This window comes from Motacilla alba, chromosome 24 (genome assembly GCF_015832195.1).
Source record: "Motacilla alba alba isolate MOTALB_02 chromosome 24, Motacilla_alba_V1.0_pri, whole genome shotgun sequence".
In the NCBI taxonomy this organism is placed as follows: domain Eukaryota; kingdom Metazoa; phylum Chordata; class Aves; order Passeriformes; family Motacillidae; genus Motacilla; species Motacilla alba.
Window position 1 is genome coordinate 159,091 of NC_052039.1, and position 59,557 is coordinate 218,647.

The following is a 59,557-nucleotide window of genomic DNA, read 5'->3' on the forward strand; positions in this document are numbered from 1 at the left end:
AATCTGTGGTACTTCCATTTCCAGGCTTGCTTCTTTCACAGACAATTCATTCAACTTGTGACACTAGGAATTACCTCATTTGGAGTCAGGCCAATAGCCTGAGGGTGCTGCTGATGCAGGGCAGAGAAACTTCGATAAGGAAGATTTGAGTTCAAAAAAGCTGTTTTAAAATGGTTTTCTGTTTTAAACAGTTTTCAGTTTTAAATAACTGGTAAAACTGTCCTCATTCATGGACTGTTCCAACAAAGGTGAATAGAGCAAAGTAGTTCTTAAACCCCACATGTGCAACATCAACAATGGGAACATATTTGACATTCATCTATTGTCATTTTAAGAATCTTAAAATTGCTCCCGCAATCCTCCAGTATCCCAGTATTCCCAGTCTCCCATTTCCAAGTCTGCCATTTTCCTACTACTTGTAGCATTTCTGGCTTGTTATTAAATTAGCAGCAGCCTGAAGAAAGCCAAGACAAAATTCTCCCTATTCTCTTCCCACACAAACAACATTGCAAGGCTCAACATTGTAATTCCAAAGTCCTCAGCAACATGAATTCAAGTTACTGGGCATTGTGGTTGTTTCTCCACACTGCCACAGTGGCTGGGCTGCCAAATCTACAGAATTTAAGGTCACTCACTCATCACTGCACTTGACCAAATGGGAGCTCTGGTCCACATTAATTCTACCCAGCTCATTAGTGCCCCAGTATGGTGGTATAGCAAGAGAAGAGAAATCCTGGGAACAAAAGTAACCCACATTTTGGCAAGTCACTTCAGAGTTACCTCAGAACACTTCTCAGCTGGCCAGTACTGGCCAACTGATTTATCTCAATACTGTTTCCATGCCACATTAGCAGATACGTTAATTACCAAAGCCATACCTGCTACAAGGCTTTGCCCATAAGGAACCAGATTTGCTCTTGTGCAGCCTGAGTGTGGAGTTTCCTCATGTCAAAGAGCTTTAACTCCATAAAACCTGATACCACAACGTGTAGTGCTTACTGACATGGGTAATCCACACCTGAATCCATGGGAATATCTACAGAAGAGTCCCACATTCACACTCAGTGCAGTACAAGAGAAAACAAATTAAAAAAAAACCTCTCAAGTTCTTCTGTCTCAAGGACTCTAACACACAGCACTCTTCTTTGCGTCTGTTTTATAAATAAGTGTATCCTGATATGCACAGATGTGCTGGGATGAGTTTTCCAGCAATGAATGGAAATTCAGACATACACGCTATATCCCACCAGGAGTCACTGGAGTTCTAGTCATGTTTTTGCAACCACCAGAATGCCTTCAACAACCAAGACAACCTGTGAAGGAGAACTATGTAAGGAAAAACATATTACATGGCCTTAAAAGATAAACCTTCTCCTTCCCTTTCTCCTGGTCCCTAAATGCAACATGAATTCTGTACTTAGACCAGGTCCGTCACATCTGGCAACCCTCATGGATGGCTTTCCATGTCCCATAAATAATGGTCCACTAGCATGTCTTGTGTGCTTCCTGAGTCCAGGGTTGGTTGTTTTCTGGAACTGTCCAAAGGAATTACAGTACATTGTTAACAAGGTTATTTGGGAAAAGAAAAAATCAAAGAAACCAACTCTGCATCCAGTCTTGAAGAGGAGAAATATGTTTACTTTGAGGTGGTCACGAGATAACAACCCTGTCCCTTCAGAGGAGTCCTCTGTATCCTCGTTTTCTCCTTGCACAACTATCTTAGATCACAGCAGTAGCTACTGTGCAGGTTTAGCTCTGTACTACCCTTAGGTCCTCCTAGGACTTCAATCAGTTTGTTCCAAACAACATGGGTTTAAGACTGTGCTCTTCCTGCTTTCTGAAACTGCTGGGTAAAACAGGGCAGGGCAGACAACATGTAAACAGTTCTGGAGGGCTGGAAAAATAATAATTTAATGGACTGCTTCAGCACATCTTCACAGCTTCATTGTTCATCCCCATAAAGGGACACCACGGACCACCGCTTGGCTGCTGCTGCTCCTTTCTGCAGGCAGTTTGCTCATACGGCGCAGGGACACTCCCTTTCACCTTGGCTGCTAAAAGCCACAGGAACTAGTTCTGCCATATTCTAAAAACTTACATGATGTTTTCCTGTTTAATAGCTCCTGTTAAAAATATACATACAACAATCTGCCAGGAAGCCTTCAGTTAGGCAGGCTTTTGGCCATACAGCTGAAATAACATTGTTTGCTGGACACACTTCCAAAAAGGAAAAATAAGGGTCAGCAGACATGCCAAAAATAAAGTCCAGGGCCAGCAGAGGTTTCACTTCTCTTGTCCTTTTTCTTAAAAGCTGCATAAAAAGCATCCCAGAAGGATTTTGAGGGTATTTCATGGTCACTGTGAATTAAACCCTCTTAAAGCATTAACAAGAGCTCCAAGATTTTAGTGGAAGGTAAATGAACATATACATTAAAACATATAGAGCCCCAGGGTACTCCCACATCTGGGCTGTCAGGAAGGTGACAAGGACAAGCAAAAGGCATCATTATGCTCTTTCACTCATGCTCTGCTGAGAAAGTCCTGGGTTTGGAGATGTGCACTTCACTCCCGCCACTCCCGTTGGTGGTGGTTGTGATGATGTACTGGGTGGTTTGCTGCTGGTTGCTCGTCTGGGATTCCAAGGGATCTGTGTGGGCTGTGGGCTGGGAAACGCCCACCTGGACCTCACTGGAGAGTGAAGAGTTTTGTTTACCATCCAGATCAGGCTGACCTTCAGATATCACGTAGTGAGTCTGCATACGGAATAGAGAAAATAATTAATAAACACTGTATCTTTTGTAACTTCTCTAATAGAAGTTACAGACTGCCAGACATTTTGGTGTGAACAAGGAACTTTATTAAGCTCTATTTCATTTAAATGTATTTGAGAGCAACATAACGCCTGTCTTTTGATTTGAAGGACATTGGACTTACTTGGCTTTTGGCTAATTTACAAATGGTACACAATTAGACAATCACCACAGAATAAAATGGCAATTTTCAACTGCACTATTCTGATAGGTTTTTTCCTGTATTCCACATGTTCTAGCAGAGGTTGCATTCCCAGTGACCACGATCAACACAAGCCAATGGCCTGTCTCCTTATGCTGGATTGCTTACAAGGAATAGCAGGAACTCTTCTTATTTTCTAATCTTACAGACAACAGAAAGCTACTGAAATGTTTCCAGAAGCTGTTCGGAAATTTGGTTTAATGGATACAGCTTAATCATAAATATTTTTAAGACTAAGCAGTACCATTAAATAATCCTGTTCTGCAAATGTGGTTAAGTGTAGATTTTAAACTGAAAGGAGTCACACATACAAGAGCCAGACAGCATGAGCCTTGTAAATGGTTACAATGCAGACTATACTGTGCAGTCTGCATCTCTTTAGGTACCTCCCCTCTGTGCCCCAGTTATGATTTTGGCATTCTTTAAACCTTCAAGCTTAAGAGCTTTATGCCTGATAATATCCTGGATGAAAAAAAGGCCATGATGGTTTTCCTTACCTGAGTAACTGCTTTTACTTGCCCTGTGTTGACAGTGGTGACCGGGGTACCCACAGCAGTTTCTGTGATCACGTACTGCCCTTGGGGGATGGTCATCATCTGAATCTCTGATGCTAAAAAGTTGCAAATTGGATAATCAAGACCTTCAGTCAAACTTAAAGACAACCTTCAAAGATCATGTCCTATGTCAGAAAGATTTAAAGTGGATATTGAAATAGAATTGAAACAGTGGGTATTGAATAGAATTCTGGTGATATAAAGGCCTTGTAGAACTCTACAGACCTCAGCAGAATTATGCCAGTTAACACCAGATAGAGATTTGGCAATTCATGCAGAGAAAACACATCCTGTTCTCACTCAAATCATCACAGAATTACCATCCAGAACTGCATGAGCATGAGAAATCATCTTCATGTCATGCTCCTTTTCCACACAATTCTTTCAAGCATGCATCCAAATTTGAACAAGTAGCTATCCAACACATGGATTCTTGCTGTATGCAAGTTCCTTGGAATAAAGGAGCCCAGTGTGCCTGCCCAAACGATGTACTGGATCACTGTGGATGATAGTGGAAGAGCTGGTACAACCATTTATATTTGTCTGGAGCTTTATCTTCTTAATATCTATGAATGTTAACCACAAAGCTGAATGAACTCTGGAAACACTGTCCCATTTGGTAGCTGGAGACATGGGGCACTTCTTAGTCAGACACACTTGCCAGACAAGTAGTCAGAGCTACGGCTGACACTTACAGTAGCTTCGAAACGAGTTCCAGTTGCTGGGGAGATATGTGTGCTGGACTGAGGAGCCTTGCTGCTGCTGCTGGAGGGCTTGGTTTGGTGTCGATGTAGTTGACTGCATCTGTGAGGGGCTGAGCTCCTGCTGAGGTTGTTGCGAGGAGGGACTCAAAGGCTGACCCCCAGCCTACAGGAAAAAAAAAAGTGCAAGTGTTCTTGGTGTAGTAAAGATTGCACATTTCTGTGCTGTCACAAACACAGCCTTCTCATTAAGGGAAAACACAGGATGGGTTCCAGAGCATATCGAGCACAAGAACTGAACTCTCTCTCCTTCAACTTGCTCCACTCTATGGTAAATAAGCTCAGACCAGGAAACTGAAATAGTGATATTGTTGCTTGCCAAAGTGAGTCTATGGCAGAGTCCTGAGGTTAGAGGCTAAATGCTACTCAAGAGCATGAAGAGCTGCACTTCAAATATTTGAGGAATGCCAGTTTCCATTTACATCTTTCAACTGACAAACTTCATTTAGCTGCAAATATGTCTGTTTCCAATCATTTATCTTTCCTTTGTACATACTATTGAAGGGAAAAAACACCCCACACCAAAAAACCCATACAACAAATACCCAAACAAACCCACAACAAAACACCCCCATACACCTTGAGACAACCGGGCACTGCTTGATGATCTCAATGTGAGAGTAATTTCATGTGTGGTCCTTTAAATGACAAAGAAAACACCATTCCCTGCATCAGCACACTCAATATGCCAGCTGAGCAGGCTGGTAGGGAAAGCATTTACTGATGAGAAAGGGAAATACCTGTGATGATGACTGAGTTGCTGGTGATGGCTCTGTGACCTGGATGTGCTGCACCTGGATGGCATGTTGGGTGTATGTCTGGGGGTCATGGAGCTGCCCAACATCCACTGTGGAGTGCTGGGACTGGTGAGGTGAGGTAGCCTGGGGAAAAAATTAGGCAGAGTTCTTTACCTCAAATTCTTTACAAAAGCAGCCATGTAAACCTCTTCTGGGACACAAGGTCTGGAATAATGAAGTAGGAGCCTTAGTGGAGCACACCTGTTGAGCCTTATTGGGTTTCTTTGCACCCCGGGAGATAAGGTACATTTAATAGATGTAATGGCACAGAGATGGTTCTAGCTCAGTGATACCAATGGGAAGGACTTGCCTAACATCATTCAAGCTGTTTGTGGCAGTGGCTGGACTAAACCAAAGGGTTCAAAAGCCAGGATTAGTATTAACCCCTTCTCTGTAAGCATCTTTCTGTACAACGTATACATACTCGAGATTTGCATATCCAATTCTGTAATTTGACACAGCTCTGCATCAAGACAGTGCTCAGAGGTTTTTAAAGGTTTTTCTGAACAACACTCGCTAATGATACCAATTGCAGTGATTTAATTTAATAAATACCCAAAATTTGTAACTAAGATCTTGCTAATATTACCTGCAGGAGTCAGTGCTCATGCTCTTGTTTTGTTACAACAGCCACAGTCACTATCAACTGGGGACATTGTTTAGGCCTTTATTAATCAAATTCATAATCTGATTTGATAACGTGGAATTTCAGATTAAAATATAAACACATGGTAGTTTCAGCTTCCTCCAGTGGGTAACAGATTTCTTACAGCTGTCTGAGATATTTTCCTCAGACCAGTTACTCTAGTTACACTCTAGTTTCATTTTTAGGAGGCTGTTGAGCATCAAGAGAATGAATATGCTAATAGATGCTATGAAGGAAACAAGCAACCACTCTCTGTAGTCCCAAATTTTGTCTCTGACTCACTGAGGACAAGGAAGTACAAATCAGTCTTGAACTGCAGAAAATGGGTCACCCACTGACCCACCTTTCCAGTAGCTGGAAAACATTCCTAGAGCAGACTTGAGCAAAGCTACCCAAATGGGTAGAACTAAGTCTGGACTTTGTCGATGTGTCTCCAGCAAGCTGACCAAGCCTGGCAGGACTATTTATGCCCAGTACAAGTGCTTATGAAGGGAACCCTATGCCTTATCAGTTGATTTATCTGTAAAAATTAGCTACAGCACTTTTTGTAACTACTTCTTAGCACACTTCTGTGTGCTAGAGCCCCAAGAATACACAGGCTTGGGAGGGAAGAGATCAAAAGCACAGCAAGATCCCCACCAGGTGACTCACCTGGGCCACTTGAACAACCTGCAGCTGTATGTGCTGAGGCTGCTGCAGGCCAGTTGTGGATTGAGACACAGGGATGTACTGGATGCGCTGGTAATCTCCGTGGGGAGTCCGGTAATCTGTAGTGAGGGTCTGGGATATCTCTGTCATTGCTTGGGTCAGTAAATCTGTTGTCTGAGCAGGGGGAGAGAGAGAGATACAGATCATCTTCAAACTGATGTACTTCTTCAGGGATGTAGTTCTTTTATCTACACTTAAGGTGGATCTGGTCATTTTTTCACAAGAGCTTCATGTCCAGAGGCTGGGGTCATAAGTAGTCACCAGGGATCATCAACTAGAATTACTGTCTTCTGTCTAAACCCTAGTCAGGACCCGTAATGGCTAACTTAACAGATCATAATAAAAATAATTATTTTCATCTTGTGATATACCAGTATTCTGTTAAACAATGGAAATCCTGTATTTGTGAAGAGCTGACTTAGTTTCCAAGTCAAAAAGTAGTTTGTGGATATATTCCACCTTTCTTCCTCCCCTGTCAGAGTCACAACTGTATTTCTAATGTGTAAAGACATTTAGTACATAACTTAATCAGGTTTATGAAGCCAACAGCATCCTGATTAAACCTCTCCATTTTCAAGCAAAACAGTCTTTTATCTAGTTAGTCTTTGGATAAGAAGTTTTAAACCGTGATCAATAGGACTTTTAAAACTACGTAGTATCCCACAACATTGAAGGACACATTTTCTAGTCTCAGCTTTCACTTCAGTGGCATCGGATGTATTAACAGTAGAGAGATCAGCCACTAGAGATTCATCTTGCTCAGTGCTGTGCTGTCCAAAGGACTACAAAGCAATCTGACTCCCTGAACACAGTGTGATCCAGTCCCCAGTCACTGTTAAACTTGTCCTCTTGATGCCAGGAACTGCATCTCTCACTTCAGGAGAAAATTCCTAGTGAAAATCCATGAGATGTGTATCCCTGAGTTCTGTGGAGTCAGTAAGTCTGTGTGAAAGAAGAAAATGGATTTGGGGATAAAAGACAAATCCTTAAAGCTCCAGAATGAAATGAACAGCTCCTGACAGTGCAAAACTGGACCACACAGGCTTAAAACCAGAAGTGATCTCAAATAATGTCCTAATATAGGTTTTAAAGTGTTGTCTGCCAAATAAACCAGGGTTACTAATACCAGAAGGCTCCTGTTCAGAGTGTTTCCCTGCACTGCCCTTATGTGCCTCCAGTCCTTACCACAACAGTTTCTCCAGTCGTGCTGTCAGTGGTGAGAACAGCTGGCGTGGAACTGATGACGGCTGTCGCCAGTGGCGCATGGATCGTGTTTGGCAGCTGAGCAAACTCTGGGTGCTTCTTGCGGATGTGCTGCACCATCTTTGTCTGCAGAGAGAAACAAAGGAGTGTTGGAAGGACAGTCAGTAACTCTGCTCAGGGCCACATGAAATCCAACAACCTGGCCAAACACAGCTTTTAGGTTTCCCTCAGTAAAACAGCCTCAAGATTCATACAATGAGGTCCTCTGGTCAACAAAGTTGAAAACAAGGATTACAAACCTGCAGCTGATCAGAGCTGACACTGAAGTATTGTCCTCAACAGCTTTTTACCCCAATATCACCAAATGTTTTATGACTATTTCCAATGATCATCTTTTCTGTGTTTTGTTTCCCTGCTCATCTCCCCTGTAACTATAAGAGAGCAGTTTTCAAGCCCTTCGATTCACGATCATGCTCTGGTAACTTTTCAGCACAAATCCTCTATTCATGGAATCTTTTGGCCCTAAAACAACCAGATTGTGCCTGCACTGTCAGCACACAGCCCAAAACCAGCACGCTGACTGAGAAGAAGAGAGCTCTGTTTGTGGACAGACAGGTGACAGAGACCATGGTGAAACAGCATCCCCAGGGAGAGGCTGTCTGAGGCCAGAACCCCCCATACCTTACTGCTGTATTGCTTGGAACAGTGAGGGCAGCACACTGGAGGGGTGGCAATGGTGCCTGTCAGCTGTGTGTGGGTGCTTAGCATAGGATCTGGCTCTCCTGGTCCCGCAGGACGCAGTTTTCGGATGCTTGGAGGTAGCTCAGCACCAGGATGGTTTTTCAGGATGTGTGCTTTGCGTTTGCTGGCACTCTTGTACACCTGCAGGGCAAAGATTTGGAATTAAAATGGTGCAACTCTAGTGTCTGCACAGGAAACAGCTCCCAGTTATCTTGATCTGGAAGGTCCGCATGTTGCTTTAAAGAATACATTTAGTTAAATTCCCAAACAATTACAACAAAAGGCATGAACATACACCTTACAGTGTTTCATCAACCTGTAAAAGCAACTGACTCCTTGTGTAGCAGAGAAGCCTTTTGAGAACATATTGTATGCCACAACTAAACACCAAAGCAGGACAAGGACGTAAGAGGAAAATTTTTCTTGCCATATTTGAAGATCAAATGCCCAACATTAATTTGTTATGACAGTTGATGTCTCTACTTGACACAGAGCATCCAACTGTTTTAGTTTAGTAATCAACATACTTTTCAGTTCTTTTTAGGCACATCAACAAACAAATATCTAATAATTAAAGCTATTTTTTCTCCCCTCAAACAAAAGGAAAAGAGGCATCACAGAAAGACGTACTGAGGATAAGGACAGTCAAAATACACTCCCTGGTAAATAAAGGTCCCCAGGCATAAAAGGCAAAGGAGAATAAAAGCAAGAACCCAAAGGCACTGCAGAAGCAGCTTCAGGCTCCACTAACCACTGGAACATGACCTAGTAAGCAGCTTACAATAAAAGGTGTTAAACGGTAACTTTTAGAAATGCCAAAAGTACTTACTGGCCAGGAATTATACACAGACAGCATACTTAGTCCTGTGCTAACACAAGACTAAGGGTCAGTGACTGTCTGCTGGATAACAGTATTCAAGTTTTCCAATGCCAAACACAGCAGAAAGGGGAAAACTACAGCTTTCAATTAGAATTCCACTGCCTTGGCCTAAGCGCATTTTGTCTTCTTTTTTTTTTTTTTTTGACAGTACTGCAGGAATGTTGCTGGCAAGCACCTCAGAAAAGCTACAAACCCCACTAGAGATTTCTATGCAGAGACAATTGGTTGCATCCAGGACTGGGACTGAGCTATCCTCTGAGGGGTGACTTTCCACACACCTTATCGCAGTATTGACAGAAGTAATCTCTGTTGGGTTTTATGATAGGCAACGTGAGCTCTGGCACCTCTTCTATTTTCATGTCTGGATGTCTCTTTGATAAATGATTCACCTTAGGAGAAACAGAGGACAAGAACATATTACAGCTGGAAGCCAAGCGATTGGTGCTTCTTCCAGACATGGGTAACAGCCAAACCAAAACTAAATGATGCAAGCCAGCAGCACTGGAAGCATTTGCTGCTGCAAGGGTTATTGTGGACTCATATTTATAACTGCTGAAGGTAAATGCGGTCTTGCTAGGTCTCATTTACAGTTTCTCTAACCAAAATTAGATAGGAAGGGGTGAAATAGTTTGCCAGAACAGTCTTGTAGCTGATATCTGAGAGTGAGGTAGTGTGAAGGGCCTCTACCCAGATCAGAATCCTCATGAAACCTTAGCAAACAATCTCTTGCTGCAGAACAGCCTTTACCCAGAGGCAGTGACAAGACATGGCCAGAAGAGGCCCTCGAGAAGGGGGAGAAAAAAAAAACAGGAAAGACCGCCAGGAAAACAGAGGCACTAAGGCTGAACAAGGCAGTATTTTCAGCTCATGAAACGTGCAAATTTGCTGAAGAGGTAAAACACACAGGTTTACAAAAAGATGGATCACCTCAACTCAGCTACAAAATTTGCCAAAATTTGTTTCACAGCACCCTGGCTGCATAAGACCAGATTGGACAGGGTTTGGAGCACCCTGGTCTAGTGGAAAGTGTCCCTGCCCATGGCCAGTAGGTGGAATGAGATGAGCTTTAAGGTCCCTTCTAGCCCAAACCCTTTTATGATCCTTGTGTTTCAACACTGGAATTGCATCTTTATTCCTTACCTATTCATCAGAATAGAGCACAGAGGCTGTAACAGCAGCCAGGCACTCACCAACATGCCCCTGCGGCGGAAGCCCATCATGCAGAGGCGGCACTTGAACATGAAGCTCTCATAGTCAGTGGACGCAATCCGGGGCTTGAAGGTTTTGGAGCGGCTGATCCGATCAGCCTTCTTGGCCTCCCTCTCTGGGTTATGCATCCTCTGCATGTGCTCTCGCAGCTTGTCCTTCCTCTGGGAAGGAGAAATTGGGGAGAAAAATGTCAGCAGCATCACAGAAACTGCCCTACTACCTGTTATGCATAAGAGCCACACTTTGAGTTGTTCAGGGATCTCTCTCCAGAGAGGGAAATTTTCCTCTCAGAAAAATGTGTTCCTTCACCCAGAAGTATCCAGTCCCTCAGTGCCCCCCATCACAAACTCAGTGACAGGAAGCAGGCTGCTGCCACCACAGTTTACCTGGCTCACAGTCTGCTCCATGTGTTTCAATGGGATTTGGAAAGGCATCTGGATGACATATGCTGACAAGATGGATGCCATGGACACAGGCATCTTGGCCAGGAACATTATTAATCCACTGGCACCAGCAAGTTAACTGAACTGTTATAAACAATGTAACCCAAACACCTGGCAATGGAGATGCATGATGTCCCAGTTCTTAATGAGCAGATAGAAAGTTCCTTTGCTATTAAATTATTAGGAATAACATCTGTTTGAAATAAGATGCTGAGGTGACCTTGCCCCTTGTCCTTCAGAAATGGATGTCATGGCTCACACAGGACACAAGGCAATGCATGCAACTCACAGGCAAGTCTAGAGTGTTTACACATGTTATTTTCTTTCACCTTTGCGAACATGAACTTATTTCCTTGAAGGAGGGTAAGGAATAATGTTTTTTATACTAGTAATGATCCAGCCAAGAGCCACCTCACCTTGAACTGCTTGCCACAGGTGGAGCACAGGAAGTCTTTGCGGTCCGAGTGCCGCAGCATGTGGAGTCGCAGCTTGTCGGGGCGGCAGAAAGCCTTGTCACACTCTGTACACTGGTAAATCTTCTCAGAATGGAAACTGCGCACATGTTTCTTAACCTAAAATGGCAGATCAGAGAAAAATGAAGTTTATTCAAGAGAGAAGTGAGTGGTAACACAGTCTAGGAAACTCTTCGCAATATGAAAGAGAAGGAAAAGGTTTTGAAGGTGTCTAATATACTTTGGTTTAAAAAGTATTTGATCAGAACAGTTGATATCTCAGCAATAGTTTCTATAAAGACATAACATCTTTATTACTCATCTGGATGGGTGATTTGATTTCCTCAAGACTGATTCTTGAAGGCAAAAGCTATTGCACAGTTGCACTTAATGGGCAGCGAAAGTCCAAAACGTACCATTTGCACAGAACCACCCTTGAGTTAACACATTCATCTGAGGTTCATTATCTTCCTTTCATTTATAAGAAACCAAAACATAGGGACTAATTCCTTTCAATCAGACACAATGAGCTTGCAATTATAATTGGCAAAGGAAAAAAAACATTCAGAACAGCATTTACACAACATTCCTGAATGGCAATTACTTCTCCATACTCTGGGACTATCCTTCACCTCTTCAAACATCTAGAGGGGTATTTTTTTCCTCCCCCCAATAAAGGAACTAATGAAGTTTGACATCTGAAATGAAAGCACTATTCAAGAAATGGATCTCTAATTAAATCCTTACCGTCTTCTAATACTGATCATACACGGAACAACTTGGCATCTCTACCTGTTCCACATAGAAGTATTTCAGTAGGCAGCAGTGACTAGTCTTAATTATCCACACAGCAAGAAGAGAAAAAAAATCATTGTTAAATGTCAAAAATACAACTGAATAGTTGGAAAAAAAGCCATGGAACTTTCAGTCATTTGCATGGGAAAGTTTACAGGGAATTAAGTTGCAGTACAGCATTTCTGAATCATCAACATTCTTCCTTGCTGAATATTTACAGAAGATAAAGGAGTAGTTCCAGGATGGAATTATACTAGTAAAATCACTTTTCCCCCATCCTTTCCTCTTTAGTCTAGTGGGTAGTCTATCTGTTCCTATTACTGATCTAAACCAGATTTCTACATTTCAGTTTCAGTCAGGCAGCTCAGTAAGACACATCAATTGCTTTGTCCATAGGAAGAATAATGAATATGTGCATAGTCCATCTCATTTTTTCTTACTGGACATGGAAACAGAATCTTTAAATTCTACTAATGACCTTGTCCAAGTGCTCAACATAGTGCAGAGTAGCTGCACTACTCACTGCTCCAGTGCAGTGTGCAGGGAAGGAGAATAAAGTGCCCAGCTGAAGCTCATGGGGGAAGTCAGGAAGCAGAGTATCCTGATCTGTTCTTGCATTTCTTCGAGCTGTTCAAATGAATTATCCTGACAGAAAGCAGGCAAGGGATTAAAGATGTAAACTTGTTTTTTTGTTCAGAGTTTTAATGATGAAGGGCAAAGTATGTTCAAGTACAAGCTGAATACAACAAAAGACAATTTCTTTTAGTGCCACAGAGATGTAGTAGTCAAGACCTCTGCTTCGGGAATTTTTTAGGAATCAGGCACCCAACCCTTCTGCACTACAGTGCCTTCTAATGACAAACTGAAGCATCACATCCAATGATTTAGAGGACAGAGCACTTCAGTGTCATAAGAGAATGTCTAGCAGTGGTTGATCACTCTTCAATTTCTTACTGAGGTGGACCTCTGCACCTTGTGAGAATGAACTGCTGTGCAGTTACACATGGAGAGCACTGAGAAACCCACAGCCTTTTGAGAGACCCCCCCAAAGCAGTGCTTCAGATCAGTACAGCATCTCACCTGGATAAAATCTGGGAAGCGTTTCTTGCAGGTGGGGCAGGTGAAAAAGCCATCATTGACATGGATGGCCACGTGATCCTTAAGGAGATCCAGGCGGTCAAAGGACTCAGGGCAGAAAATGCAGGAGTACGTTTTCTGGTCCATGTGGAACTTCATGTGGCTCTCGAGGGCACCGCTGTTGATGAAGCCCTTGTTGCAGATGTCACAGGTCAAAGGGCAGTTCCCTTCTCGTCCATGGAACCGCAGGTGCTGGTCCAGCTTGTCCTTCTCCCGGAAGGCCTTCCCACACTGCAGGCATTTGAATGGGCGGAAGGATTTCCGGATGAACAGGTGCTGCAGAGCTGCATTCTGAAAGAAGCATCCAAGAGACCATTAGCTTTCATTACCATGTACAGATTCCACATCCATATATATATTCAGGATTAAATATACCAGATGATTAGTGAACCTAAACTTCAAGAAACTATTTTCCATCATATTTGGCCTCCAATTTACAGCAGAGGAGGCTGTGACAGGCAGAAGTCAGGGGACACATCTGCAGCTACACCCTGAGTTAGCGGAACACAGTGCAGGAATTTCCTCTCCATCCCTGATTTCTTCTGATTTAGCTGACTTTCTTTAAGCATGCAGTTTTTCTGTAAAATAAAACTAAGTCCTCTCTGAAGCACAGACCCAGGCCTGAGAAATCAGCAATTCCAGCCGATTATTTGGCATCATGTCAGAAGTTCAGCTACCACACAAAGGAATGGTGAGCCAGCACCATGTGTTTCCCTCAGGAGCAGGGCTTATGAAATTCCACAGCTTTTTACAAGATCACCTTCTGCATCAAAGATCACCAGAGAGATGTGCAGCAGTGGTTTAGCATTGCCTGGAGAACTTCTAGTGGAACATTCAAGAAATGCTGGTCTGAACTTTTTTACTATTGCCACAAATAAGAACAGTTTCAAAACATGAAGACAAGGGCAGAATGGCAGCCTTATCAGCAGCACATAAGAACTTGTGAGCAATTCTCCACTCCTACTGTGCACCATGTCTCTTCTCAGTCTTCATTTTTTTTGTGTGTATTTGCCTTCACTCTGCCTTTTCTGTAACATTTCATTGTTCTCTTTGTTTTCTCTCCTTACCCTTCAGATAAAGGTTATAGAGCCATCCCAGTCCTGACCCAACACTCTCTGCTGGAGGAACAGATGCTGCTGGATGCACTGCCTATAGAAAGAGGGAAGGAGGTCCTGCACCTGCATTTCAATAATGGATGAGAACTTTCATTTTGGATAGTTGCAAAGCTGGAATTGAGTCCTATGAAATCCCCCAGCACATTCTCACCCATACTGCACTCAAAGTATACTGCAATGTTCCATTCCTCTGCAAGAAGTCTAAGCAATGTCCACTCTTCTCTCAAATACTTCTATAAACCATTATTTATTGATGTATTTTTTCACATTACACACAGAATCTACATCATGATAGTTAGAGAAATAATGTGGAAGAGCATAAGTTTAAGTTGCATATTAGGAAGAAATTCTCAGCTGTGAGAGTGGCAAGGCCCTGTCAGTGGCTGCCCCATCCCTGGAAGCATTCAAGGCGAGACTGGATGGGGCTTGGAGCAACCTGTCATAGTGGAAGGTGACCCTGCCCATAGCAGGGGGGTGGAACCGGATGAGTTTTAAAGGTCCCTCCCAGCCAAACCACTCAGATTCCACTAGAATGTTGCTGACACTTCTGCTCACATGTGTTCCATATGACCCACTTCTCCATGAGACCCATTCATGACTTCTGCAAACAGATTTCCCTGGTTTCCTGTCTCCTTCACTTGTAGGAATGCGGCAGCTGACACAACTGACATTTGCTGTGTCTCCTGAGTGCACACCAACAGCTGACACTGATTAAGTAAAGTTATGAGCTCTTCTGCTGGAATGAGGGAACAGCTTGGGAATACTGTAAAATGCTGTGCTAAAAATGAAATTTGTGAACCTCAAAGATCCTTTTTCACCATCTGAACTGCAGAGAGAAACCTAAACTTTCATTCCAGGAAAAAACAAGAGAGCAAATGTTTTGCTACCAAAAAAAAAAAAAATATCCCAAAAAACAACAACAACAACAAACAAAACAAAACAAAACCCCCAAAAAACCCAAACAAACAAAAAACCAAAAAAAAACAATCCCCCCCCCCAAAAAAAACACAAACAAAAAAAACAAAACAAAAAAAAAACCACAAAAAAAAACCAAAACCAAAAAAACCCACCAAAAAACCCCACTTTAATAGAGGAGCTCCAAATAGGGCTTCCCAGGAGCTGTCATCATCACTATTCTCCATTTTACAAGTGGAGAAAATGGGAAACACAGGGATATGCTCTAAGTCACACTGGGAATTGGAAAGACAGCCATGTGCTGTGCAAAATCTGATGTGTTCCTTGGAGTTCAAAGGATATAATTGTCCCCTTAACCACAGGGAGATGCTAATAAAACATAGGTGAAAAGATGTATTTCAAGTCCTGAACTGCACTATTGAGTTTTGATCACTGGTACCTTAGCAGGGAGCTGACTGCTAATACAGCAGGCCAGACTCAACACAGCCTTGTTGTTATCTCAAGGGCTACAGAATGTGAAATGTTTTACTGCTCTTTGCCTAGGTAATCTATCAACTATAAAAACAGAACAAAAGAATTAAGTGTTGTCTCATTAACTTGTAGTATTGATCCAGCACAAACAATTGTGCAAACAAATCTTCCAAAACTTTAACAGTGATATTACGGCTCTTCATCCAAGCAATTTACTCCTCTAATATCCACCTTAAATCTACAAAGAACTGGCATGAAAAGAACTGGAAAAATGCAAACTGTTATTCAGGTAACACTTAGTTCTGGACATTGGTTACCTAAAGAAGAAAGAATGTGACGATTTATGGTGCAGGGTCAATCAGGGAAACACTAAACAGGAGTCAGACCAAACAACATGGAAGGCAGTGGTGATACATACCACTGGATTAGATACAGGAAAAACCCAATGAAACAAAACCCCAAACCTACCTGCAGCTCCAGCTGAGCAGGCAGCATTGAGAGAGAAAAAAATACTTGCGTTATGCAATGGACTTGAGAAAACAGAAGCCTTGACTTCTGAAGGTCACTACAAGGGCTCTTCCAACTAGAGTTTACTGCTTTGAGGTTTTTGCCTCAGGAAACACTAAACAGATCTTCCAGGTTTACTCTATAGTTAGTAACTGCTCAAGGGGAGTTAAAAGGGCAAAGATAAAAACCACAGATTATCTTGAAGGCATTTTGTGACCTTTCCTTTTTCCTAGGGCTCAATACAGGCATGCAATGTGCGCTGTAGAACCACAGTGAGAACAGAATGCTTTCAGCAGAAGGGAATAATTAGGGCAGGATGACAACAGGATAGGGATAAGGAGAGTAAAAAAGTTAAGGAGAAGGGACTTTTTCTAATCTCATTTTACTGGCTGTGCTCCTTGTTACACAACCACTTGCATTTCTTTCACCATGAAGGAAGTGATTGCGCTTTCCAAATCATATTCCTATCCCTCCTGTTTCTGGCATTAGCACACAGACACCCTACATACTGCCCAGAACTGAACTAAAAACAAAGATTTATTTTGGCTGCGGACCACAATGTTCTTCTCATTCTCTACGAGAGTTCTTGAAGGGTACGTGTGCATCTCTCTTCAATAATAGGGACCCCTCCCCAACTGCCATAGTTACAGTCTGATCTCCAAGGAAACCCCACAGACTCTAAAGCAGAGGCTGAAAAATGAACTGATCCTATCAGGACTTGAACCCTGGGGCAGGACAAATCAGTGCTTCCAGCTAGCCTGAAAACAGTCTTCAGAGCACCACTGTCTTAAGCCTTAGAAAAGCTGAAGCAATTCACAAAGAATGACTGGTTTTGAAAACTAAATCCTATCTAATTAATAAGGAAGAATAAGAGCTACACAGGTTTCAGAATCATAACCAGGAGTCAGGACTTTTTACCTGTTCTTTGGAAGTGAATAATATACTACATATCTAAAAACCAAATGTTTGCTTGCTTTTATTATGAAGCACATGTTATTGTAGGCAGGTGCTGTGTGAGTGTTCAGAGGGTGATTTTTCAGTGCTTAAAAATTATGCTTGCTGGTTTAGTCTCATCTCAAGTGCTCATTGCTCACAGTCTGATGCAATGTGGAAAGGTCTGTGCAACCATCCATCTGCCATTCTGCCAGTGCTACTGGCTTGAAACATCTCCAGGACTCCGCTGAATATGAGCTGCCAGATAAAGGGAAAATTCGGAAGACTCGAGATACAAACATATCACTGAACCACCACTGCACTCCTCTGAACCATCATCCATTTGTGATGAATTTACAGAGAACAAAAGCTAAGTCACAAGACAAAGAAGTAACTTCAGAATTTCTGTCCTTTTCTTCCTACATTTATTATTTCAGAGGATTCTAGTTCACATCTTGGGATCAGAAGTTCAGGGAAATGGGCAATGCTTTCTTTTCTTTTCTGAGGATGCTGTAGCACACTGTAAGCAGTACATCCCCATGCTCTGTCAAAACTTCAGCATCTCTCTCTGTACTCTATTATACACCCTTCAAAATACATTCAATAAAAAAGCCCCCAAGCTTTTAACATATGAAAATGAAATCACTGGTAGAAACTTGTCATTCAGAGACTGCAAGCATTTTGTATGGTTAAAAACTGTGCAGTCTTAATGGGCCCAAGCCGAACTCTTCCTTCAAGACATGCCCCAACATTTTTGAGGTAACAGCACCATTGGTCTTGCATATATATTACTGTAAACTGCAAGAAGAATTTGGCTCAACATCTTCCTATACAGAATAGTTACTCAACTTTTTTCTAATTCTTCCTCATCCCCTAAAAATGAACCCTGACCCCACAGCAGCTGTTTCTTTCCTTAATCCAAAGTTAACACATGGAAGAAAAACATTTTAAGCTAAATAAACTGATCTCCCAGTTACAAAGATTCAAGGATTATTTGCTTGAATCATTTTCCTCCCACACAGTAGAGAAAAACCAGCTCAGCCAGCTGACATGGAGCTCAGGCTCAAAGTGTTTGCTCTTAACACAGGTTTTGCTCTCAAAGGGTTTTCTACCTCAAAAAAGGACTTTATCACTAAGTATCATCATCTAAGTGGATCTGAACTGAGGTTGTAGTTCCTCTTTGGCAATTATTTGCAAAAGAGTTCTGAGAGACACAGATGGTGCTGTGAGCAAGTCATTAGTATGTGCCACAGCATCAGGATTCTGCCAGTTGTTTGAAGCACCCCTGCTTGCCAGTTTGGATGGATTGTGTTACCATGCAAGAATTACTGTGATGGAATTCAATCAGCTCCAGCTCCTGACCAGTTCTCACTAACACCTATGAGATACTGGTCCTTTATGTGATATTTGTCTTCCTCGCAGTGAAAAGAAAACTGCTACGAATGAGATGATTTATTTGGGATTTGGAAATGGATCTGACAGTGAAAGAAGGACCAGCTGGCCCTGGCAGGCAGGCCTGGCATTCCCTGGGTTACAGTGGATGTGCTCCTCCATCCTCTGTGCTTACCCTGATGCGCTTTGCTCGCCTCATGTCATCTGCTGTCACGGTGCTCTGTGTGGACACTGTGTTCCCCTCGTGCTGTGGCTGTACATGGAGCACGTGGTTTTCCTGCTGCTCCAGTGCTGCCTGTGGCTCTGTTGGCACCGGAGTCTGTTCCTGCTGCTCCAGCCCATTCAGTGGGGCTTGTCCGGCCTCATCAAACTGCTCCTTGCTGGAAAAATGCAGCAAGTCCTGAAATCACAAATCATACAACCAGTCATTAATTGCCCCCACCCACTGAAAAACATTTGATAATACTCAGCAGACAACAAGATTTGTACATATTTAATCACAAACTATAAACAAAACAGCGTAGTATAGTGTCTACACTAACTCTTACAGTTCTCCTACTGTGTCCACTGCTGCTTTCGGCATAATCACCTACAGCAGCGTCACCCAGAGCACCAGGGAGGCAGTGCTGCAGGTGGGTGACTCTCCATGGGCAATCCCTTTCTCTGACCAGCCGTGGTCATTATGCTTTCTTTCTCAGCATTCCTACTCACAAATTCAACTCAGCAACAACGATGCAGTAAATAATAAAATGCAGTAAATAATAAAAACTGAATAAATTCTGGCAGCAAAAACAACCAGCATTATCTGGCTGATTAGCCAGATAATAGCCAACAAGGCTTTTCTGCACTCAGGACTACTTCTGCTTTAACCAAAGCGACTAGTGCAGACCCAGGAAAGGAGAGAATTTCCGTCTCGTGGAAACTGTTGTCACTTTGAAGCACTGTGTGTCATTTTGCAGTGTCTTTTCCTTTCTAATGAACTATCTGGAATGCCAAACTGGAGAGTGACAAACAAGGTGATTACGCTGGTTGCTATGTGGTTTTTTATCTAGTTTCCAGCTCTGCACACATCACTTTCATATATCACACAAAGCTGTTTTTCCTCTCCTTTCACATTAGCATAAAAGGGAGGTGTTGTGAGCAGGAAGCACATGCCAAAAGTCTACATTCTTTCCCTGTGAGTTCTGATAACTCTTCTGGAATGGAATCATCCTCTATTACATAAAAAAGCCACACAGATCCTTATTTGACACCACATAATGCAACTGAAGAAACTTAAAAGCACAAGCTAGGAAACAGAACACCAGAATTTTGAATTATGTCAGCTGAAGGCTGGTGCTGTCAAAACACAAAAGCAGGTGTGGGAGAACAAAACCAAGGAATGAGGCCCATACAGACTGTGAGTGCTTACCAGAAAGACACCCTTAGTAAACAATACATCATCTCAGTGTCCAGCCCAGGTCTGGGTGGCAAGTTTCCACCTTGCTGACACTCAGCTGCGCTCTCAGCATCCTGACTCTCCAGTTCCCAGGCAGAACTCGTGCCCAGCTTTAGCGAGGTGAGCAGACCTCCAAGGGCTTAGGGCATCATCCTATCCCACTGCACAGACACACATGAGCCAGCTCTGTGCCATGTTCCAAGCTGGCAGGACACAAGCCACCTCCACTCTAGAGGCCACTCACACACTGGACTGCGCCCAGCAAGTGCCATCTCCCCAGAGGGAAGAGTTTGGGACCAGCATTAGGTTTGTCTAAATGAGGCTGGCATGTGTCATGTCAGCCTGTAGAGAGGGTGAGCTCCTAACTGCCTGCACCTAATGCAGCATTTAGGGCATTGCAGCAGGAACTCACAGAGTATACATTCCTCCCTCTGAGTCAGCACAGAGCCATGACCCAGTGAGGAGCCAGAGGAAAGCAGAAAGCTGATATCTGGAGTGGTAGTTAAGTCATAAACCAGCGCACTGATCCCTTCTGTCATTGCTCATAAAAGGACTTAGTGGTAACCTAAGTATGGTCACCATCAGAGAATTTAGCTTTTTACTTAAATGCATCATACTACATCCCTGCAGAATATAACCAGCAGCTACAAGCAAAAGAACGTTTTGCAATAAGCTTGCCTCCAGAAGGCCCTTATGTTATTATTAAAACATCATAGAGAATCGTATCTTAAACTAATTTAATTCTACCAGCAACAGTTTTAAGAGCAGGCTGATCTCACATTCCAGAAAGGACAAACAGGATCCTAAACTCCTATTACAGTTTTACTGTAAATTTACTGTAAATTACATCTGTGAGGCTGCTAAACTGTCACAATAACCCACCTCACTACTAAATGCTTTGGAGTGAAACTTGCTGCAGAAATCCAAGTGATTTTACAGGTTTTATAGTAGGTAAGTAGTGTGCTCTCCTGGCAGAGAATTCCTGCTACAAACCAAGAATTACGCATGTGTAAGTCCAAAGCACACCCTCAGTTTGCACTGATGCCCCAAATTCTTTTAGTCAAGAGTTTACATTCCATGTTTACATTACATGTGCTATTTTTGTCCCTCCATCTCCAAAAATATACCTGTGTTCCTTCTTCACACTTTTCACCATTTTCACTAGTTAGTTCTATGCGCATAAATTTGGGAGGGCGCCCAGGGCGTCTGCCTGGTCCGAATCTCCTCTTTCCTCGCCCACGACCTCGGCCTCTGGTTCTGCAGAATACAGGAGTGCTCCAGGTTAGATACAAAAAAGGAGTAATTTGGATTCTCCACTGATTTTATGCTTTCTTTCTCAGCATTTCTACTTACCCATTCAACTCAGCAACAATGACGCAGTAAAAAATAAAATGCAGTAAATAATAAAAACGGAATAAATTCTGGCAGCAAAAACAATGGGTTTCTGGCTGGTATCTATTTATTTTGTGCTTTATGAGAAGCCAAGGTTCAGAACACGTTCAAATTTCTATCAGTAATCATGGGACCAAGAGAACTACTTGCTTCCATCCCATGCTCTGCCATGGCAGACTTCTAACACCCCAGTTTATGTTGTGCTGGGAAGCATTTTCAGCATGATGGAACAAGTGCACAAGGAAACCCATTTAAAATCTGAAGCCATAACATTCCTCCCCAAAAAGCTGTTGATGTCAGGCACTAAACAGAAGGGAACAATTTTGTGTCAAAAAAGCAAAACAAAACAGAGTCACTTGCTACATTTCAGGAGAAAGAAGGCACCAATATCTTCTGCTCTGTGACAGGTGTTTGTAGATTCAGTTTTTAATAAGTCAGGATAAACTATCTTGCCAGTGGCACAATGAGGCATTAGAAGTCTTGTATTTCAAGCTCTGTACTTCCATGTCTCTGAGAATATTTCAATACTGTGATACTGAAACATTACAAATATTTAAAGTCATTGTCAAAAGAAAAACAAAACAAAAAACCTCACTAATTTCAACTGACTATTTCTTTCTCTCAAGCTACTGGTTTCACTGAGTCTTATACCAGTCAGCCTCCTGCTGCCATGATTTTCCCTTCCGGTGCTGAGCTCCTCTCTCCTGAGTTGGTCACTAAGATTTGCAGGACAAAGCCCCTCCTTTCTGCATGTTTGGGGAAGCACCACAGTGATCCACAAACGAAGCTAAGGCTGTCAGTACCTGCTGAAGAAGTCCAGCTTCTCATCATGGGAGTTGAGGTGCTGCTGGAGCTGCTCCGAGCTCATGAAACGCCGATTGCACTCGTAACACGGCCAGTTCTTTTCCTGCTCCCTGAGCACTGTTGGAAATGTCAGTAACACCATTTCACTCATCACCAATAAACACCTAATTTTTTTGCCCCCAGCCTCTCTATCCTTTGTGGGCCAGATTTCTCCCCTGAAGGTTAGACAGGCTGGAGAATACCCAGCCCTGCTCTGCTGGACCTTGCTTTTATGTCTTCTGCACTGTACCATGACCATAGCTCATCACAGAGACACAAAGATCACTGGGGACAATTCTCATGGAGTATCAACACTGTTAGATATTCAGGGGGATTCTGAAATTCACCCTTGTGTGGAAGAGCACCTACAGGATTGTGCCTCAGGTGTAAGTTAAGGGAGATCAAGGGAAATTTCTAAATCTAAAAGCAGTCACACAGCAGCGAGTACAGAAACAGACCTCTTCCTCGGAGGAAGCAACCTAAAGCTTCCCAGAAACTGAAGCAAAGGCTTAAATTAAGGTAATATTCTCATGAGAATAGTTATTGGAAATAAGCCCCAATAACACAATCTAGATCTGGTTTAACTTTTCCCAACCTAGCAGAAATTTGGGAGCACTATGTAGACAAATACTTGAAAGTAAGGAGTGCAACTCGCAACCACGACCACACTGAATGCAGAAGATCCCAAGTTACCCTTCCTTTCCTCCTCAGTTATGTCATGGATCTTCTGGTTCACAAACTCGGCATAGGAGGCAGCATACCACACCTGCAGCAGGAGCACAAGGTAACAGGACACTGAGGTGGAGCCAAAACTAACAGAAATTTATTTGAAAATGGGTTTTAAGCAATACGTTTACTTCACATGCTTCAACCACTAACTCTTATTTCTCCTTCCACCCTGAATAATAAAGTCTGGTAAGATCAATGTGGCTCCACTGAGGAATGTAAGAGCTTTGCTCAGGAAGTACATCCATTTAATTTTAAGGTCTAGCTTCCTAACACGAATGTTTATCTCACACATGGCTTCCAGTAGCTCTAAAGGAAGCAAGATTAACCTCTTCAAACCCAGCTATATGACTATAAAGGAAGGATGCCATCAGAGTACTGATACTTGTACCAAGAGGAATGGAAATGTTATTAACTTGGGGGATTTCCTATTTATTTCCTGCTCTCCATATACAGGCAATAGTCAGCACCATCCACATAGACTCATTTAAAATGAGCTTCTGAAGGATTGGAGCAATATGGTCCTGCTTCCCAAAACAAAGATCTGCCAAGCGCCAGCATGATGGACCCACTTTTGTCATACAAGGAATTCAAGCCTTCAGCAAACACAACCACAAGAGGCAGGAAGACAAAGTTTATTAAAGCCTAAAAGCAGATGCTCCCATCTAGATGAGAATTCTTTCATCATTTCATTTGTTTGATGAAAAAGAGTGGATTTTAGAAAAGATTTCTCAAAGAAGGCATCAACAGATTTTCATCATGAAAAACTCAAACAAGTTTGAACTTGTAGTTTAAACCTGCAAGTTTTGAACCTGCCACAGGCAGAGGTGAGTAGGACTTCAAGGACTCTCCAGCAGGTGTGTCACTCTGCAGGAATCTTACCAGCTGGACAAAGACAAAAACCTGGACCTCCTGGACTACACATCTGGCAGGCAAATCAGAACTTCCCAGCTTCAACTACTTTAATCTCAGGACAAAATGTGTATGAATGCCCTACATCCACTTGGGGAAGAAATCAAGTTACCAAGCCTTTCAGTTAGCAAGCCATTTTACCCCAAAAGACACTACTAACACATAAAGTAAGAAAAATTTTGCTTCCACAGGGAGGTCTGTACAAGTCTGATTTCAAAGGATTTTAAAAACTGTTGAGAAAATGGTATTTGAATACACTTAAAATGGATTTGTAAGATTTCTAGTAATTCAGCTTAAAAAAAATTAAGGACTGATTTCAGATAGTCTGGCTCTTAAAGGGTATAACTAGGCTTTTGCCCTGATTTAGTAAGTGCACTTTGTAAACAATTGTTTTTCCAGACAAATTGTTGAAATCTACATGTCAAAAGAGATTTGAAGAACAACAAAATTTCCTGATATCAAATTTTTTTGGTCTCCCCCCCAGTGCCCAAAAAATGTTGAAAATTAGGTCATCTCAGCCACCCACGCTGCTTTGAGCTCAACATAATCAATAAATGTTTAGAGGGAGCAAAAAGCAAACCACAGGGAAATCACAATATCCTTTATAATTTTTCACATGCAAAGTTTCAAAAGCTCCAGGAAAGCCAGGTAAAAGGAGAGACCACATTCACTTAAGGCACCAGAAAACAAGCCAGGAACATACAGGGCTAACTGGAAAGGGCATCCAGAATTAAAAAAATACAACTGCTGCAATAAAAATTAGATTGTATAGCAAAATATATGCTGTGTAAAATATGACAGAGAGAGACAAATAATTTATCTATTTTTATTTTAAACTTCCTCATGAGCCAAAACTCATTAAAATGCATATGTTGGTGACTAACAACTTACTGACTTCAGTGATATTCAATTCAGGCCAGACTTTTTTCAGAGGAAAAAAGTTCTAAAATTATTCACATCAGTAGTTTTTGGCACTTAATAGGCAGCAACTTTTAAGGTACTGTTTAACCACTAGAAAAAGAGAATCCTGACACACAAGCGATGCCATACCTTGAGTTCCTGCTTGGGCTCCACATTTTTAATGGTGGTGTAATAAATGTGGTGGCCATACTGATAGGCCACCAGGTTCTGCTCCAGGTGATTTTGAGCTGGACGCACAAACATCATCCAGTTACACAGAGCCTCACTGGAAAGTTCAAACCACAAGTCCTCTTGCAAGTCTCTGTCCTTTCGGTCACCCTTATCAAGAGAAACCTGTAGCAAAATCCAATTACATGTGACTGTGACTGGCTGGCAGCACATTCAAAAGAATTAGACTTACTAAGAAAACTACTGTGCCCATGCAACTGTTACATTAGGGGAGCAATGAAGACATAGCTAATTTTCTCTCTTTAACACGGATCCAGAAACAAGCAGAAAAATATTTAGCAACAGGTAAAGATTAACTAGGGAGGCACAATGGGTCCTTCTAAGGCTTTCAGGGACAAGAATCATTCATTAAAGGGGTCAGGCATAGTATAAACAAGTGACTATAACAAATGACACACATGTAGCTGTAGCTTTAGTAGGCTACAGAAACATCAGTCAGAAGTTTCTAACTGGCAGACACACTTTTCCTTTCATTTCTTGAGTCACGACACTGCCTCAAGCAGGAAGCAGCATTTTTTTAGCTGAACTTCTCTTGGTTGATCAATCTGCCTATGGTCACAACTTGCTTGTCAGACACTGACCATCAGAGCCCTCCTAAGACTGTGGATTTAAACTCCAACAAAAAAAAGACCATTTTTTTTCCTAGTGAAACCAGTATGGATAAATGGATAAAAGTCACTCAAATACATTTTACCCCATACCAATTACTAGGCAAGAGGAAAGGCATAAAAATATCTCCTCTCCCCTACATCTTATGAACAGAAAGGTAAGAAACATATTTTGAACTAAGGTTACAATATGACACAAAAGAATGGCTGCAGAATGTCCTCAGAAGAGGCTGCTATTTTTATGTCCAGATGCTGCTTCAGCTCATGTGAGAGTGATTCACAGCCTTCCATGTTATGTACCCTATATATACATATATATTTTATATATATATATCCTATCACCATAATGCCAGAACATTCACCAGGATTAGTGTGTCACCCTGAATAACAGAGCAAATTTGAAGCCAAAACAATCTGGGTATTTCTTAGTTACATTCAGAGATAGAAGTAATAAAATATCTCTAGTGAATTGATGAAGGTAGAGTGACAAATTGATGAAAATCAAAGCTTAGGCACAAATTGATTTCCCCTTTTCTCACTCTTACCTTCAAATGGATATAGCAGTCTTTGAGCTCAGTCTGTCTGACCAGGGGTCCTTCCACAGGCCCAAACTGTGTACGCTTTGGGATGCGCCTTTTGGAGAACACACCTCCCAAAAACCTGTCTATATAGAGCACCAGGGGAAGGCTGGCTCTCGCCCTGGTCAGCACAGGCCGGTTTGGGATGGGATGCAAAGGTCCATGTTTTGGACACACTGAGGGATGTGCGTTATTACACTCTTCACACCCTGCAACACAAAGGCAAAGAGGACATGACTTTTAGGCAGACACTCACACACCAGCTCAGAGACAGCCTTATCTCTCTCTAAACATCTTTGGCTCAGCTGTGGGAACACTTATGCCAATAGTCTGTCTATATTCTAAAATATTAGACAGGCCAGTGTCCAGCAAAATAGGAACAAATCAGCTCAGAGACTTCACTAAAGACAGAATTTTGTCTTTTCAGTCAAGCAGCCCAATTTGAATTCACATTTCTGGGAATGAAGACTCACATTTACTTGTTACTGCTAAAATCTAAATGGTTTTTGCCTCTCTTTACTAAAGGTTTAATGGAGAGGGAAGAAAAAAAAGGGGGGCAAGTAGTACACTGCATATGACTGCACATGCTTACACAAATCATTGGGATCAAAGGGTCGAGGTGGATCTGGATCCCACTCATCCATGTCAGTGTCTTCCCCATCTTCATCCTCATCTTCATCCTCATCATCTTCCTCTTTTGTTTCTATCCTTTCCATTTGATTCTGCAGAGGTGCTAAAGGATCAGAACCATCCACAGCCTCCATAGGAGGTAACACCTGGTTATGCACCGGTAATGATGCCTGAGGAGAGAATTCACAACAATTCAAGCTGATTCATGAAGAAAACCACAAGGACAAGTAATGAAGGTCCTTGCTAGTCTACCCTTCCTGCTGCCTCTGGTAATAGAGAAGAGGACAAGGGAAGGTGCTAAATGACTGCCAAGGGATGTTTTGCATGGCTGGCTGCTTCTGATGGTCTCACTCAAAACACCTGTATTACTACTCCCTGGCTACACCCTGCCAAGGACTCAGTTCTCAGAAGAAACTGAACTCAGAGAAATTCTCCACCCTTGCAGAAAGTTTAAAACCAAGTCCAGGCTCTGTGGATATTACCTAGAGCCTAAAGCTGTATTTTAATTTCTTTTGTACAAGTGAGAGAATCCTGCACTTTGGCACACAATCTTCTCTTTACAATCCAACAAAACCAATCTCCAGAGTACAAAGGTAGAGGTGCAGAAGGGGTGAGGTAATGTGGAGACTGGATATAAACTACAGGACATGAACAACAGTTGAGGGCATTGCATTCTTCCACTAGTTTTCAAGTTTAGCCCCTTCCTTCCTTAAAAGAACAGCAACATTTGAAGTTGGGAGCGTATTTCATCACCCGCACAGGTTTCTCAGGTAGAGAACAAGAAACATTACACGCAGGAGAGCTGCAAGGGAAACACTGGCAAGGAAACCCAGTGCATGTTGCTGTGACAGTCAGCACTACACCTTCTGTTAACTTCACTTTTCAGCACTGACTTTTAAGGTAGCTGCTCACAGAACCATCAGTGAAACAGTTTTCTCTGTATATTTAATATATGATATCCTAAACCCCCATATATTCCATGGTGAGACTTGGGAAGACAGTACAAATCTGCACTACAGCTTTCTCACATCTCCTCCCAGATCACTTAGCCGCATTTCATCCCCAGATATGATGGAGCAATGCAATCAGTGTGCTCGTACATGAAAAAGGAAAGGGTGCCTGGCAACTTACTCTATCTGCTTGTGGCCCCTGCTCCAGAGCCACTGGCTGGGGGGGGTCAGCAACGCTGCCGAGCACGGACAAGTTGGTGGGATTCATGCTCTGAGCAGCAGCAGGCAAGAGCACCGTTACCTAAAATCACAGGCACTCATTTTAGGACTGCAGCATATCCATCAGTCACTTAACATATGGGCAGAGCCTGGCATGCACAGCTCCCTTGAGCCCTGCACTCTACTCAAAAACTGCTGCATTCCCATGATTTTTTGGGTTCAAATAGGGATAATGGGCTTGGACAGAACCTGCAGCTCCTGAGACAAAGGGAAAGACTTCAAATCTATAGACTTTTCAAATTCTGAATTATCTATTACATATTTTTAGATTAAAGTCCTGCGTTCAATTGCACTAAAAACAGATGTTAGGAGCTCTTTAGCTCTTGGTAAAACCCGTGATTTGGAGTCTCTTTTCCTCTATACCCAAATTTACTTTAGTTTTCAAGGGAAAAGGTAAAGAAGGACTAAAAAACATTTCCTCTTTTTTTGACTTTTGCTTTCCTCAAGCAAACCCTGCTGATGGCTGAGGGGTTTAAAACTAGATAAGCTTTAAGATCCCTTCCAACCCAAATCATTCAGTGATGATCCAGGATCCATAAAAACCAAGATGGTGTATTAACCTCATGAGAAGATCAACTTCTCAAAAAAGATGATCCCAACAATTATTTTTCCTTACATTTGGTCACACTATATATTTTTGTTTACATACCCCTTTTTTTTTTTTTGTGCTGTAACAACCAAATTAATGCATATTACACTGTTCTCATCCATTCAGCAATAAAACAAAGCACAACTAAGACCCCTAGGAATCACCTTTCCTGCCTTTGTTTCCTGCTTATTTATGCAGGAATTTGCACCATTATTTTGCCTTACTTTTCATCCTTCCCTACAGCTGATATCATGTGGCTTCTAGTCTGTGTCTCCGACTGTTAAGCAGCTTTTATGCTAAAATCCAAGCTCTTGCCTCTCTGCAGAGTGCTTAATAAATATCAGATAAAACTGAGACCAGTGCATTGGCCCAGTAGCAATGGAACAGACAACAAAATCCATAACGTAAGCACTCGGTCTTAGTACTCCAAACTAGTTGCTTTGTTTATAGAGGTATTAAGAGTAATTTATGAAACTCCTGAAAAAAAAAACACCCACCAGAAAGACTTCAGGGAATGGTGCGATGGTGAGGAGAAAACCACCATGACAGGCTGGTATTGACACTTCTGAAGCCAAGTGGCAACAAAGAGGCATCATTATTCCTCCAGTGTGCCAGCAAGGAGAGGGTCATACAGACTTGCATCTATTTGTACCCTCTATTAGCATTACCTACTACTAATCACACCAAACATACCCTTACTTGCACTTCCATGTCAGGCACTGCATGGATTATGGGCATTATTTTTATAAACCTCTCACTTTCTTTCTACAATAAAGTTTCTTCTGAAAGAAAAGAGGAGCTTTAATTATTATTTTATCATTAGTTGTCAGTTGAGGGATGTCCTATATGAAATGATGATGTAAAAACAGCTGTACAGGCAGGAGTTGATGTAATGAGGGATTAACCGTTCACCAAAAAATTAATATATATGTTAGGACTGCTATCAGACTGTGTTAGAATGGAGGACAGGCTGAGGACACACAGGCAAGTGCTTCTGGAATAATAACAGCAGAGCAGATCACCTCTGTTGTAACTGCCATCTGCACAGTGTACAAATAGTCTCTAATTAATCGTATATTTGTTAAATGAGCTTTAAGACAATTAAATAGGAATTTCTGGCTTCTTAATGCAGGGAAATTGATGCAGCAAAAAAAATCCAGAGCAAAACTCCAGAGAAGGAGAAAAATGAGAAGACAGGTAACACCTTTATTGTGTCAGTCACTGCTTCCCATCTGTGCCTCAACCATTTAGAAGGTTTTTTAGCAAGAAAATTTGTTTTCAGCACAGATTCAATCCCTCACTCTGCCCCAAGCCTGTCAATAAACACACATTTTAATGATGACATTGGTGATGATTCACATGTAGTACATCCATTGACACACGTCATTAAAGACCCACCAAGCAGCAATGATTTTAAGTCTATGACAAACAGAGAATTCCAACCAGAGATCTGAAAGCACCTGTCTACAGCTGATTATCCCAGCTCAGTCCCCAAAGATACTAGTAAGAGCTAATAACTTCTCCATCCATGATGGATGCAAAATGAATAAGGAAAAGTCATCATAACCTTATAAACACAGGCTGCAGTTTTATCTTCTTCCCAGCCCACCTCACACTGGCAAGCCCAGCACACCTGATAGGGGAGCCAGTCACTGAACTTCTTCAGGTTTCACACTTAATTTCCTGTGATGTTTCTAGTAAAACTAGAATTTAATCCAATTTTTCTATCCCTCAACAGCCTTCTGTGGACTCCAAGGCATTTGGATCAGAACCTGTATGAGGACAACTGAAAATCCCACTTTTCCAAAATGGCACATTCAGATGACATCAGCCACATCTGCTGCAGGGACACTGCTGAAAGATTTTTTCATGCTATCTGGGCCAGTAAATTAGAAATTTTGTTGAATATGAATTAAAGAGAATAAACTCAAAATAATTCTTAACTTTTACTGTCATTCATGCTCAAGGTGGTCATTGGTCTTGATCAGGGTAACACAAGACTAAGATTGTCACTGGACAACTTCAAAAACAGCTCATGATCCTCCTGCACCACATGAATGTCCCTTTACTTTCCCTAGCTGTTCCCTCACAGTTTAAGACCCAAAATAAATACTTATCTCTTCCTTACCTGCTGGGTGGTAGCATCCTGTTGGACGTAAGCCACTTGGGACGGATCTGTAAACAGAGTCTAGACAGAGTGAAAAAGCCTTATCAAACCAGCCATAGGGGTTTTTACTCCCAACTCACACAAAAGTTACCCTGCCACTATGAAACAACCCACATTTGAGCCTTTGTCAGCTTCTAACCTGCCTGTTACCACAGCAAACTACTTCAATTTACCCAAGTAAACCTACATACATAGAAATTAAAATTTAAGTAATGCTCCATAAAGAGTTAATATATTTATGTGGCACTTTGCATCTGTACAGCTAAAGTGTTTAATGAGTTTTATTTTTTTTATTTACCAAAATCACTTTGTCAGTTGTTGATTTGATAAAATCTACAGGATGAAATTCAATAGCTCTATCCCCTTAATGTGTAACACTTAAAAGCAAGACAGAAGGTAACTGCGAGCTTTTTCTTCCTGAAAATTCACAAGACTGCTGCATGCTTTCTTTTGAGGAACTCTCATGCACATCCTATACAGGACTTTGATATGGCCAGGATGCTGTTTAATTTCATAGAAGCCATGCCAATTTCAATATTCTGCAAGAACAGCCCTGACAGAATCCCAGGAAAAGCAAGACTAAGGATTGACTGAGGCCAGCCTTACTAAGCCAAAACTTGAAATATCTGAGCTTGCAGCAGCCTGGCTACAATAAAATAAAGCATGATATAATACAAATTCCTTTAGCACTGTGATAATTTCATCTTAGATGCAGAAGAGTGTCTGAATACTACACATTTTGACACAATGACAGCATTCAGAGTTTTGGAGTTAGTTGGTCAGTAACTTCCTGGGAGACATCCTCTCAGGACATCCCTTCACATAGAAGCTGGTTTTCTGGGACAGCTGAGAGGTGCACAAGACACAATGTGCCACATGAGACCCTGCCAGCGTGACGAGGGTGCCAGGTATGTGCACTTTGCAGCACAGCTAATCTGCCCTGTCAGCAAAGATATTATAAAACACTCTGGACAAAGCGAGCCTATTCCTTTTTAATCTGTCCACACAGAGGCAAAGATGCATAGCGTATTGACCCCATATAAACATATGCTGCAAGGGAATAAAGGCTACTTGATATAATTATGCAGAAGAAAATGAATATAAAAGGTCTATAAAATCAGCAACTCTGCAGAGACCACAAAATTACGTTGAATAAACAGAGATGCTCTGCAAAAAGACACGACTGTTATTGTAACTACCAATTATGACAACTGTACTACACAAAACAAAGACTCTTCCAGAAGGAACATAGATGGCTCTTAGCTTTTTACTGGATACAACAGGCAGAACTTCTGGTGAGATTATCCTTGTTCTGGAAAACACTTTTGAGTGAATTATAATCTCATCCATCTTCAGTGAAGTAACCAGCATTTCATAATTCATAGCCTCACCATCCTTTGATAAGCAGATTTGCACATCAGACAAATGAACAGCATGAAGTCCCTGCTCAGCAGTGGGCAGAGAAAACTGCTAGGAGCAACTGCCTGTTATTTTCCAGTCATACCACTTGGCTGGTAACTGGCCTTCATCCCAAACAAGACTGTTGTGTTTTCTAGGTGCCAAAACCAGGGTGGGCTCAGAACCACACGTGCCTGCGTAGCTTCCACGGGGTGGATGTAAACGAGGGTGTGCTCCGAGGTGTCCACAGAGGTGTAGGAGGTGCCGTCAGCCGTGTAAACCACTTGCTGTGCAGGGCCGCGCTCCTGCTCATCACTGTACATGATCTGGGCCACTGCCCCCGCCTCGGGGACAAAGTGCACCTGGGGAACAAACAGATCCTGGACTCGCACCCACACAGGCCAGTGGGACACAGCACCAGAGTCATGAGGTGCCTTGGAAAGCAGAGAGAACTTGTGTCCCAACTAATCTAAATGCAGTGAAAAACACATATTTCAAATCTCACTCAATTATTCCCTCAGTAGAAATCTGGATGCAACTCCCACCAGTGTCTGGTTTTACTATGCATTGCAACGCAAGACGTAACTGCTACAAAGGGCACCCAGCCATACTCAGTTCTTGCATGATGCTTTGGAAATTTGTAAGGGAACAAGTTCATATTTGAACTAATGTATCTCTTAAATGTATTGGGATATTGTTTCCCTTTATGTTCATATCCCTTTCAGGATTTATGATAATTACTTAATTCAACTAGTTCTGTAGTTGGAGGTAATTTTTGCCATCTGATGAGAGGCTAATGGAATTTATTAACTCTGATACTCCTCAAGATATAGTATTGCAGCTCTCAGAGTCAGCAGTAGGGCGTATTAGAATGCTTCTCTGTAGTATGTATGTGCAGCATCAGTAGAAAATTCAACTCTTTAAACAGACAAACCTATACCTCAAAGCATTAAGCACAGATTCCAAGGACTACTGGAACAAGTTATGTCTAGGGCTGCACTTTAAATCTAAACAAGTCAATTTTACCAGAACATTATGATCATAACTGATGATCAGTGGCCTATATTGAATGAGCCAAAATACTGAATTCCAGTGAAAACAGGAATATCTTTAGCTTTTGCCATCATTTACATGCTGAAAAGCATTTTCAGTGCATGGGAAAAACAGGACAGTGAACAGGAAACCTAGTTCGAATACAAGTATTCATAGTCACATAAAATTCTTTCACATAAAATTATATCACAGTTACATATTTTGTTTATTTTGTACTGGTACTCCTCCGTGGATGCTCAGTGCTGATTGTGTACAATAAATCTTCTCACAAACACTACAATTTCACATTTGGAAATACTCTGCAAATACTCATTAAGCCTTAAAACTGCCATGTGCAAACAGCAGCATGGTTATCCCATTGTAGAGAGAAGGGAACACAGGATATTGGAAACTGCCTTTCTTTGCAAATTTCAAAGCTGGAAATTGCACACAGGCTGAATTTCTCAGCTTGTGGGTGAAATACCATGCAGCACCTTTTTCCTATCATACTTAAAAAAGTAAATCAATTTACAGAATTATAGAAATTCCCAACTGTGTTGTCTCAGAGGCAGAGGGACAAGCTGTACACTGCAGAACCTGAAAGAATTAAAACTGCAGAATTAAAACTGCATTAGTCACTTACAATTAATATTTCTCCCTTCCTCACTACCCAGATGTCTGTCTGGAAAAAATTACTCGTATTACTTTCCCCAGGGTCCACCCACAGTTCCATCTGATTCAAATGATGCCACCAAAAATGGCTGCCACAGAGCACAGATTTTGTTCATTACTCTGAACACCCTTTACTCTCCCACATGGTAATAAATGTATTTGGACACTAACTTCTACAGCCTCTGCTTAGTTTTGTTCAGCTCATTTCAGAGCTCTGTGTCTTCACTGCTGCAGTTTGCACAGTTCAGTTTCTGAAGCTTTAACCCTAAATCACCACAGAAATGTTTGTATTTCTACTCAAAAGAAAGCTGAGCTTCTAGATTCTAAATCAGGGCCAAATGGGAACTAACCCTCCCCACTAATCCCAATCCAGCCCCAGCAGATGTGGAGCTCTGGCTAATCACCTGAGCAGTGTTCTGTTCCTGTCCTGCAGACTCAGTCCACACCTGAGGACTTTCCTCTTTCAAGTCCATCTCCTCCCTGCCTGTGTGCTCCATGAGGAGAAGGAGACCTACTGGAGTAATATCTGGCTGAAGGGATTCATCTGTTCATTGTGTTTCTGCTTCCAGAAGACAAGGTGAGCTTCAGCAACATGGCTGTAAAAAAACCAGAGAACAGAGACATTAAAACCAGCATGACACACGGCATGGAGCTATGAGGGATTTATTATTATCCACTACCACACTTCAGTAACACAGAGTAAAGCAGGTTTGGCTTTATAAACACCTCCTATAAAACTCAAACACCTTAAGTTATGGGAACAAGGGAACGGATATCTTATCTCACTGAGCACAGTCAAGTCCTACTGTTCACCACTTTCCATATCCCATTAAGGAGGAAACAAATCAACCATTGCACCAATTGCACTGAAAGATTACATTGAATTCTTCCTGCATGTCTTTCCTTGGCCACAGGCCATCCACACCACCTTCCCCTCATTGTCCTTCTGGCATCTACAGGCCTAGAAATGAATAAATGATGCAAAAAATGGACCTGAGGCTTCCAACAAGAAAACACTATGTTCAGAGATGCATCACCAGTTCCTCAGTTTGCCTGAATGAGGTTTTGTTAGAGCACCAACTGGTTTTCCATGTACAGACTGATTTGACCTTGGACAAAACCCCAGTCCCAGGTTAGCAGAGTGCCAACTACTACAACAGCCACTACTAAAAAGGAACAATGAAACTTAACTCTCAAAGATCCCGACGAACTGCTTCCAAGCTTGGTTTGATTCACCTCTTGCAATTTTACTGGGGCCTCTCAATCTGCCATTGCCATCCCAGAAGGGTAATTTACAGCTCTGGTGATTGTTTGAGTTGGTGGTTTAGCACCTTCCCAATTCTTCCTCTCTAATGTCATATTAAATCGCAGGCCAGGAATTAGCATGAGGCTGAGCCCATTTAATTTCTCAGCTACTCCAACTAACTTTATTTTACATCCAGTGCCTCGCTGGGCTGATCCAACACCAGTACCCATCTGTGCACCAGGAAGGAAGCAGAAGGCTCCTTGTTGATGCTTTCATCCATTTGCATTTTAAATGCAAATTATTTTAGTCATAATTTATCCCTATAAATGCTAGCATTTGGCTTGTCATTGACAAACTGAAAAATAGATAAGGAGAGGTAAAAAAAGCAGCAGGCACCTTCTAAATCTTCCTAATTTTGCCAGCAAGGATTAAGCTGTGCAGACTTGAGCACTGGCTGTCCCAGTGGGCCTGGCCAGCATGGATAAATCATCAGGGCAGGGATATCTCAGGCTAATGTCACTGAACTGTGCAGTGGAGCAAAAAAATCATGTAACTTACATATACACAAAGAAAAACAGTGGGAAAGACATTTCTTGGCATTGCTAGACACCAAGTCTTGCTGTTACTGGTGACTGGAGTTAACACTTGCTGTCCCACGCTGAGCAACCCAGCACACGTGAGCCCCACAAAAGCAGACACTGAGGAACTGTTCTGACTTTCTCTTATATCCAAAGAACTCCAGTTATGGGAATACAGGGACAGAAAACTCATCTCCATTAAAATTGCTTGTTACAAAACATCCCCAAAAAGCACTTAGGAGAAAAATTAAAATAAAATCTATGTACCAGCATTCAATGCCTGAGCTTAGTATGAACAAACTAACTGCAGCAAACATGAGTGATAAACAACAGCCTTGTTCTCAAAGTGTGGAAGGTCAGGGCAATTTACAGATAAATACTTTTTATTTATATATCCAAGTGCACACATGCTCTGATCTATAAACAAATACCATCCATCCCTACACAGAACCTTTCTCCTAGCTACTTGTTATGTTATTTAGGAATAAAGTTGGGATTTTCTCATATCTAATCCTACCTCATTCACTGATCTCCTTCACTCACTTTATCAGGTATAGGTAATTTATTCAGAATATATAAAAATATATATATATAAAAAAAAAATATATATATATATCAGGTATATGATTACCTCTACCCATGTGAAACATAACAGCATTTATGTCATTAACACACTGTGAACAACTTCTTTGCAAAATTTAACACCTATCCTGTTGATATTCTTCAGCTGGTTTATCCACAACAGCTCTTTTCCTAGACTGCCAGTATTAATCAAGAGCCAATTCAGGTAATTGCACTAACAGTAGCCGGTAGTTTAATCAATTACCTAACTGCTTAGAAAACTAAAAATAAAAAACAAACATTAGAGGTTTCAATTTGGGGTGGTTTGACTTGTTAAAAAATTACAATTATCCTGTTAAAAAGAAAGCAATTACATTACCTACTAATTGAATTAAGAGAAAGGAACAGTTCTGGCTAATTCCACATGGTGCAACAAGTAGCAGAATTTTTGGCTGACCTTCCCCACCAGCAGATACTGAAGGTCTGAAGGAAGATGCTGACTCACTCCTGCAGAGTCATTTTGGAACAGACAACGTACAACTTGAGTACAAAGGAGACTGAAGGGTTCAGGCAAGGTCTTTAAAAGACAAAACTGGGAACTAACATTCATCTCTGAAAAAAGAAGTACCAAAAAGTTGGAAAGGAAAGCAAAAGACAGTCATTTCATGGTTCTGAAAGTCAACTAACTTAATCTTGGGGGAAAATAAAGCAAGGCTAAACCAAATTCAGTGCCCCAATGCTGCAGATTCTACAAACAGTCTGGTTATTGCTATTCTCGACAGAAATTAAAATAATAAACAGCTCAACCCAGCCAACTGTGCAGCAATAAGGAACAATAGTAGGAACTGCAGGATTTGCTGATGCTTTCAACTTCTGTACTTCCAAATTCATCCTAGGATTGACCTCTGGTACGCATTCCCTCAGTACATCTGTAATCATTAAACCACACTGAAAAGCACATTTCCCTGGAAACATGCATGTGCTGAGAAAGAAGACAATGCAGGAGGAGACAGGCTGTGTCCCAGAGAGGTCCCAGGGACAGGCAATATAGAGTGCAGGAGGCAGAAGCAAGTGTTGAAATTCAGCTGTGAAATAAGCCCTGCAGTCAAGGCCAGGAGCTGGAAAAATCTTACCCAAAGTCACTGACAATAGAACTACCACAAAACATCAACACCTGAGCAAGTTTTCTGACACTGAAGACCAAACTAACTTTGCTCACTGATCTTGCATAGGATGCTCCTCCTCATTAATCCTGCACAATTTTATTTCCTTCCCTAGATACATTCCCTCAATACCCATTACAGCCCTGACACTGACACCCACAGTGTCTCAAAATGTTAACCATTTTCCTGTGGTCTTCTCTCAGCTTTGGTAGCTTTTTAGCAGAAATAAATGTGAAACTTTGGACATAAGCATTGCCAAATCACTGGTATGCAGGGAGCACTCTCTGCTTGCTTTCCACACTGTTCACCCATGGATTATCCTTTGCAATTGTTGATGTTTCTCACTGTATTGAACCCATCAGACATTTTCAGACAAGCTAAATAAACACCAAGACATGCACCTCAATGGGAAGCTCTGCTGTGTTCAAGCAATTAGCATAAGAATCTATGTAACAGAAATTGAAACTCGATTGCAGAAATCCTAAAAGAAAAAAAGATAATTAAAGATAAAAGGCATTGTGATAGGATAAACTCAGTTTTTTCTCAGTATCCAGAAAGTAGGCTACATTTTGTAATAAAAATCCACGTAGAGGTTTAGTAAAACAGTAATCCAAACAGCTTGCTTAAACTCATGTTAAATTTGCATGTTATGTATGTCACAACTATATTATCTCCACTATAAAATATAAGAGACGTGGCTCATATGTAATTCATTTTTTTTTTAAGTTCTTTCTTTTCTGAAAGTTGAAAGATAAGTCAGTTATGGAACATCACCCAATAGTCACCCAAAATTCCACCAGCACCCCAATGCTTTCATACAATGAGCATCACAAACATGAGCAAGAAGCAATGGCAGTGGGAGATGTTACAGCATTTACAGTAACTGCAGACACAGCATTTTCCTCCCCAAATAACAGGCATGCCTCACCCTGTCTGTGCCGGGTGATGACACAAGCTGAAACAGTAACAGGCATAACTCAAGAGTACAAATATAGTCCAGTACCACTCCAGTATGGCAGTGGTGAGGCAGTGACAACCCTGTGTCACTATATATTGTGTGAATCACGACACAACGTGATCGAAGAACCAGCACAGCTCCTGTGACTTTGAAATATCTCCTCTAGTGGAACATAAGCTCGTTCTGAGCTGTGCAAGTAATTAACCATCCCTTCAGGACAACTCAGGTTTGTCTCAGAACACCATTCATATTTACCTTCCTTTTCTCACACCTTCTGGAACCTGCTGCTGTCACAGACCTACAGCCATCTCTCTTTAGTTTTTGCATTTTACATCCAATCCAGAAAATGTCATTAATGACAAAATGACAAAACTTCTCCTCTGCTGCTCCTGATGCCTCTAAAGCAAGCATCTTGGTGTCATTGTCTGACAGTCCTTTTTTTTTTTTTTTTTTTTTTTTGAAATCTTGCTTAAAACCTCCTTTTGATCTTGGCAATACTCTCCAACTCCTCCCTCCTGCTCCTGTGGGATGGTGTTTTCTCTGGAGCTGTATTATTAAATTATTAAATCAGCAGCTTCCCTGTGAACTCCATTCAGCTCTAGAGGACGGGAAAGCACTGCTCAGAGGGGCAAAGCACCTCATTGCCTATCCAACAGCAATGTTTTTGTTAGCTTTGCTGCCTCAGCATTAGACACCCTGAGCCACCACAGCTCCAAGTGTGTCCCCTTACAGGTGCATCCATGATCCCCCCACAAACACTCAAGAGTGACGGGACTGTAAGAGAAAACAACTAACAGCAAAGTCACTGCTGGTTTGTGTTTGGTATCCAAGTGTTTTAAACACAAGTTAAACCCAGTGAACTCACCTAGGGCTTCAAAGGTAAGCTCTGAAAGTCAGAAAAAAAACACCACAAAAAAATTAGAATCAACAATAACCTTATTTTCTTGAAAAACTTGCTATTAAAGAATGACAATTTCTTTCAATGCTGCAATTACACAAGAATATACAGAGACAAAATCTCTGGGGACTTCATCCACAGCAACCTCTGAGGGTTCACTAAGGGCATTCTGCTGAAAAATGCTGCCAAACACTCATTTTTGCCCCTTCTCTGGGATGAGAAAGGGGGAATATTAAAGCAGAGCAAGGGGAAAAGACCACCTCCCTGCTCAGGGAGGAATAAAGCCACTCAGTATCTCAAATGAGAATCCACTTAACAATAATGGTGCATAAACCAGCTAATGTGATTTAGCCCCCATTGTAAAAGAGCCTTGCCATAGCCTGAGGTTCCCTGCAGCAATAACAGCACGGACTATTGGCTTAATCCTCCCACAACTGAGCTCACTGACAACTGTGTATCACCCCAGCCATGTGCAAGGGCACCCAGATTGGTGCAAAGGGAGTTTTAGGACTCTGAGTCTTCCTCCAGTTTTTCAATATGAAAATGATTTATTATGCTAAAAAGGAACATCACATTTACTGGCAAAAAGCTTTATCCACACTTAAAAGTTAATTATCCTAGTTTGCCTAGAAGGCAGAGTCAGTGCATTTCCTGAGATCCTCTAGCAGGAACATGCTCTCACTGCAGCAAGAAGGTTTCTAACCTCATTGAGGACTGAGTCAGGACTGCTGTCACTTCTTCTGCATTCCCATCCATCACAGGCACATACTATTTCAAGGAGCTCTGGCCCTAGTGCATTTTGCATGAATGTTATCAATCAGGCCATGTAAAACAACATTATTTATGTTTTATTGGTGAGTTAAAAATGGAAATCATACTAGGGCTGGGACAGAATTATTTATTTCCACAAAGAAATAAATAAGAATTATTTATCTCCACAAAGGGAAAACTGGCTTCAATTTATTTTGTCATATAATGAATAGAAGAGCTCAGCCAAACACCAACTCACTCTTTGCTGCCATTGTACATAATGAATCTATCTCCTTATGGTACATCCATCATCAAAGCAACAATGAGCTGGAAAAGATCTTACACCAAGGCCAGTTCTCTGCTAGACATTACACGTTACAGTCCTTTTCCTAAAAGGACAGTGCCCAGGCACTGAAGGTAACAGCACAACAGTCTGACATAACCACAACTTATCAGGTAAGTAGCTGAAATCCATTTCTACAACAGAATACGGGAGCAAATCCAGCCTGAGTACAGGTTAACATCCTCCTGGAAACTACCTAGGCTATGTTTAGACACCTACTCAGAGATGTTCCTAGGACATCTCTCTTGAGTCCTAACTCTTGTATAATAAAGTATTTCTCGCACTGTCCCCTCTCTCAGTGGGCAAAGACTCAACTTCATTACTTTCTATATATGCAAATCTCTTCTTTAATCACCTCTCTTCCCATTTGCTCAACATCCACATATCCACTCCAGCAACCAATTTCTTCCTCCCACCCTCAGCTTCCTGATTCTATTGCCACATTCCTCATGTTCTTGTCTTCCCAATGTTTCATTGTCTGAGGTCTCTGTGATATCATGGCTGTTGAATCACATACTGCAGTTTTTGGGCTCCAGCTGCTCGAGACAGTGACCGTGCCTTCCTAAAGGATTTGGTTTATAAATCACAGAGAGAGAAGTGTGATAAAGCAAGTAAACAGGGAATACATGCATTTAAAGTAAAGGATGACACAAAAGGAAGATAAATGTCTGTATCAGTGTCTTCTACAGTTCTGCCCACACAACCTTCAAGATGGCTCTATTAGGGGCTACTGAAAGAAAACAAACCATTCCACTCCAGCTTCTTCCTGCCAATTTTTTGTCTCCCATCCCTTCTCCTCCTCCAGTAAACTCTTTCCAAAAGAGCTGTCAGTTGAAGGGGATTCCTCCCCTTCCTACAAGCAGGTGGTGCTGCTTCCTCTCTCCTTCTCCCATCCCCCTCCACCTCTCCTCTGAATTTAAATAATCTGTCGTAAAATTAAAAAAATAAAACTACCTTGTTTCTGCACATAGAAACACATATCTGAGATGGCTCCTTCAGAACAGCTGCTGCTCTGCACTACCCCTGAGAACCAATGGACTATCTGCACCTTCAAACAGGTGGGGACTGACATATAGAGCCATTTCAGGGCTACAACAGCATACATGTTTTACTAGCAGGAGATAAAAATGACAAATAGACCCAATCTCATGTTCAGGTCCAAACAAAATTCACCATACAAAACCAACCCACTTAATTAGATACATTTAGAAGTCCATTAGAATTCACTGTACACAGCTGCCAGCAGCTGCAGGTGACCAGGAACACACTGGAAACAGCTGCTCACTGCAGAACAATTTACCCCAGGAGAGCTCATCCAAGGATTTTCTGCAAAGGATGGGACTAAGGGTGCCAGAGGAGAGCAGACAATATTACAGACCTGTTTCTCTCTAAAATCAAATTGTTAATTATTCTATCGAATAACAATAATAACAACTACTCCAATATCTTATCCTATACACAAGATAATAAAGCTGTCTCTTTTTGCACAAGAGAAGCATCCATGAGGCGAATTGCCAAAATCCATGACAATTTCAGAGAGAAGTTTTCCATTTAAGGACAGACTAGAGCAATACACACTCCTGTATTAGTTTTCCTAGAAATGAAGGCATTAGGAGGCTCAAAAGTGCCAATTATTTTATTGTGTCCACAAAAGATGCAAAGAATCCTCTTGTAAAATCAGTTGGTGATTCATTAGCATCTCATCTTCTAACTGAACTACAAGAAAAAAAACCCTAAATTATTAAAAATCTGACAGAAGAGAGCAAAAGTTCAGTCTAGTCTCTATTCCCATTGAAACTCACAGGGAAACATTGCTAGGCATTTCACACACCCAGCTTTGCACTTGATCATTCTTTAAAGGCCTGTAAGAACCATAAATATATAACTATATAGCGATACACTAGACAGGTTGATGCCGAAGTACCAAAAAGCGCATCACAAATACTGGCCCTTCATTTCATTGTCAGGACTATGACTACTGTCAGTAGTCTAAACCAAGTGTAAATTGTAATTTAGGGACACAGTAAGAGCCCTCCTGAGGCTCTGCAATGTACAGCTGAGAGGTAAAAGGTGATCACACATAGCTCTTGTACAGGGAAATAACCCTAAAGAATATGAATTATCCCTTCAGGATGAGTAATTCTGAAACGCACAGCATCAGGACCTCGTTCTTCCATTCCAACTCAAACATTTAACAAACTCACATAAACTTACTTTTAATAGAAACTGGTGCACAGGAGGGAAACTGGAAAACTCAACACCAACACCCACAAAGCAAGAGAGCCGCAAGATCAAGCATCCACTTGCTACAACCACACCAAGACCACTGTCAGGAGACCAGTGAACCCCACAGCTTCCACCTGCAGCAACTCCTGCTACTTCACACCAGGACCTCCATGAATGGAACCCCCTCAGGGCAGTGGGGAAGGGCCTAACTTCTGTCAATACCATGCCTCAGGGCCACCCAGCCAGGAGCCTTGGCTTGTTGGGGCCACACTGATACCCAACAGGACCCGCGGGGCAAGAGACCCTCATGAGGGTGGAACGCCCAGAACACACCACACCACTGCACCTTACAGGGGGGACTGGGGGGCCTTTCACCCACACCCCCTAAAATAGTCGCCACGGCCACCAACAGCCAATCCGAAGACGGGGTGAGACGCCCCCTCCCCAAACTAGGCCAATAGGAGGCAGGGGCGCGAGGCATGCGGCCAATCGGCAGGCGTGAGTGCCGTTCCCCCCCCCCCCCCCCCCCCCCCGCCTCACACCGCCCGCTTCCCGCTGCCGCGCCCCTCCATCCGCCCCCGCCTGAGGGCAGCGGCGCCAGCAGCCCCTCGTGAGAGCGCCCGGCGGCCAGCCGGCCCCAACCACTGAGCGCCGAGGAGGGACATGGGCGGGCGGCCAAGGCAGACGCTGAGTGGACGGGCCGGGCCGGTCGCCGAGGGAGGGGGAACTGGGCAGAGCGCGGGGCGAGCGGCCCAGAATTATGGTGGAGAGATGAGACCCACCCCCCCCTCCCCTACAGTGCTGGGGAGGCAAAACATGGCTCCGGCATCCCCCCGGCCGCTCAGGTGCCGGGGTCCGGACCGTACCACGGAGGGAGGGGAGAACAAGGGTGGGGGCACCCCCTTCTCCCCGTGTCCGGGGCGGGTGGGGGATCCCGGCTGGGGTGGGGGGGAAGCGGACTGTACGTCTCCCGCGGGGTGTGGGGGGAAGGGAATGAGTACGCCCTACTTCCTCTTCCCCCCCCCCCCCCCCCCCCCCACTGGCGGGAGCGAACGGTTTATCCCGGCCCCGCACCGCCAGCTCTGGGCGCCATCTTGGGTGCGACTAAAACAACAAGTCTAAAACCCCCGGCTGGTCCCCGCGGTGTTCCCGGGCCGCGCTGCCCTCCCGGACCGTCCCATCGCATTACCTGAGGGGGTCCCGTGCGGGCGCCGCGCCCCGGCCTCTGCCGCTGGCCCCGCGGCGGCCGCGAACCCCCCCACCTGTCCTCACCTCACAATGGTAGCTGCAGAGCGGGAGGGGGGTGGCCGCCCGGGCCTCATTACCATAATCTGCCTGGCAACAAGCCGCGGCGTCGCGCGCTGATTGGCTGAAACTCCTCCGCCAGCCACGATGGGGCACAGAATTCCCCAAAGGCAGGCTTGGAGCGCCCATGTTGGGCTGGGGCGCTAGGGCGGGGGGGAGGAATATACACCCCGATCGGCGGGGGGGGGGGGGGGGGGGGGGGGGGGGGGGGGGGTACTCCGCCCAGGTTTTTACTCTCACCTTCGGCTGCTGGCGCTGGCGGCCAATCAGAGCCGCTCTCTTATCCCCGCTAGGGGTGTCTCCGCCAATCAGGGCGCGCTTTTCATTGCGGCGCTCAGCTCCCGTCCTGGCAGAGGCGGTGTAGGCGCCGCCAGCAGTGCCCCCTGCTGCGGGGGTGGGGCGCCGGGCGCCCCCTGGTGGCGGGAAGGGGCAGGGCGGCGACACCTCCGACATCCCTCCGAATTTTCCTGGACAGGTGGGGCCGGGCCCATCCCCCCCGCTTCCTTCTGGATAAGGAGGTGACTCCCAAACTTCTCGTGGAATCCCATCCGCAATGCTCTGCAGCGCCTTGGAGCTTTATTACCTAAAATTGTGTCAAACCCAGTGGATTCCACTGGAATTTTACTTAAAGCTGATAAAATAAAAGCTGAAACGTGAGCTATTAATATCTGTTGTAGGTCAACCCATGAGAAAATGCCCACTAAAGGGCTCCTTCTGCCTAAAACGTCCCTAAATGGTGCTCTTTTTTTTTTTTTTCATGGTACATGTGTCTGAGTCCTAAATGTCTGCTCAAAGAAGGATAATAATTAGTGTTCAAAAATGTAACTAATTTGTCATTCCAGTGTGGTTACTGCCATATTTGTGTTTAGTATTTATCTATTTGTATTATGGTGGCAAAGAAAAGCATCCCTTTCTTATCGCTCATGTGCCATTAGCACACACTCAGGTAGCTCTTTAATCAAGTAGGTCAGTAGATATTTAAGCCAGACAATCCCTCTGTTTAGGACCTTTTCGTTTTATTCTAAATGGCTTCATGGACTGTGTGTAAACCACTGTTCACTGCAGTGTGGGCAGCTACAGATCCCTCAATGGGCCATTGTGGCCAACTGACCAAAGCCCTGGAGGACAGGCAGGGGAAATTTGGGTTAAATATTAATCATGACATTTACAGAACTGGTTTTGCTCAGTCTCTGTGCTGGGAGAACAGCGAAAGGGTCAGATCTTGGTGCCATTAAATGTAACTCTCCATTAGGTCTGTCTTTTTAAAGCCTGGACTAGTATTTTAAATTAAGAGCTGCTGTTGTAAATTGAAATCATCCCCTGTTGTACTGACTCCCTTCCATGAGCAATCAAAATTTCAAAAACAGCCCACAGAGATAGAAATTTTCTAAATTGTGTTTATGAACTTGATATTAAAATGTTAGATATGGGTTTTAAACCTCAAGTCAGCAGAATTAGTTTAATTTAGAAGTTTGTTCATTTTTTCCCCCTAACTATACTTCTTTACATCTCTGGGCAGTTCTCTTAATTTAAATTGTGGGAGTCATGGAGCCAATTTATTTCTCTGTCCCATAGAACCAGCTTCAATTTCATAATACCATACTGAAACTTCAGGACAACCAAGTACTACAAGGAAACACATAAAAGCAATCAAAACTGCTTTATTTCTTATAAATTTTAAAACATGTGTTACTTTTTAAAAAAATCAAAGTGCATTTTTATTTGCATTTTCCAAGAGTCTCCCTAACATTTTTGAAGACTTGATGGCTCCACCACAAGAGATGTGGTCCCATGGTGGAATACAGAACAGTGCCCTTTCCTGAGATAGGGCTCACACTGAAAGCTGTTCCACAGGTTATTTTTTTTTTCCCTTTGTAGTCAAATCAGTGCAAGTTTGCTGTGGATGCACCAAAGCTGCCAGATGCTGGTCGGATTCATCCCCTGCAGTATCCGGCATCTGATGTAATGCCTATTGTAATTCCCACATTTGATGTGTGGTTTCTGAGGCTCCAGCACAGGCTTTGTTTCCCCCACAGCCTTGTGCTGGCAGAGAGAAAGGCTTTCAATGAGGTTAATATATTTATTTCTAATCTGCATAGTTCAAGTGAACTACATGAAATACCCCTCTTCACCTCCAGTCTGGAAGGTGCTGTAACCCTCCTGAAAATCCTCCTTTCCCTGCTTAGCTCCCAGGCCATCAGATCCATGTCTCCATCCCTGCATCATCTCATTTGGATGCTGCTGCAGCAGTTTCTCTCATCTGACAGAAACCAGTTCTGTCTCTTCCCTCTGGTGACTCCAATGTTAATTTTTCCACTAGTTCCCAGATGGAAGCAAGTGTACTGACTGGCTTCTCCCCCCTTTTCAGATTCCAGGTGGAGAAGCACGCTGGAACTCCACTCCATTTAATTTACTCATTAATATATTTCTGCCCGCTTTTCCTTGGACCTCCTCACCCCTTCCTTTCACCTAGAAAAATCTCTCCTAAGTCTCTGCCATAAAAACAAGCCTCCCATACCTGGACCCTGCTCCCTAAGCCTCCCTGAGAAGCTGCTCCCCAAGCCTCTCTCAGACCCCTAGACAGATTTTCTGTTTCTTCCCTATCCATATGGATGTTTCAGATTTTGTTTGGGTTATTGGATTTTTCTCCATGGCATAATCCCATTTTGAGGAACATACAGATTAAATATGACAAAGAAAAATGCTCAAGTGCTCTAAACTCATTTGAGTTATAGAAGCAGCCACTGCCTCCCTGGCCCTGGTGACCTCCCAGTCTCATTCTGTGCATGACAAGTAGGTACTTAGGTCTAGATTTCCAAATTAAACTGCACATGGAATTGGGCTGTGCTTTGTGGCACCCACTTCCGACCCCCATGCAAGTCAGCAGCTGGCTGTGATTTTAAACTGCAGTTGAGAAGATGGAAAAACTTCAGCTCTGTCCCTGTGTCTGTTACAACCTGATAAATTATAATGCAACTGAAATCTATTTACTTTTCCATCCTGCACAGAGAATACAAAACATTAATTCACTAGTTTAGGGTAAGCCACAATAAATTTAATTAAAGTGGTCTCATGTAAAACACATACAAGTACAATAAAGTTATTTTATTTTGGTTCTCAGGATCACTCCTCCCCAAAAAAAAAATTAGTCTGTTTTTTTTAAACATGCTGAATTAGTCCCTTTAACTGCAAGAAAAAAATTTACTAAAACAAGTTTGAAGTTGTTGTAATAGTATCTACATCAACTCAAAAATTTAAATTTTATTTTAAATGAAAAACATACCATTAGCCGAAGCATTTCACCTCATGCATTCACTATTGTCTCTCTTTTTGCCTGATTTGTCCTTAGCCAAGTGGCATTTATCCTCCAATTGTTAATAATAAAGAGGCACAAAAATAATCCAGGAAACAACTTGCATCATCACCCAGCCCCCGCTATCCCCCTAATTTTCACTGGTCATTTGGTAAAAGATACAGCAAGTTTTAGGAAAAGGCAGCTTTTCAGTTCACTGAAAATCTATTTAGCAAAGCTCTGCTGGGGTGTTGGGATAGGAAAAGTAAGCAGGTGCTGTCTGAGCAGTCCCTAGGACTGGTGTCATTTTGGACTATATTTGAAGTACTTTTGCAGCATGGTTCTTTGCAGTCGGATGTGTCCTTCAAGAGGGTAGTTGTCTGGGTAGAAAAGAAATGTTTGTTTAGTGAGTAATTAGTTTAAAAGGAGGGAATGTTTTCCAACTTAACTGAGTTGGAAGTTAAGTATATTCCACCCACACTGTAGACAGATATATGAATACCTTTGAAAACACCTAGTTTAGGAGAACAGAAGGAATCAAATGGAGCAAGTGCCAAGATTTTTCAGGGAGTTAATGCTGCCTTATCTCTGAAGCTGATAAAAACCAAATGATATCATTCCAGACAGCCATTAAGATTGAAGCTGCGGCCTCTGCCTGGGTGCAGATGGCTACAAACAAGAAACTTCTGTAGTCACACAGACAGGAAAAACATAAGAATGTGCTTTTCAGAGGGAAAGCACAGAGCTGCCCAGAGCAGGAAATGCTGGCAGGGCTTCTGCTGTGCTTCAGTCAAACAACACTGGAGGAAGGATGCAGATACTGTAGCCTGGGAAGAAATAACAAATTTGCTTCCCCAAAATCTTTCAGTGAACAGAACATAACCTTTTGAGCTAGTCTTTTTCAGTAAATAATCCTCATTGTCAAAGTTCTGGTGATGTTATCCAGGTGCACCCAAATGTTATGTACTCCAGGTGTGCCCAGGCACCTGGCAAGCCTGACCCAAAACAAAGGTGTCTTTTTTCAAAGCAGCCGATTTACATGGTTAAGTTACGACAGGACTTTGCATTTCTCTGTTATTATGGAATTGTTAAACTGTTGCTTTGAACTCCTGTAATTCCAGCCTGCACATAGTGGAAAAATTCCAGATTTGCTTGCCTGAGCATGAGGCTGCAGTTCACAATAAAAGATTTGCTGCAGTTCCAGCTGATAGTGCTAGTGTGTCCTGCATCATGTTGGGTTTGCTCTGCCTTCATTTTGCAGGGATCCCCCTGGAGACTTGTTTCCAGAGTTTTGCTGTTAGAGTACAACTGGTATTTCCCAGGGCTCTTAAATCTGTTTGCTTGGGAAGACTGTCTCTAAAGCCAGTACCCCCCACTGGGAGCCCAGGTAGGATCTGGACTCTTCAAGTTTATCAAAAGAGCCCAGACTTTGATCCCTGATTTCCAAAATGAGCTGCTTAGTGAATTTGCCTGAATAATTGAGCATGGTAATAGCAATGGCATTTCTCAAAGCAAATGTTGAGTATTTTTTATCAAGAAACTTGGCAGCTGCAGGCCCAGTCCCTCAGAAGCAGATTTTTACACTGAAATGTCTTTGCCACTGTGGTAAGATTATCTTGAAAATTATTCTTATAGTTGCTGAGTATTCAGGAAGGCAAAGAACAGGAATAGGCCTAAGATGACAAGGTCATTTTTCACTACATGGATCAGCTTGATATGGGCTGAATTCATCTCTCTGGCAAGTTCTGTTTCACCCAAGAATACTCTAAAAGTTGAATGAGCTGCTTCATATCCTAGTGGTTCTCCTCAACCTCAAAAGGTTGTAAATGCACAGAGAAGAGAAGCTGTGGCTGCCCCATCCCTGGAAGTGTTCATGGCCATGTTGGATGGGGCTTCGAGCAACCTGGTCTAGTGGAAAGTCTCCCCTGCCCAGGGAAGGGGTAGAATGAGATGGGCTCTGAGGTCCCTTCCAATCCAAACTGTTCTGGGATTCTGTGATCTCCTGTATTCATCTTTGCACTGAATTCCACATCCTGGCTCCCCTTCTCTGCTTTTTCCTCATTAATTCCCTGCAAAACTTTTAGGAACTGTGCTGGTGATGCCTGTTTCTCTTTTTTTTCCCATCATTTATCTAGTTTTATTTTAACCTGTTCACTTTGTCTTCTAGTGTAGAAAAAAAGTATTTTAAAAATCTATTATTTCATTTAGTATAGAGCAACTGCAACACAGCAAAACCACACAGAAGGTGTAATTAAGACTAATGTCAATTCAGTATTTCTGTGACACCTGCTGGGAATTTATCTACTTTCCAAATTTTTCTCCAGGTTTTGTTTCACAGCTGACATGTTGGTTGATAACAGAAATATGAAATAAAAAGGAATGAAAGAGCCCTCTGCTGTACAGAATGCTGGCTTCTTTCAGCGTGGAACACTCAGTAGTGAATCATGCAATTGTTAAAAAGCTATTGGCAAACATTGGAGTTGAAGGTGGAAAAAAGACATAATATGCAATATTTTTCCTTCCCTGACTTTAAAGAAACATCTTCCCAACAAAGAAAACAACTTACATAGCCATAAATTCATTTGAATCTTATTTTCCATTGCTGTACTTCTTGGATGCTCCTTTGGTAAATTATTTCCTGCCCTGTGCCAGATGCTGTTTCCATTCACAATGAAGTAACAGTCCTCTGTGAGTGATATCATAGTACCATACCACAGCCCTTATTGTGACTTCTCAAATTTACCACACCGAAATAAGTTCTTTGTTGATTGTTTGGGGACTTTCAGATCCAGGGTTTGACTGAAGTCAGTCTAACAAAAAAAAAAAAAAAAAAAAAGAGCAGAGCCTGGAGAAATTGGACAGTTTTCAATATGCAAGAAAAACATGGAAACAGAAAGAAGAGCAAAAACCAAAAGTTTGGCTATTTGATACGTTCTTGTAAAGACAGAGGGAAAGCTAGAAATAAGGCTTGTGTAAGTCTTTGTTTTTTAGGTTTTGAGGTGGTAGAAATATTTAATTACTGACCCTGCCAAGAAATCTACCCATGTGCTTTTTCTAGATGATCCAGCTGATGCTGGATCAGTACATGGTGTTGGCCAGGGGAACACCTGGCTTGGGGGCTGCTCCCCTTTTACCCCCCAACATGTTCTTCCTGGCCACAGCTCTGCACCCATGTGCCAAAGGAAGTGTATCCAAATACCAATAATTTCTAGATTATCAACATAATCCCAGGTTTACACCTTTCTAAACATAGACCAGGAACTTTGCAGTTGCCTGCTGTGATCTGTAGTTTTTATCTCATGCTGATGCAGTTCCATCCTTTGCTGGAATAAGGTTTATGAAGATTGGTGGATATGGGATATGTTTTTGCTAGTGTCTGTGTGCATAGAAGTGACTCTTTTGAAGGGTTATGTAAAGATATATGTTCCAGAAGACAGAGCAAATAGAAGGAATCTGGTTGAGTTACTTAAGGCCTGATCATGCAAGGAGTGGAGCACTCTGAATTTTAATTACAGATTAGAGCACTTGCATCACCAGGTCCCTGTAAGGTTGCAGAGGTGTATCTGTGTGTGTGTATATGTGTTTAAGCATAAATTGATCTAAGGACATAATTATATATGCTTATTTTCTCCCCCATTAGAAGTAAAATGGTAGCTGAGAAAAAGAAAGGGAGATGGAAGACTTTTGCAATTGGTTAGCGAACATTGATTTAACATCTCTGCTAAGCAGCTATTTTTTGATTGCTTTTTAGCCTTCCTGGTTGACAAAGAATTGGGTCTGTCATCCAGCTGTATTTTCAGGAAGTATGGAAAAGGTCTTTAGACATTAGACATCTTAACAGAAATGAGGGTGTTATTTATCATACCCAGTAAAATATCAATGTGTTTAAATATGCTGATCTATGAGATTTTAGAAAATAGAAAACCTGGTCAAATTTTGCCCTTATTGTTGTCAACTGAGAGTGTACCAAGTAGTACACTGAGGAAGAATTTAGCCAAAAGGAGTTTTGAGGGAAACTATTAAAATACAGATAAATGAAGATGTCTGCTGACCCTAAGAATCTGCATTCATGTGGCAAAGGATTCATTCTCACACTGCAGTGCTTTCTGATATATATTTTTGTATCATGATTTCCCATTTTAAATTAAGCTCTTAAATCCCAAAGGGGAATTAACTACCAGCCATTTGCATTTTAAAGTGAAAACTCAAACCTCAATAGAGTGCTCTACTTAAGACTCCTTTTCTGTAACCTAGCCAATGAGCTACATTTTGGTGGAGACCTTGGGGAGTCAACCAAGTAACTGGGACAAGGCAGGAAAGCCTAGAGTTGGAGGAAGCCTCGTAAGTTGCTTCCAAAAACACTGAATACACTGATATCGGTGTGAGGCTCTCCTTCAAAATGGTGTTTTTCATTATTGTGGGGCAAAATGTCTTTAATATTGGGGGAGAAAAAGGATCTTCAAGCCTTGGCAAGCTTTGGGTGGCAAAAGACACAGGCTGTTCTCTCTTCCTGTGAGGGAAAATCATGGTAAAATAAAAGGAGCAACTTCAAATTCAGCCCTTTGCAAGATATGGGAAAAGACTGTTGAAAAGTTGCAGGACAGGGACTTTGTTAAAGATCTCTCAGGAGCTGACTCAGCTTATGAGGAAACGTGATTCAGAAAGAGGCTGTTCTCCCCCTCAGGCCGTGGGTTTGGGGTGGAAGTTGTAGGCGGTCCCCTCCTTCCCTTGGAGACACTGGGATTCAGCTTCTACTTAAATGTCCTAGTTCTTTTCTGCTGTGTCCTGCTCTTTGCCTTTATTCAACTGGCACTGACTTCAAATACATGTATTTCTGTATTTCTTATCACCAAGAGAACATATATTCAAACTTCTTGCTGCTTTAGGAGTTTAAAACCTGGCAAAACACTGCTACATGTCACTTCTTGTGGCCCTCCAAAGAACTCTGTTTCCAAGGTTATAAAAACCCTGGAGCACAATATGAAGCCTCTCTCTTAAATGAGTTTGTAAGTCAATATGCTGTAGAGCCCTGGGTGTATTTGGGGCACTGAAATAAAAAAACTTGTAGAGCAAGGTCTGCAAATATGAATTCCTGTGTCTGGGAATTCCTGTATGCCACTGATTTTTCTCCGACTATCAGTTGAAGACCAGACTGCTGCTCGGAAAAGACCCTACAGTTCCTTCCCAATGTCGGGTCTGGTGATAGTGCCGGAGGCAAAGCTGCAGGTCCTGTGTCTCCAGGTGTGCACTTCCAGCACCTAAAGTCAATATTCCTGTGTTGAAATAAGAAGGATGACTCGGTGTTTGAGAACTGTGAGGCCCCAATGATGATTGTAACAGGAAATGTCTTAATATTTGTTTAAATAGAATGATGCAAACTGCAGCCTTCTGTTCTGATACCAAATTAAAATAAGGAGGGGATTTTTGGAGTTATTCTGCTTTTAAGTGCAACAGGAAGAAAAAAAAAGGAGCACTTAAAGGTACCATGCAACTGATGGAAAACTACAGTTCCCAGTAATTTGTATGATCAGACATGATGTGTCTCCTAGACATTTTAAATTCCTTATTGCCTGTTCCTGTGTCATAAGTTCCTCATACACGCTGTTCTTGCAAACTGAGTAACTGCTCAAACAAGTGATTGGGGGTGAAATAAAAGGCGACCTAGTGTGCCGTGAAACAGCTTGTTAGCACAGGCAATTCCATGATGCCTGTTAAAACAGATGCTGAATCAGACCTGATTGCAGAGGGAGGAATCTTTTTTTTTTTTTTTTTGCTGTTGGATTACACTTATCTTCAAAGATGCAAATGATTCCACATTTATTCAGCAGGACAAGTCCTGAGGTTTTTATATTCCATGTTGTTCATTGCTGTGCCATTTGTTAGATGATTTGGCTTTTAATCTACCAATGAATACCGAATGAAGAATTAAATCGTGAATCAGATCTCTTCTGTTGCTTGCCAGTAACAGAAGCCATTTTTATTTTCAATTTCAGGTTTCCTTTACAGTAGAGGACAAAAATAAATTATGAGTGAAAAGAAGTTAAAATTATTCTTCTCAAGCAAGTCTCCTGTATCAATGCTTAATCCTTCCATTATGTCTGATGTCATTAATCATTCTACTGTAATATTTGACACAGTCATTTGTTGGACAAATGAGTATCTAATATAAAAGCTGCAATAATACTGACTTATGTGGAACTGCAGCTAATTATAACATATTTGAATTTTCATCTTTCATTAAAGACTTCTATAAAATGAACAACCTTTCACACTGCTGAAATGACTGAGACAGGAAAGCAAAGGAGGGGTGAGGGAAGAAACATCCAAGGACAACAGGAGAAATCTCAGCACCATAATGAGCCAATATCAGTGGTTGATGGATTTTTTTAATTGTGGGCTTTTTCTCTTTCAGATGGCTTCTGTACCACAGCTGTGGGACTCAGCTTATTTAAATTGGAATGGTTTGGTTGCTTTGATTCATGAACAACTGATTCTGCCATCTTCAGAGGTTAAACATCGCTTCAGTCTTCACGGGTGGACTAAACGAGATAAAGGAGACAGGATGCCATTGCAGGAAGATATGTCTCACCGAGCGAGAGGATGAGAGTTCACTAAATATTTTCTGCAAAGTAGCCTCTCCTTTCTTTCTCCCCACCACGTCTTCACTGTGCGTTTACTTGTAGACCTCTAGACCCTCAGTCTTTTGAGTTCTCTGTGTCAGGTTCAATGTTTGTGTTCAGTTCGTTGGAGAAGCATCAGGCATTGCTCTGCCTTGAGATCCTGCCAGTGCTCAAAGCCTTGGAACCATCTGGAGAGAGAAAACGAGCAGCATAAATTCCCAGTTTGTGTATTAGCTAAAAAGGTGGTTAGTCTCTGCTATTTCTGCATTTGGGATCCTCAGTCTGAGTGTGGGCTCATTATTCTATTGAATTATATATCAGAAGTAATTTCTTTTCCTGGGAATTGAATCCTACATACATGGAAATCTATTCCAAAATGGATTCCTTGTGTTTCTCAGATGTTGCTTTTCCCTTGGATAGTCTTCAGAAAAACAAATTGTCCAATTAAGTTCACCATTGGTTTTGCTCTCCATCTAGAAATGAGAGAAGATCATAGATTGATTGTCTTGGTTTGGAAAGACATGTGCCTGCTAAGGAAGGCAGGAGCCTCCCCTGAAATTGAGAATGTGAAACACACCCCACACCTCCCCCCCCCCCCCCCCCCCAACTCCAAATTGTTGTAAATTTTATATTAAGGGGCTCTCAGGCAAAAAAACATGGGAGCAGGAAATAACAGTTCTTTAATAGGGAAGAAAATAAAAGGATAAACAATGTGCAGTAAACTAAAACAACACTGACTGAGTCAGAACACAACCTGACACCCTCTGGGTCAGGGTGTTGGTAGCAGTCCAGTTGGAATTGTGGCTCCTGAAGTGTCTGCTGGAACAGGGGTGTGGTTCTGCTGGAGCAGGGATCCTGTAGAAAAGGGTGTAGTCTTCCTCTGAAGATCCAGTGGAAGAAGAGGCAGCTGCTGTTCCTCTGGGAAATCCAGTGGAGACGCTGTGTGGTTTTCCAGTATCTCAGATTATATCCAGGTAGGAATGCTTGGCTCCTCCTTCTGGGCTCACATCTCCCAGTGGGATGCTGCAGTTCTTATCAGCCATGCAGTGACATTCAATAGCCTATTATCAGCAGATGTCTCCCTGGAGGGAGGAGTAGGTGTGGAAGAGATAAGGAAAACTGCCCACTGAACAGAAGACAACTGCCATACAGATGGCAAATAGAATATATCTTGCCTTGCAATCTGGGACATAGATTTAGTACATTTTCTGGATGCTGAGATTCATATGCAGAGTGTTGAAGGAGCAGCAGCTTTCCTTATCAGCCACTCTCTTGTGCTGCCCTTAAGCATCCTGGATTGATGCATTTTTCATTTTCCAGTGCAATTGAACCTTTCTGTGCTGGTGCTTCAGCAAAGCTGTAATATCTCCAAACCTAACAGAAGGGTTATTTTGAAGTTTTCAGTTACAGGAGTATTAATGACAGTCTTGTTTCCTTAACAGTCTGTTACATGCTGTAGGCAAAGATTGTGCTCTTTGAGGTGAATACAGCACAAACTGCTGTGCAGATCTGCCCACCAGACATCTCAGTGGAAGCCAGATGAATGACATTGTTTCAGGCATGGACCAGAACAGTGGGAAAATGGCCAGCAAGAGTTAAGGGTTTATTGGTATAATGAAGGGTAGATTTTCTCCCTTCCCTGCCAATCCCTTTTAAAGAAGTCTCTGAGCAGAAACAAAGGCTTGCTGTCCACCACCATTTACTGTGTCACTTCTTTTCACAGATTTCTGTGCTGTTTTTCTCACGGCTGCAGTTATTCAATTTATCACTGTTTTTATGGTATGACCCCACTTGCAATCCATCTGTTCTTAGTTATTCTCCATCCTTTCACTCTTCTAAACTTCACTGTATTCCCCTAGATATCACCTTTTTGTTTTAAAGCTCCTGCCTGCCTCTCAAGGTTTCTGCATTTTTTGTTACCATCTTTCTATGGAGCATCTTTGTTCTTACTGCATATCTTAAGCCCAGTTTCTTCAGCAGTTTCCTTCATCTCACTGCTGCTGGACTTTCTACATCTTGTCCCCAGTGTGTAATTTTAAGTCACAGATGGAAGGCTGAGCTGCAAGGCTGCAGGAAACCAGGACTTCCACACAGAAGTGCTGTAGCCAAATACAGATGTCCAAATCCAGACCAGGTTGGCAACCTTCTGATGTTATTTATGAGTCTGGAGAAATATTATGTCCCACAGGCACTTAAATAGCTGGATGTTGGATCAAGTTTGAGTTGGCTAATAACAGTTTTGCATTGCTTTCTGCCCCTTACACAGCCTTGATGATAGGTCCCTGAAGGGCAGGATGGCTCCAGATGAGTTGGGGCAGTTAGATGGACATCATTTGTGCACTATATTTTTCCTAGAAGCACTGCTTAGTATTTCTTATATTGCTGAATTGTGTTCAGCAGTAGTAATATTGGAGTATGATTATGATACTCCAATAATAAGCAAGAGGGAGTTCTTTAATTAATCCCACCAAATTCTTTAGTTGTTTCTAACTTAAGTTTGCATTCTACCTCCTAAAACCCACATTGACTCGATTCTACCTCTGCAAGCCCTACCTTGCACATACCTGTCACACAGAACTGGTACAAATTATGCAATCCCCCCTTTAAACCTTCAATCAAGTTTAGCTGTATAGGATTACAATTCACTGGCTAGACTAATTTTACACTTTAATTTCAGGAATTTAAGAGAATGGTGGGAATCTTCAAAGATTTCCTCACTTCTCCTGAACTCATTCTCCAGATACTCAAAGGATCTCAATGCATCAGTTTGCTAAAGTTGCTGCCTTAATGAGAGACTTTAATGGTACCAGGTGCATTCCTTGATGACTTCTGTTTGCCCTTTTTATCATGAATTTAACATTACTCTTTCAGAGCACATTTTTGCAGTCACAAATATGCTCTTTTTGTTTACACAATCACGGTCTTGCAAGTGAAAAGGGGCAGAGATGTTCACTTGGAACATTTCTTACAGAATAAACATTAGCAACCAAAGGTGAGGATGAGATTCTCAGTGCTTCATTAGCACAGATGTCCTGGAAAAGGGCACTAAGAGCTCCAGAACTTGGGTAAAATGGGATTCTTGGAAGTAAATGTAAGCTGTCACCTACCTAACAGGTTTAACAGCAGGAGAGGTGTCTTAGGGAATGCTGCAGCCTTGCAGCATTGATTCAAATTGGTGCTGTTGTCACAGGCAACAGACAAGTACCAGTGCTCACCTGAAATAGACCTGTGCACTGAATTAAACACGACCATCATGTCATCATGCCTGCAGTGACCTGTGTGGACTGAAAAAAGCCATCTCCAAAGCCTTTCCATGCTGAAAGCCTTTGGGTTTTTTCCAACTGATGGAATTCCATTTGCATCTTGCTGGAGGCTCTTATCTCAATCTCTCTCCCTGCCATCCTGCAGTCATATGAATTTAGTTGCATGTAGAGCTCCTGATCATCACCAAGGAATGACCAAGGTCTGGGAGATAAAACATTTTTTTTTCTGGGAACTTTTTGTCCTGGTAGGACTGATCTCTGTATGAAGGGAAATGTCTTATTCTTCAAACTTTGATTTCTCACTTGCTTTCTAGGTAGTGAACTGAGCACTGATGGCCTTGCTCTTAAAAAGGAATATCCTGTGTTGCAGCCTCGCTGCAGGACTTCAGCTCTAACACCCTGGTGTATCTACAGTGCAGGACTAGGAGCAGGTGAGAATGCAGCTAAGGTTGTACCTCATATTTATCAGAGAAACTTCTCCAAGAGTCACCAGATTTAAAGTTTTTCAAAAAACCAAGTATCACACTGTTGGAGTCAGTGCTGTGAACATAAACTCTCACCAAGGACTATGTAAATATCAAAAGTAAATTAATTTATGTAGCACTTTAAATACTATATAAATTCAAACTCGAATGAAAGTCCCATCCCAAAGATTTATAAAGAACTTGTACATTTTGGACAGGGGAAGAAAAAAAAATCCCTCCTTTTTAAGGGATTTTTAAAGGGAAAAGCCTAACTCAGAATATCTTGATATTTACTCCTGTATTCAAATTGCACATTAAAATACTTACATAAAATGTGTCAGTTTTCAAAAGCAACTTGTTACTCTGTTTTTCAACTGAACTTGGCTAGGCTAAAAAGAGAATTATGTATGCCAGAGGACTGCAATAAAAGAGATTTAAGGGTTTTCAAATAGTGTAAGAAAGAGACTATAGTAAGTGACCAGTGGACCAGTCAGCAATTTTAATTAAAGCTGGGCTTCTTATTGATCTGTCATACAGATTCACCCCATCTGCAACATTTCAGCAATGTTCCGTTCCTATTTCAGAAAACAGCACTTGTAAGAGACAGTAAAGAATATGGAAGTTAAGAATGGAAATGTTTTGTAACTGGGACATTTTGTGCTAAGATCTTTTTCCATCTCATTTAAGCACCTCACAAATCTTCACACAAATATGAAAGCAAATATATGGAATCTATAGGATATTCTGTCCTTGTCTAGTGGAAGGTGTCCCTTCCCATGGCAGGGGCGTGGAATGAGATGAGCTTTTCCAACCCAAACCATTCTGTGATTCCCTGATACTGCTTTTCTAACTTAATGCCAATGGTTTCACTGCGTGTCAGTGTGAAAAAAATGCAAGAAGTCTAAAATACATTGGTATTTTTAAAGATCTTATGTTCTTGAAACCAGTGGGATCTTTAGTGGTTGCATCTTCAAGGTGGGCGTTTGTCATCTCTGAACTGACTGACCTGCATTTCCATTGGGATAACCAAGGAAAGTTCTAAAAAGGGGCTAATAAATACTCTGCACAGGTATGGAAGGTCTGTGGTATCAGCAACTGCACTTGGTAGATCTGCTTTGTTCCTGAAGAGTTTGCTTATTGTAAAATTCTAATTATTTTAAATTTCCATTTTTGAAGTAACATGGTGAAATTAAAATACCCTCAATGCAAATTTGGCACAAAAACCTGGTTTTAAAGCCAGAAACATGTCCTGAAATAGCAGCACTAGCAGTGGCAGAATATCTGCACTGGAAGGAACTGCTGCTATGCTCTGGTTGAAAAGAAACACAAACTGAAGGTGGTGATGGTGATGTGTCTGTTTTTTAATTAAATACATAAATACATGCATGTTATTTAAAGCTTATGGAGAGCTGTGCTGTGTTTACAGAGCAGCTTGTGTGGCAGCACGTGTGATGTCTTCCAGGTCGTGTCTGGTGAGCACCTGGTGTTGGCAGCAGGATGAAGCCATCAATGATTATCATTCTTATCGTTCAACAGCTGTATTTTAAGAAAAAAGAAAAAAAAAAAAAAAGGAGGATATATGTGTTGAGTTTTATTATGAAAACCAAATGGCTGGGAACTTGATGCTTGCATGTGGGTCAAGAGCTTTGAGAAATCGGGGGTAGATGCAGGGACGGCTTTTTGAGTGGGAAACATCACTGATTTATTTTTAGATTAGGAAAACGCCTCATTAAATTTTATTACCCCAGAACGTTCCTGCTCACCGCGGTGGTGAAGTGGAGCGTTTAGCCTACAAACGGCCATATAGGCCACGGCCTTTTCCGGTGCCCGCTGTGCGGAGTTTTTCCCTCGGGCCT

The 59,557-nt window shown here is 42.2% G+C and overlaps 1 protein-coding gene across 14 annotated transcripts; it reads right to left on the reverse strand.

The window, feature by feature from the left end:
- Positions 1-2,388: 2,388 nt before the first annotated feature.
- PRDM10 (PR/SET domain 10) lies at positions 2,389-44,536 on the reverse strand. 14 transcript variants are annotated; one of them, XM_038161382.1, is made up of 26 exons: positions 42,746-43,257; positions 37,984-38,063; positions 36,799-37,031; positions 34,439-34,630; positions 32,525-32,692; positions 30,894-30,953; positions 28,079-28,198; positions 26,910-27,117; positions 26,285-26,526; positions 25,033-25,236; positions 23,038-23,110; positions 22,305-22,422; positions 21,237-21,366; positions 18,847-19,071; positions 16,308-16,319; positions 13,282-13,629; positions 11,371-11,526; positions 10,493-10,672; positions 9,581-9,691; positions 8,363-8,563; positions 7,664-7,807; positions 6,422-6,592; positions 5,068-5,208; positions 4,262-4,433; positions 3,510-3,622; positions 2,389-2,753 (listed from the first exon to the last, which is right to left on the reverse strand). In XM_038161382.1, exons 4-26 carry the CDS (start codon positions 34,529-34,531, stop codon positions 2,517-2,519), a joined length of 3,627 nt encoding a protein of 1,208 aa, XP_038017310.1. In that variant the 5' UTR covers positions 34,532-34,630; positions 36,799-37,031; positions 37,984-38,063; positions 42,746-43,257; the 3' UTR covers positions 2,389-2,516. The 14 variants fall into 14 exon arrangements, with proteins under 14 accessions (XP_038017310.1, XP_038017311.1, XP_038017312.1 ...); XM_038161383.1 differs by lacking the exons at positions 37,984-38,063; positions 42,746-43,257 and adding an exon at positions 43,947-44,063; XM_038161384.1 differs by lacking the exon at positions 42,746-43,257 and having other exon boundaries at positions 36,877-37,031; positions 37,984-38,993.
- Between the last annotated feature and the right edge of the window lie 15,021 nt (positions 44,537-59,557).

Coding starts and splice junctions, on each gene's coding strand:
- PRDM10 (XM_038161388.1), bottom strand. CDS start 34,531: ATGGAGCACACAGGCAGGGAGGAGATGGACTTGAAAGAGGAAAGTCCT. Junction 9,692..10,492: donor TCCGCCGCAGGGGCATGTTG/GTGAGTGCCTGG, acceptor GTTTCTCCTAAG/GTGAATCATTTATCAAAGAG. Junction 6,593..7,663: donor CGACTGGAGAAACTGTTGTG/GTAAGGACTGGA, acceptor CCCCCTGCTCAG/ACAACAGATTTACTGACCCA.